The sequence below is a fragment of the Aquarana catesbeiana genome, linkage group LG03, assembly GCF_042186555.1.
Source record: "Aquarana catesbeiana isolate 2022-GZ linkage group LG03, ASM4218655v1, whole genome shotgun sequence".
Lineage (NCBI taxonomy): Eukaryota > Metazoa > Chordata > Amphibia > Anura > Ranidae > Aquarana > Aquarana catesbeiana.
Window position 1 is genome coordinate 377,439,214 of NC_133326.1, and position 58,239 is coordinate 377,497,452.

A 58,239-nucleotide genomic window follows, 5' to 3' on the forward strand; every position below is an offset into this window, starting at 1 on the left:
TCCCGAAAGTGGGGACAGGTACCTGTTCCCCTCCAGCCCCCCCCCAAAAAAAAGGTGCCAAAACGTGGCACCGGAAGGGGGGGGGGGGGGGGAGAGCAAACAAGTGGAGCGTCCCCTTTTTGGTGGAGCTCCGCTTTAAGTTCTTCAATAAATGAAATTGCCTCACTATGGTCTGCTTGGTGCCCCCCCTCTCTTCCCTTTAGCTGGTAGAATATGCATCAGATATTCCATTTGAAGCCCATATGTATGCTGCCAAAAAAAGCGCACTGCAATCAATGGTTCAGAACCATGTTACAAGGCCAGAGAGGTTTATAGGTGCTGAAGACAAAGCAAAAAACGCAATACTGCATACAAAGTGTACTTTAATTGCATTCATGTGATGTCCTGAAAGGCACAAAACATATTAAGATGTATAACACCAGTGAGACAATCCATCAGGTGTTTTAGGTGACAGACAGGAGGTTTGGCACTACATGCTCATACTGCTACACTCTAGCCACTTCTTATCAGCTCCTTACACATGTTACTTTGGCTACAGTACTTCAATAGCACTAAACAGCTAATTGAACTATTCCATAAACAATCTATGTGAATGATTTATATAGGTTTGAGGTTTGTCTAGACTCTAGGGGGACCAGGAACAGCAGTTTTACATACCCAAGCTCTCTTGGCATCTAGTGCTCTTTCCTCCGTCAGTGAAATGTCCCTCAGCCTCCTCATTCCCAATGCAGTTCTGTGGGCTCTGCATTGGTCTTGATATTGTCAAAAGGGCATCTGACCACCAGAACATGGGGGAGAAGAGGCTGTGGGGACTGGTCTCACAGCCTGGAGGATTAGGTAAGTAAAAGTGCTTTTTGCGGCCCCTCAAGCCTAACACCGTGTTTCTCAGCCAGACCAATTTTGTTCCAGGAGTAGGATGGGAGCTTGCCAGAACACAGCACTGTATATTGTATGTAGCTGAGGCTGCATACAGTTAACACAGTGCCCCCAGCAAGCACACCCGTGCAGTAAATGGTTGGTTTCCGCCAGCTTTGCCTAAACAGACAAGTTAAAAGGAACATTAAAACGTGGAGTTAGGCTTTAGAGCTGGTTCGCACCAGAACACAGTGCGGTAAAGGCGCATTCCGTGCGTGCTTCCCACACTGCATTAAAAAAATGCACTGCCTTTGTGATCTGCTGCAGGTGCCAGTACATTGGTAACAGCACCCCAAATGCATTGCATCTGCTGGCACCAGATTGCATGGTAGTACAGCATGTTTTTCAAAAGTAGCGCATACACTACTTTGTGTGGTCCAGTGTGATTTGCAACTCATTTAAATGCATGGGCTGCCAAATTGCACTACTGGGGAATGCACAGTAATCGCACACCACATTCCTGTGCATTTCTGGTATGAACCAGCTCTAAAACAAGCATTTTAACCTTGCAGTGAATGGGCAGCCCCACTGCAAATTATGATTTTTACTTTCCACAGAGTTGAGCTTCAAGATTTTTGTGAAAATGTTGCCTGGTAACAAGGAACCCAAGTGGACATCTCCATATTACTGAAAATGTTGTGGCAGATTCCTCCGAATTCTATGTTAAGTGCACTAGAGCTTTGTGAGAAGGCTCACCAAACATGGAAATATACATCATCTTTAATTCCCTGTAATAATACAACAGCAATCTACTACAAAAAAATATTTTGTCATACAAAAACATGGGTAAAAAGTGAAATGATTTTCTGATATAAAGTGTACAAAACTGTAAGGCTAGGTTTAACTACAAGACATTGATTATGGAGTTTTCACCTTGCGCTGCAAACAGAATCACTCTTCCTCCTGGTCTTGTCATGAGATTCGAGGAGTAATCTAGCCCCTTCAGCACAAAGCAGTAAAAAACATATACTCTGTACAATTTAAGCATTCCAAACCCAATGCAGCATTATTAAAACACTACTTCAGTCACTGTATGGTTTTTTTGGAGTGTGATCCTCTTCTGTCCCCTTTTTCTTCATGCTGTACAAAGGATCGACAAGTTTGTTGTGAACGTGCATTAATCCTGTAAATGTGAGGGAAGAGTTATTAATCTACAGGAGAATACAACTCGGATTGTTTTCTGTTCCAGAGCACCTAATTAAACTGAATTCCAGGTATGTTTTCTTTTGCATAGTTACAGTACATTGGTCCAGCTTGAAGCAATGGAAGTTTACATATTCCATACCTTGCTGATCCCTATGGAAGTGGAGAATCATTGTAGTAGATGCCATTAGTACAGTGATCCTTTCTACCGCCAAAGTCCCGTGCTTTGCAACCACATGAGGTCGTTGGCTCAGCACAGGCACCATTCACATAATGCCATGCATTTTTTCTTGATGAATGCAAAGCATTCTCTGATTGGAGAAGGCAAAGAAGTGGGACAATTATGTCATATTCTTCACCTCATCTAGCAAACCCTTTGCATCAATTATGAAAAAATGTAAGGTGTTCTCTGAATGGCACCAATGCCGAGCTGACACGTTCCTGTGTTGACTATGCAGTAGGGCAGACCTGGAAATCGACAGCTTCTACAAGGATTGGCCAGATAAGGAACAAGTGAACTTGCAAAGGTTGAAGCAAAACCAATTTAACTGAAAAAATTCCATATATGGCGTTCAGCTTTAGAGGAGAAGTCTGGGTTCACACTGCTCCGACATGGAAGTCGGACAACTTCCGATCCGACTTTGCCCTACAACTTCATGTCCGACTTCCATGCAACTTAAGGGGAACCCCCACGGTGCAAACAAAACAACCCCCCCCCCCCAACACACGGTGTGGGGTCCCCCCCCCCAAATCCATACCAGACCTTTATCTGAGCATACAGCCCGGCAGGTCAGAAAATGGGGGGGAGAGACAAGTAAGCACACCCCCACCGGACCATACCAGACAACGTGCCCTCAACATGGGGGGGGGGGGGGGGGATGCTTTGGGTTTGGGCCAGGGAGGCTTTGCAGCCTCCACCCCAAATCACCTTGCCCCCATGTTGATGGGGACAAGGGCCTCTTCCCGACAACTCCGGGTGGTGGTTATGGGGGTCTGCGGGCAGGGGGCTTTTTAGAATCTGGAAGCCCCCTTTAACATGGGGAGCCCCAGATCCCAGCCCTATGAAGAAAAAAAAAAACCAGAGGGAGAAGATATCACCGGAAAAAGAAGACACGTTGGAGCTACTTTAATGAAGGATTGTGTACTGTTATTTATTTGACACTTTTTTTGGGTGAATGAGTAGGGGTACAATGTATCCCTACTCATTCACATAGGGGGAGGGCCAGTATCTGGGGGTCCCCTTGTTAAAGGGGGCTTCCAGATTCCAATAAACCCTCTGCCTGCAGACCCCCCCACAACCACCGCCCAGGGTTGTCAGGAAGAGGCCCTTTTACCTGTCAAACATGGGGGCAAGGTGCTTAAGGGTGGGGGGCCCAGAGCCCCCCCCCATGTTGAGGGCATGTGGCACGCTCGCTCGTCTCTCCCCCCTTTCCTGACCTGCATGCTCGGATAAGGGTCTGGTATGGATTTTGGGGGGGGACCCCATGCCATTTTTTTATTTTGGCGTGGGGGTTCTCTTTAAAATCCATACCAGAATGAAGACCTTCAAGATCCTCACAGCACAAGTCACATGCCAAAGTCAGATCAGATCAGTCGGACGGTGATCCGACTTTAATCCAACTTTAATGATAATAAATGGGCTGAAGTCTGACCGAAGTAGTGCAGGAACCTTTTTCAAAGTCGGACCGTCTTGTGTAGGACCAGTTAAGATGGCTCTCATAGGAAATCGATTTATACACGTCATACGACATGTGTTCTCAAAGTCGGGGTGTATGTTGCACCAGTGTGAACCGGGCCCAACGCCACTTTCATGGAGGGGAAAAAAAAAGCAAATAAAAAAATATATATAAATAAATAATAATATAGCATATACAATTGCAACACAAGTCATTGTAATTTAAGGTTATTAAAAATTACCTTTCCTTTTCAATCTGCAGCTCTGTAGATTTTCTGTAAAGTGCAATGCAGTATGGCTACCTGGAGGTATTCTGTACACAGAACGCCCCACAGAACAATTTCCTGCTTGTGTGATTGGCTCAATGATTTTCCCAGAAGTCTACACTAAGCTACAAGCCAGATTTTTGGCATCCCCTGCAACAAAATTTTTTTTGGCAAGATACTCCCAATAGGAAATAACGTCTAAAGGAATGCAGACCCTGCAACTTTCCTCAGAGCCCTGATTCTACAGCAGCTGGTTGATAATTATGAAACCACTCCCATTAGACTCACTCAGCACAGAGGACCAAATGGGGATTTCTTCAGAATACCAAAAAGGTAGGAATCTGCAACAAAGTTTGTGGAAATTCTTGCATTGTACATAAAGCACCAAGATAGGAATGTTTTTTTTTCTCAACAAAAGGGGAGTTACTTATTCACAATCCTTACAATTACTGCTGCATATTAACTGAAGCTGTAATGTATGGCAATAAAACATGGTATAAAAGCACAGGACAGGTCTGTTTAAAAAAAAAAAAAAAAAAAAAAAAAAAAAAAGCAATGCCAAGTGCTAAAACTCAGAAAACTAGAGATGGAGAAATTGCTCTACCAGCTTTAGCATACACTAATGAATGGGTTAGTTTGTTGTCAAGACATAGCTTTGAAATACAGTGAATCCACCAAGCCCAATCCCTGCTTCACATCAGTTTTATTTTTAACAATAAAAATTACTTAAATGTCTTATTTAAAACTGGTCTCTTAAATGGTCAGTCCACAAAAAAAAAAATCTTTAGTTATTGGCCCCAGCTCCATATATCATATATGACTCTAACAGTGACATCTTTTTGCTAGGTTTCATAACTCAATTCCTATCAACCTGGGAATTTCAGCTGTTCCAGACTGCCTTTGTGTGTCCCAGCACCTCCTGTTTAATTCCTAATATAAAAAAAATATATATTATATATCTTACACAGAGAGCAGAACCTTCTTTATAAGGGTCACAGTAGGTACACAGACAGCCTACTAATACAATACCAAAAATAGGAGAAATTGTCAAAAACGAAAATAACAGTTGAGGATTTTTTTTTTTTTTTAAAGATACACAAGGAACCTCAAAAACCCCTTTACAAGTTCTCTGGGGACACAGACATCAAGAAAACAATATATTAACCCTCTTTAATGCACATAATGCCACCTGCGACTAGCGGTGGTGTGGAAGAAGTTGGTGTTCACGTTTTAGGAAAGGCCTTTTTTTTTTTTTTTTTTTTTTTTTTTAAGCACCATCCTCATACCAAGAGTTATGCAGGCTGATGTCAGTATGGGGAGCACATATATTTGTAGAACCTATGGGGATACCCTGGTAGGTGCAGGCTGTTATTTGGGAAAAGGGGGGTTATTTTACCAAAAGAAAATCACTAACAAAAAGTAACAATGGATTTTGAAACATGTCGTAAAGGGTTTAGATTTCAAGTTAATTAACAGGAAATGTTTGAGGTTTACCTTTAAAATATTTCACTGTCTTCACGCGAAGTTCTAGAGTTGCATCTTCATCACAGACAAACACTGTGCTAGGGTGTTGCTGAAAGGCAGACACTGTCCACATATGATTTACACCTTCTTCTATGGCTTTGTAAAGGGCAAAGGCTTTATGGGCACCTGTGATAAGGATCATTACCTGCAAATCACAATAGTTACTGACTGAAGTTGAATCTGCTAATATTTTGTCAACTCTAGTTCATCACTCCTGCTAATGATTTTTTTTTTTTTCCCCAAATCAAACCGGCTTTCATTACATATCCTATTTTAGACTCCGTAATCTCTGAGTCTTCATGACTGAAAGAATGAACAAATGAATGAATGAATGAATGGTATGGGCCAAGGATAAATTAGCTGGGAAGGAAAGGATTGGAGGATATCCTGTAGCCAGGAAATGAGGCAGACTATTTGACTTGCTGTAGCTAATGTAAATTGCGAAAATCTCTTAGGGGGGAGATTTTACTAAAACTGGTGCACTCAGAATCTGGTACAGCTGTGCATGGTAGCCAATGACCTTCCAACTTCAGCTTGTTTAAAGTGACTGTAAACCTTCCCTTTAAATATCAAAGGTGTCATACTTGCCTCCACTGTGCAGCTCGTTTTGCACAGAGTGGCCCCGATCATCCTCTCCTGGGGTCCCTCGGCAGCTCTCACGGCTCCTCGTATCAAATAACCCCTAGGAGAAGCGCTCTCCGGGGGGGGGGGGGGGGGGGGGGGGTCGTGGGGGGTGTTTATCGTGCAGGCGCGTTCCCGTGTCCAGCATTTGCATCCATAGACACAAATGCCGGACTCGGCACCGCATCACTGGATTTGATTGACAGCAGCGGCAGCAAATGGCTGCGCTGCTATCAATCTATCCAATCAAGAGCTGGGACCCCGTGCAGAGAGAGAGAGCGTGTCTCCGCCGAGGGAATTACAGGGCTCAGGTAAGTAAAAATTGGGGGGGGGGGGGGGGGGGAGCTGGGGGGCCGGTCACTGCCAGAAGTTTTTTCACCTTAATGCATAGGATGCATTAAGGTGAAAAAACACGAGGGTTTACAACCCCTTTAATTTAGCGGCTCTAGGCTTTCATGAGGCCCCACTCACCCATAATGGGAAAAATAATTCAAGAGAGAATTAAAATGAACTTTATAAAACTGCATATATTAGGAGCCTTAAATCCTATGAACTATGAATTGACAGTTTCTAGAATTTTCTCTATAACAAAAGTCAAAAAACATATTTTTCCCCATTTTCATGAAGGTCAGGGTAATACAACCCAGCTGGCACAGAGTTCCCCCTTACATCAGAGTCTGCAGAATTCCCCCTTACAGTGCAAATTTGATGCAAAAGGGAACACTGTGGATCATGATGTGAAGAGGATTGCTGCAGACTTTGATATGAGATGATCTCACAGACCACGTTTTGCAGAGTGACTGCACAAAAGTAAAGGGGGTTACTGAATTACTGAGGAACCTTTAAATAAGTGCCCCCTTACCTTACTGTATTCACTCCCCCCTACAATAGTGACCCCCCCAATCGACTGGCCTTGCAGTGCTGTCACTGTCTGACAGTCCTCTCCTGGCTCCAGCTTGGTGGCTCGGGTTTAATTTTTCCCCCGCAACCCCTTCCTGGCAGCACTCCAGATCTTGACCCCTCTGTAGTAGGCTCTCCCTCAGAGACTGCAGATATGATACAAGAGATGGTTAGAGACTGTGCGAACATACAGGAGATGGTGATTGTAAGGACAAGCAAACTCTCAGTCTCACCTGACTATCATGGCAGCATCACATGCAGCAGCCAAACACTGGAGCCACAGACAGGTCTGATAATCACTCCTCCGAGTCCTCCGTCCCCTACTACAAGCAGGAGAAGCCGACTGTCCACTTTGAGCACCCGCCCTGCAGTGCATTCTGGGGGGTGTAGTCTCTGCAGAGCGCAGGCACCTCCCCACTGAGTCTAGTGTGTGGTGTGGAGAACTACATCTCCCATCATACAATGTGGTGCCGGCTAGGGCAGCGGTGGAGCCCGTTATTGGCTGCCGCCGCTGATAAGGGTGTTACAGGATGGAACTTCGTGCCGGTGATGTTCTGTCGCGCTAATCTGACAAAACACCGGCCGTCTCACCCTGCCAGTCTGGGGACATGGATCATGACTGGAGGACATTCCCTTCCACTCCCACACACAAATTAGGCAACCGCGAGGCCCCTGTACACGCGAGGCCTTAGGCGACCGCCTACTTTGCCCAATTAGAGAGCTGCCTCTGAGCTTTGGCAATCAAACCTAGAAGCTGGCTGGTTTCAACGCAGAGTTGCACCAGATTTTTCACACTCCAGTTTTAGAAAATAACCCCCATAGTGTGCAGTAAAATCAGAATAAAAACAATTTCAGTACAGGAGGGGAGCCTGTGCAGATTTTTTTTATTTTTTAAATACGGTCAGCGCTGCAGTACAGCGTCGTCATATAACTGGTGTGGTGGTGACCAGGGGCCCTGACTGGTCACAGTACGGGAAAAAAAAAGTTTTTGCACTGTGACCAGTCAGTGCCCCCGATCACCGCCACACCAGTTATAGGATGACGCTGTACTGCAATGGTGAAAGTATTTAAAAAGAAAAAAAAAAAGTTAACACATTATGATTGCTTATAACAGTGTACTTCATTGCTATAAGGAAGCATTTTACTGAATAAAACTTATTCTTTCAGTTTGTTGTGTTTTGGCTAGCTTTGATTGGCCGGAGCTAATCACATAATACAGATAGGCTGTGATTTGCCCTATTTGTACCATGTGATCACAACTAGCAACACAATAGATGGTATGAAAGGAAGCCATTCATTGTTTACAACTGTATTGTGACCTACTGTAATTGGTCACAGCAGTCACATGGTACCGGCATTGAGTGGTTACACTGATCAGCCATCGGCTGTGTCCTATGAACGCAGCCAGTGGCCAATTGTGCCACAGAGCAGACCCGCGGAAGGCGCAGTCCAGGAGGACGTCATAAGATATCCAACCGGTTTGGTGAAAGACCTATAACAATATGACGCCGGGCTGGTTAACATGCTTTCCTAATGACCAGTATATTAAAATTCTTGAAATTGAAGGTTCTTCTTATTAAAAAGGATAAGTTCACTTTTTTCTAAATTCCAACTCTCCTATGTACCAATAGAGCATTCATGTACTTTTTTTGCAAACATATCAACGCTTTCCATTAATTCTATATACACTTACTTTACTTGTCCTCATGCATGTTTCCAGACGTATCCATTAGTAATGTCTTGCTTCCTGGTCAGACCATAGGTTATGACACAGGAAGGAGTTGATCAGCTGACCTCATTAGCACCCACCCTGCATCATCCACCCACCCATTCCCAGTTGCACTTTTTTTAAATGAAATGCAATCAGTGATTACCCTTCTCACTAAATACACAATATACAATCAGATTGCATAGTGTATGGCCATCTTTATACAAGTAATTGAAGGGAGTGTACAGAAATATTCAGCTGTCAAGCCCAGTTCACATCTCTGCATAGCGGAAACTCGCTTTCCCACACAAGTCTTTTTTTTAGCAAGGTGGGGAGGCATTTTGGAGCATTTTCACTCATCACACATAGGGCAGTCCATCCACTTAAATGGGCTGTCCTACACACAGCAATCGCCCAAAAGAAGCTTCAGAACATTTTTATTTATTTTTAAGAGCGGAGTTTGGTACGTTTTTTACTGGGATGTTTGGTGCCGCGCATTTCTGAAACGCAAGGAAACGCACAGATGTGAGTGGAGCCTCATTGTTCTTGTGTTAACACACCAATTTCACTTTTAGGCCCCATTCACATCTAGCATAGAAGCACACATTTTGTGGCTCATTTTTTTTGCAATTTGATTGTATATTGTGTATTTAGTGAGAAGGGTAATCATGGATTGCATTTAAAAAAAACATGCAGCTGGGAATGGGTGGGTGGATGATGCAGGCTTTGTGCTAATGAGGTCAGCTGGTCAACTCCTTCCTGTGTCATAACCTGATATGATCAGGAAGCAAGACATTACTAATGGATACGTTTGGAAACATGGATGAGGACAAGTAAAGTAAGTGTCTGTAGATTTATTGGAAAGCACTGATATTTTTGCAAAAAAAGTACATGAATGCTTTATTGGTACATAGGGGAGCTGGAATTTAGAAAACAAATAAATAAATGTGAACAAAAAAGGTGAACTTATCCTTTAAGTTAAAAAGCAGACAAGAATCTGTGTGATTGTTACCTCTTTTGCATCCATCACTGTCCCCACACCAACCGTCAATGCCATAGTAGGCACATTGGAGAGATTTCCATCAAAGAAGCGTGCATTTGCCAGTATGGTGTCCATAGCCAAGGTCTTCACTCTAGTTCTAGAGACCAGACTGGACCCTGGCTCATTAAAAGCTATGTGACCATCAGGTCCGATGCCTGGTGAAAGAAAAAAAAAAAAAAAAAAAAAAGGAATATTATTATTATGATGGGTCCATAGCCATAGTAAACCTCATAAGATCATATATTATTTATTTATTTATATTATAGGGAAAAAAGCCTACTCAGAGAGTCAACTGTCTTACAAAACTAATCCTTCAAAGCTTTTTTCTATACAGATGAATTTGGCATCTCCTTTCGGTTGGATAACTGCTGAAGACATGGGGTCACCACAGGAAAAACACCCCACCCACACATACGCTGTACTGCTGGCTATCAACACTGATTCATTTAAATAGCGTCTACTAGCAGAGGGGGTAGCTTTTTTGACACTTTGGAAATTGGTGTAGCGTCGTGGGAGGCGTCGCTCAGAACACAACAGCTCAGCAGGGAAAAAAAATAAAAATAAAAAATCGAAGTACTAACATCAGATTGTTCGTATAACGGCTCCAACCAGGGCTGGCAGTTTATTTTTCGTTCAACCCAGCGAAAAAAGCTCATAGTGTGTACCAGGCTTTCGAAAAAAATAGCTGTGAGGACCTGGCTCAGGGACTGCTAATGGAATGGTTAAAGTACAGCTACACTGAACTGGTCACTCTTGCTGTTGCTGAATCCCTGCACTTGGTATTTTTTACAGTACTCATGGTACAAAAAAAAGGGGCGTAGCTTTAAATCCTGTATTAATCTGCAGGGCTGATTCAGGAAGTTTTTCCAGAACAGTCAAATAAAAACAGCAGATATCACAAACCATGAGCTTTACTGAGATTGGGAGCTGGCCAGAATAATGTAAACAGACTATACTTCTGTCAGTTTTTTTAATGCAACTTTTTCTAGTGCAGCCGTTGGCATTAAATTAAGAAATTCCACATATTCTTGCAATGTGCTTTATAGGATAAAAAAACCCTTTAAAAAGCATTAGCTTAATTGTCCACCTCTTGCCCTCTGCATGCCTCACACAGTTTTTATTAGGGATCTGTGGACAACCTCTCCCAAGAGCTATGACCCAAGCAATAGACCCTAATTGTGATCACAAGTCTTCAACCAGCTTTTCCAATAGGTCTATAGAGAAAAGACCAAATATGCACAGTATGCCATGGTCAACTGGCTCAGTGGAGATGGGTGAACTGCCTAAAGCAGTGTAGGCTGCTATAGGTGGTTGCTCGCTGAGGTCAATAATAAGAACTATGGCATGCTAAGGGTTAGGCATGAGATGCGGTTCAGCTAAAATTGTATAAAATGTTTTCTTAATCCTCAACACAAGAATAAATGGCTTAGAACTACAATGACCATCAAATATAAAAAACAAAAAAAACAAAAAAAAAAAAACACACCACACTGACCTCCAACAAACAATTCAATCCCACCAGCAGCTTTAATTTTCTCTTCAAATAAATCGCACTCAGCTTGCAGGTCTGGAGCATTTCCATCCAGGATGTGTGCATTCTCTGCTACAATGTCTGTGTGCTTGAAGAAGTTATTCCACATAAAAGAATGATAGCTCTCAGGGTGTTCTCTAGGAAGTCCTATGAGAAGTGGCAGCAGAATCTTGGTAAAGCTGGGTTATTATAGCAACACATACAAACAAAAATAACCATATTCACTAGTTATCATATGTCCCTCAGAGATGTCTATGTAGTTTACTGTAGGTCAATTAGGCTTTCTTCTGTCCTCTACAGTCTCATTGCTTACTTATCTTCACTAGCCATGGAATTCCAGGTGTCACAAAATGTTATAGTAGACCAGGGCTGGACTGGGACAAAAATTTGGCCCTGGACTTCTTTCAGACCGGCCCACTTTAATTTTGCAAACACGCACAAAAACAAGTTAAGTAGGAGGGCTAACATCATGCAGGAACATTACTACAGCCTCATTGGCTGGAATTACAGAAACCGGCATTGCTGAACAGCCATTGGCTGCCTTTCAGCAGTGCAGAGGCGCTGAGACTGAGCCGGGTTGCGCACTATGAAGTGAGGTAATGGGATTGTGCGCCTGACAGGTCTCTCCCATACCGGCTGGCCAAACCCGCCCCCCCCCGGCCAAACCCTGGTGGCCACCCAAGCCGTCCCTTCACTGGCCATTAGCCATCTACTTTATTTCTCTTATAGGCAGTACAGCCAGTGGAGTATTTTTGGTTTTGTGATGCCCTAGGTAAGACTTAAATCAGTAACAGGACTCAGAAGGGGATGGAGGCTTTCACTGAAACCAGTCCACTGAGCCATCAGCCTGCAGGAAACTCCAGGTAGTCCCGATGGCCAGTACATGCCTGTAATAGGCTGTATACACGTCCCGGTAACAATCTGATTGAATGAGTTTTATGGATCTGTAGTTTTCTATTCCTAACATATTTCAGGATGTTTCAGAGTCCGTAGATGTTTGCAAAACCAGCCTTCCCTGGAAATAGTACACTTTTATAATCACATCAATGTTTACTGCCTCGTACACGCGATCAGATAATCATAAGACTTATTGTTCGCATTTTGTTGCATAATACTAATATCTAATTCAACAGTGCATTTTGCGCTCTACAAAAAAGGTATGAGTTTTTTCGTACGATTTTGGAAAACCTTCCTGTTTGCGTAGTTACGTATCGGAAAGGCGGTCAAATACGTGTGACCCCTGTGTCTGCCACGCCTTTTGGCCATTTACGTTCGTATTGTAGAGGCATATTCGTGTACATTGTGTTAGGCTGCAAATGATTTTAATTTCTTATGTTGGAGCATTTTCACAGTACGAGCATGGTTTATGTTCTCCCATCGTGTTTCCGATCATGCGTGGTGTTGGTCTATCGATTTTTAGCGGGACGCATACTGTACTGATTTAAACGATTGTCGTTTGCTGGGCTATTGTCCGAGCAAAGTTTGTGTTTGTCCCATTCAGATATTATTGGACGAACTGTCGTGATCGGCTATCGAAAGCTGTGTACTAAACGATCAGACTGTTGTGCAATCAGTCCGAAGCGATTTTTATCATCCAATTATCTGATAGGGTCTACGAGGCATTAGGGTATCTACACATGGCATTGAGCCATCAGAGGAGTCCCTGTTCCAGTGCAGCTAAAATTCGAATATCTCTGTCACAGTCAAACACAGAATTACACACTCCACTTAAAGAGGAACTTTATTCTTCCTTTTTACAAGTTTTTATGCGATGGCATGCAGTTTAATAGTGGTACACATTCTATCCTGCAATTAAATATGGGGCTCACAATGTGTAGAAGAGAATGCCTGAGCACCAGTGTGAGGGAAAAATGCCCCTGTATGTGTGGTATAACTGGAAGGAAAAATGGTCCAGTGTCTGTGGTGTCACTGAAATTAAAAATGTGGTGCGAGTCTATGGACCGATTTGGTGGTGGTTTGAAGAGGAGGGGTGCTGGAAAGGTGGGGGCTCTGTGGGGTGCATTTATCTAGGGGGGCCTTGTGTGGCTCTGAGGGAGTAAGGCTTCATTTCCAGGTGCAGCCAGGGGGTAGTATATAATAATATCAGGGAACTCAGATCACTCCATAATATCAGGGACCCAGATTCCTCCCCTCCTTAGATCAGGGTCCCTCCTTGGTGAGAAAGTAAGAGGTGCGGGACCAGGCCCTGCAGAACAGCAAACTAACCCCCTCAAAATAAATTTTTACTATGGTGTTGGGTAACAGGGAAATAATAGCAAATGTGATGGGAGAGGGTGGAGGTCCACTTTAATCTATCAGTATGTTTTTTCGACTGTGGGAGGGTAAACAAACCATCATGAGAAAATCATGAGAAAATATGTATCAGACAGTGTAAACCTAAAATAAGGCCCTTTGTACTACAAATATCCAGCGCTAAGATTCTGTGTTCACAGACATAGAAGCAGCTGTGAAAAATTCTGAACAAGATTAAAATGATGATGAGTGTTAGATTCTGTATGCTGTCAAGTGAAATTTGTTTCCCTATAGACGATTGCAGAAAGTACCACTGCTGATCGCAGTTCACAGAGAATTATCAAGATGGCGCAGGTAGGGATTCAGCTAAGCTAAGGCATAATCATACATGTAAATCTACTCAGCCCTGTTTTTTAGTTTAATTGGGGGATTAGAACATCCGACAGGTGTAATAAAAACACACACACACATATACACACACGGTATCCCCTTTACTGAAATAGATAAGGAGTTATAATTCAGAAGTTTGCATTGGTCACTGGTGTTAAATCCAGAGATAAAATATTTTCTGCTAGGATTTGCACTTTAGAACCAATTAGTGTTATTGCTGTGGACTATGTCATTCTCTAATTTGATACGTTTAGGGTTATTACATCTGAGAAACCTGGCAATACACCTCCTTGGTTAGAGTAAGACAACACACAACACACTTAAAAGGGGTTATGAACCCTCGTGTTTTTTCACCTTTTTCATCCTATGCATCAAGGTGAAAAAACACCTGGCAGTCGCTGCACCCTCCCCCCCCCCGTTTTACTTACCTGAGCTCCTGCATCTCCTCGGCGGGGACCCGCTGTCCCTTTCTCCACAAGTCCCGGCTCTTGAGTCGATAGATTAATAGCAGCGCAGCCATTGGCTCCTGCTGCTGTCAATCAAATCCAATGACACAGGCACCGGGGGGGGGGGCGGGGCCGAGTCTGGCATTCGTGTCTGTGGACTCGGGAGAGTGCTTCTCCCAGGGGGTTATGATGTGGGAAGGAGCCACAAGAGCCACCGGGGGACCCCAGAAGAGGATGTCCACTTTAAGTTGGACTTTAATGCTTGAAGCCGAACTAATCGCAACATTTTTCACTCTGAATTATATAAGGACGGGCTATAACCCTTGTCAGGTTGAGTCTACTATAGCAGTGGTTCTCAACTCTGTCCTCAAGTTCCCAACAAGCCATGTTTTGCGAATTTCTCTTTGATAAAATAGCTGTCCAAAATAACAAGCCATTGACTCCGATTTAAAGCACCCGTGCAATATAAATGAAACCTGCAAACATGGCCTGTTGGGGTACTTGGGGACAGGGCTGAGAACCACTGTACTACAGCACATAAGAGTTCTAGCTGTCTTGGATCAGAACAGTCACAGCCTTGTGTCTGGGTTTTGCTAGATGTCTGCAACCTGGCTGACTACACAGGTGTGCAGAGTCATTATATACCCAGGTCTGAAGATAGTTTAGAGCTCCCATTTGGAGACCGCTTCCAGTTTGAAGACTCCTCCCAGTGTGGGAGACAGAAGGTCTCATCAAGAGGTCAGAGGGCCAAGCCAAAAGCCACAGGTCTCAGATCCAGGTTGGCTCCTATCGGGGTGTCAGGAGAACCCCAATCCATAGGCCAGAGGTGGGTCATGCAACAAGGCGCTGTGACTAAAGGCTAGAGAGCCAGGTGTTGCAGGAGAGCTGGACAACAGTCAGACTGGTAAGAGCAGCAGTGTTGCCAACAAGTGAGCCGAGGCTGAACGTTATGTTTTTGCAGTGATGGTGAGAAGCCCTACATGGGAACAAAACCCTGCATGGACAACGGATGTACATGTGAACTTTCTGTTTATTGAACAAAAGTGGGCTGCCATGCCCTAAAATACAGTTTTGGATTGGTGCAACTCATTGCAAATGCAATTACTGCTTGAGTTTAATCACCCCAATTATATATATTTTACACACACACACATAAAAGTGAGTACACCCCTCACATTTTTGTGAATATATTATATCTTTTCATGTGACAACACTGAAGAAATTACACTTTGCTACAATGTAAAGTAGTGAGTGTACAGCTTGTATAAGTGTAAATTTGCTGTGCCTGCAGCTCAGTCTCCAAAGGGAGGGGATCATGCTCTGCTTCAGTATGTCACAGCACATGGTGCCGGCAGCACTCATGCAGCCTCAGACCATGACACTCCCACCACCGTGCTTGACTGTAGGCAAGACACACTTGTTTTTGTACTCCTCACTTAGTTGCCGCCACACACGCTTGACACCATCTGAACCAAATAAGTTTATCTTGGTCTCATCAGACCACAGAACATGGTTCCAGTAATCCATGTCCTTACTCTGCAGCAAACGGTTTGCAGTTCTTGTGCATCATTTTTAGAAGAGGATTCTTTCTGGGATGACAGCCATGCAGACCAATTTGATGCAGTCTGCGGCTTATGATCTGAGCACTAACAAGCTGACCCCCCACCCCTTTCCCAAAGGCAACCTCTGGATATGATGCTGAGCATGTGTACTCAACTTCTTTGGTCGACCATGGAGAGGCCTGTTCTGAGTGGAACCTGTCCTGTTAAACCGCTCTGTGGTCCTGGCCACCATGTTGCAGCTCAGTTTCAGGGTCTTGGCAATCTTCTTATAGCCTAGGCAGGGCCGGTGCTACCACTAGGGCGCTCAGCCTAGGGTGCAGTGGTACCTAGGGTGCTCTGATGCCTAGGGCGCTCAGCCTGGTGTTCCTACTCTCTGCAGCAAGCAACTAAGTCTCAGCATTAGCAGGCAGCCGCCTCTCCGTTCGCACATAGGGGGTTATTTACGAAAGGCAAATCCACTTTGCACTGCAAGTGCACTTGAAAGTGCAATCGCCATAGATCTGATGGGGACGTGCAAGGAAGATTAAAAAAACAAAAAACAAACATAATTTTAGCTTGCACATGACTGGATGATAAAATCAGCAGAGCTTCCCCTCATTTCAGATCTTCCCCTTAGAATCCCCATAGTGTCAGAGGCACAGCGGCGGCAGAGGACTGGGTCTGTGTCCCAACTCCCGAATGAATGGAAGCAAGCAAACATTCATTGATGGGCAATGGTGAGGCTGCATTTCTGCATTTGATGGGCGCTTCATTAAAAAGGTGGGGTATACATAGGCAGGGCAAAGGGGGTAGAGCCAGGGGTGGAGCGTGGCAAAGTTAGATTTCGTCTAGGGTGTCAAAAATCCTTGCACCAGCCCTAAGCCTAGGACATCTTTATGTAGAGCAACAATTCTTTTTTTTTCAGATCCTCAGAGAGGATCTTTGCCATGAGGTGCCATGTTGAACTTCCAGTAACCAGTATGAGAGAGTGAGAGCGATAACACCAAATTTAACACACCTGCCCCCCCATTCACACCTGAGACCTTGTAGCACTAACGAGTCACATGACACCGGGGAGGAAAAATGGCTAATCAGGCCCAATTTGGACATTTTCACTTAGGGGTGTACTCACTTTTGTTGTTGTGCGTTGAGTTATTTTGAGGGGACAGCAAATTTACCCTGTTATACAAGCTGTACACTCACTACTTTACTACTGTAGCAAAATGTAATTTCTTCTGAAAAAAAAAAAAGGTATAATAAAATATTTACAAAAATGTGAGGGGTGTAACTCACTTTTGTGAGATACTGCGCGTGTTTGTGATCTATCTATACACACATAATTTTTTTTTGTCTATAGATAGATCACAAACGCACACAGTATCTCACAAAAGTGAGTTACACCCCTCACATTTTTGTAAATATTTTATTATATATTATATATATATATATATATATATATATATATATATATATATATACACACACACACACATACACACATACACACATATACTTTGTGCAGTTTCAAGTGAGTCTTCAAGCCAAAAAATAAATTTTAACGTGCACAAAATTGGCCCATCATTGAAAAGTATAATGATCGATTTGTTTTTCAAAACTGCATACTAATAATCTTCACCTTGAAAAAAAACGCAGCAGTATACTATTCTTCCTGCTGCAGCATTCTCCATAAATATGGCTGATAAACCTGGGAGGGCAAAATACCAGACAGACTGCTATAGGCATGCCTTCCAGGATCACAGACCTCACTGCAGATGGCACCAATACAATGTTCTATTAAAAGCGACTGGCATTAAAAGGACTACTCACCCACATATTCATCCATGTTAAACGTTTTCACATATTTAAAAGAAAGATCTCCATTTTTATGATATTCTATGAGCTTTTTGTAGCATCCCAGAGGTGTACTTCCTGTAAAAAATAAATATAAAAAAAAGACAATTTATATTAAATTTACACACTAGCACAGGGGTAGGCAACCCCCGGCACTGGTGCCGCAAGCGCCATGCCAAGCCTCATTTGCCGGCACTCAACTCCCTCCCCATCAGCAGAGCAGCACAGATAAGTGTCAGTGAGACATTAATGCATTCCAATCTCACAATTCCCCACCTGCACTGAGGGGGAGGCACTGTGCCCCCACACATTCTAAAAGATGGGAAACATTGATTGGTTCTCTAACTTTGTTGTAGCTGCAATCGTCAGCTTTTGTGATGGGGAAGAGATTGGGTGCAGTCCCTGTTTCCAGGAGGAGGAGGAGGACTGTCATTGGCCACTGCTAAAGCCAATCACAGTCCTGCTAGCCCCACCCACCATCTGGAGGAAGATGTCTCGCTTGGTTGCCACTACCAATCTCAGAAAGAAGGGATTTCACTGTGATTGAGAAAAACACAATCAGGTGACAGTTTGTGGAATTACTATTGAGCTTCTGGGAACTTTGTTGAAATTATTCCTGAACCTTTGCGTCACTTACTACTGAACCCCTCTGCACTCTGTGTTCCTTTAAGACACAGCCAGTATTCAGAGCAATGAAAATCACACCCAACCACTTTTTCTCAGCTGTGGGGGCCCAACATATGATCTTGCACATAGGCCCACTGCTTTCAGAAAACGCCCCTGACCTGAGCTCATCATTGCACCTCCATTCCATATGCTTGTATGTGACATCACATACAAGTACATGGGCTGGATGTGAGAGGTGGTTCAGTGTGCCAAGAAAGGTAGATGAGTTTCAGCTCTGCCTTTCACCACTCTGCATATCACACATATCATAGATGAGCGGGGGGGGGGGGCAGTGTTGGGCCAGATGTGAAAGGAGGTGTAGTGGTGGGGCAGAAGAGCAAGGGGAACAGTGGTGAGACAGATGTGCAGAAGGTACATTGGTGGGGCAGATGAGAAAGCGGGTTATGGTGGTGCGGCAGATGAGCAGATGGGTTCAATGTTAGGACAGATGAGAAGGTGATTCAGTAGTGAGACAGAAGAGCATGGGAATACGGTGGTGGAGCAGATGTGCAGGGAGGTACAGTGGTGGGAGGGATGAGAAGGGAGTTCAGTGGTGGGACAGAAAAGCAGGAGGGGTTACAGTGGTGGGCAAGATGAGAAAAGGGGGTTACAGTGGTGGGCAAGATGAGAAAAGGGGGTTACAGTGGTGGGACAGATGTGCAGGGGGGTACAGTGGTAGGACAGATGAGGAGGGGGGGTACAGTGGTGAAACAGATTTGAGGGGGGGGGGGGGGGGGTGGGGGGGGGGGGGGGGGAGTGATCTGAGGTGTGAAGGTGCAGGAATTGGGGCTGATCTGAGGCGTGAGAGTGCGGGATATTAATTTCTCACTACTAAAAGTAGTTTACAAGCCCTTTACTTTATAAAAAAATCCTTTTCGTGATTGAGAGTGTGAAGTTGACATTTTTTTGTTATAAAATCATCACTTTCAATTTCTTTGAAAATATTTTTCGGCACACAGTGCTCAAAAGGTTGCCTACACCTGCACTAGCACAAAGAAATATGTATGTCGCTTGGCTCATCTGCAATTTCCACATCTTTCTGTTGTGGTGTGGACAGTGAAATGGAAAAAACTGTTTAACTGTTTTCACCAGAAAAAGACATTTTCCTGGAAATGTGTTTCAAGACTGGACTTATTTCTATTGCATTGAATACTTAGAACACATAGAGCTGAAAAAAAAAAAAAAAAAAGACTCCTAGATAAAGACTGTCTAGTAACACCAGCTGGAGTCTGCTACCTCTGTTTATTTACATAGGCTGCTTTCACATGTGCGGTGCAGGCACCACCCAGACTGGCAAGCCACTCAATGGCGGGGCGCAGTGGGCAGGAGCTGGCAGCAGCCTCAGCACCAGGCTTGGAGCATTTGAGGTAACAGTTCCAGGATGCCATTTCTAGTCACCATGGAGACCTGGAGCCTGAAATTTGTCGAGCCCCGTGTTAGAGCACATATATTACAGCACACTAAGTTGACAAGTGGCAGCACCTGTCCAACTCAGTGTTTCAAGTCAATTCTGGCATAAAAAAAAAAAAAAAAAAACTCTGCAAACTATGCAACCAAATCCATCCATCTAAAAACATGTCACACACACACACACAATCGCCTCCTTAGCTGCACTGAAAACCCAGCCTTAAGCAAGCTATAGATGTAACTTTCTTTCCTTAAAACAGGGGTTGCAGGATAGGAAAATCGCTCGATTTTCCCATCAACACAGTCAGGGTTGACAGAGGAACCTCTTCTGCAGCGCTATTCTATTTTGTCAGCAGGGAGCCTTTCCTGCTGACAAAACCCAAGGATTACTGCTGACGGCTATGGCCGCTAGCAGTGATCGCATGCCGAAAACCCAAACGGGCTGTCTGTACTGAAGTCAATGGATGGAACGACTCTTCAGTACAACCAGCCTGCCCATAAATGGTTTGAACCTCTGGCAGTCCCTGCTGAAATCGGCCGAGATTTGATCCATCGATGGCTGACTTTAGGCTGCCATATAAAATGAAAGAACCAACATGATCTCAGACTTGTGAACAAGATTTTAGAACGCTACACATGTGAAAGGAGGATGAGCTTCCTTGTTTGATACAAGTCTGTACTCAAAGAATACAGATAACTCTGCACATCGGAAATACAGGGAGATGGAAACAGGAAATCTGAACCAGTAGGGGCTATGAGGGCAGCTGTCAAAGCACAGGAAAAGAAAGGAAAAATGGGGAGAATGTCAAAGGCCATATCCACAGAAAAGCTGCATATGCTTGAATAAGTTAAAGAATCCAGTGTATTCTAAACTTAATTTAACTGACAGACAATTGCACCGTCGTGCGGCACTGTACCCAAATAAAACTGATGTCTTTTTTTCCCCCACAAATGGAGCTTTCTGTTGGTGGTATTTGATCACCTCTGTGGTTTTTATTTTTTGCGCTAGAAACAAAGAACGACCAACAATTTTGAAAGAAAACACAAGATTTTTTAAAAAAAATAAGCGTATATTGATTGGTTTGTCCAAAAGTTACAGCATCTACAAACAATGGGATATTTTTATTATTATTTTTTTTTTTTTTTACACGAGTAATGGCGGCGATCAGTGACTTATAGCGGGATTGCGATATTGCTGCAGACAAATTGGACACCTAACTGACATTTTTGACACTGCTTTGGAGACCAGTGACGTTATTATCAGTGCCAAGAAAAAAAAAAGTGCAGTCACTGTTCTAATAACACTGGCAGGGAAGGGGTTAACATCAGGGGCAATCAAAGGGTTAAATGTGTGCCTAGGGAGTGCTTACTAGCTGTGGGGGAGGTGCTTTTACTACTTGAATAGTGGTTAAAGAAGAAGTAAGGGGGGGATAGATGCAGCAAAAGGAGTCACGAGAGTATCAAAGCAATGGCCACGTGTTCTGGAAGATGTAGAAAAGTCTGGATAAACGCGAAGCAACTAGCAGGTGATACTGTGTCCGAGAACATTATCTGCGAGAAGGCAAAGGCCTTGTACGTAAACTGCCAGGTACATTGAAAGAAAATGAAAAAGGCTTCAAGGCAAGCAGGGGGTGGTTTGATAACTTTAAGAGGAGAAATGGTATCCATAGTGTTGTGAGGCACGAAGAGACTGCGAGTTCAGACGCTAAGGCAGCTGAGGTGAGGCGTTCGCTGCCGAGTTCCAAAAGTTCATGGTTTCCGAGCAGGGGGGGCCCGTCCATTAAGGGAGCACGGGCGCCGCCTCCACCCCCTATTCATGCGTCTGGCCTCTTTCATGATGCCGGGCGCATGAATTACAGCAGCGGGGGTTTCGTTTTTTTTTTTTTCGGAAGAACATGATTAGAGCCAGAGGGTCCAATAGGCTTCAAAATAGGCTGGGTGCCAGACACAGAGCATTGCGCTCAGATCCTACCCAGGTGTGTTAAAATAACGAATGAAAAGCACAGGTGTGAGACACGTTCTGATTGGCCAAGGAGGGAGGAGATGGAAACCACATGCCCGCGGATGAGAGCTGGGGAAGCTGCCCATGTTTGAGGTAAGTGCACAGACCGACTGACCCAACCCGGGGGTAGCGGGTGCACCGTTTGCCGCGCCCCCCCCCCCCCCAATAACTATCACTGTTTCCGAGTGTTACCTGCCGCAGCAAGTTTTTAGCTGCAATGAGATGGGGCTTTTTTGGAAAAGATGCCAAAGAGGACCTACATTACAACAGAAGAGAATGCAAAGCCCGGTCACAAGCCCATGAATGACTGTCTCACCCTCTTATTGTGTGCTAATGCAAGCAGGGATTTTAAAATCAAGCCCCTGCTTGTGTATCATTCTGAGAATTCACAAGCCTTCAAAAAAATACAAGGTGCAGAAGAGCCAATTAAAACGTTATGTGGAGATCCAACAGCAAAGCTTGGGTCACGCGTATCTTATTCGATGAGTGAATCAACAAGGTTTTCAGTCCTACAGTGAAGAAATACATTTTAGAAAAGAATCTGCCACTCAAAGTTTTGCTGCTAATGGATAATGCTCCTGCTCATCCTCCAGGCCTTCAGGACGACTTACTGAAGGAATTAGAATTCATTAAGGTCAAGTCCCCCCCCCCCCCCCCCCAACACCACTCCACTACTCCAGCCCAAGGATCAGCAGATCATTTCCAACTTTAAAAATCTTTACACCAAAGCACTATTTCAGCTATGCTTTGAGGTTACCGAAGAAACAAACCTTAGTCTGCAAGCTTTGGAAAACTAATTTCCACATTGTGAAGTGCCTTAAAGTCATCGATAAAGCCTGGGATGGGGTCACCAAGAGAGTCCTCAATTCTGCTTGGAGAAAACTGTGGTCTGATTGTGTTCTTGGACATGACTGAAGGGGTTTGCTCAGAAACAGGAGCAGCCAGTCATCAATGAAATTGTGTCCTTATGGAAGACTATGGGACTGGAGGTGAATGAGGATGATGACATTCAAGAGCTGGTGGAGGAACATGGCCAGGAGCTGACCACCGATGAACTGATGGATTTGCATCGTGAGCAACAGCAAGAGGTTATGGAGGAGATCTTGTCTGAAGAGGGGGATAAAAAGAAAGAGGAATCCCTCACTTCAAAATGAAATTAGGGAGCTGTGTAAAATTTTGTAGAAAAGCACCATCCGAATAAGGCTGTAGCAGTGCGAACGATAAATCTGTTTAATGACCATGCAATGTCCCATTTCCGTCAAATCCTCAAAAGCAAGTGTCATTGGATAGATTGCTTGTTAAAGTCGCACAAAACTTCCTCCTCCTGAGTTTTCATTATTTCTTATGGGGAAATTTGCTTGGATATACAAGTGCTTGGATTACAAGCACGTTTCTGGAGCAAGTTATGCTCGCAATCCAAGTTTTTACTGTATGCAAAAGAACAGAATACTTAATTGTTAAAGTTATAATGTAAGAGTAAATGGTATCTCAGCAGTAATACCAATGATCACAGTATTTCTCTATTACAACGTATGCTTAAAGCGGAGTTCCACTCAAAAGTGGAACTTCCACTTATTTGCTCCCCCCCCCCCCCTTCGTGCCACTTTGGCACCTTTGGGGGACGGGTACCCGTTTGACAAGTCCCTGTCCCTACTTCCAGGAGACGGCGATGCCCCTTGGAAACTCACCCCTCCCCTTTCTCCTTCCTCAGACGCCGGGCAAATTAGAAATCATTGCGCACTTCGCACAAGGCCAGTAGGAAGCAGTCTGAAGCCTAAAGGCTACACTGATGGTTTCCCTTAGTGGAGGTGGTGGCGGCAGCACCCGACAGCCAATCCAAAGATTGGCTGGGGTGCCAACATCGTGAGCTCCCTGGACAGGTAAATGTCCATATATTAAAAAAGTCAGCAACCACAGTATTTGAAGCTGCTGAATTTTTTTTGTAATTCCGTTATTTTCCAGGAAGTTGCAGTTTACAGTCAAATGGAAAACAAAGCATAGTCAAGCCCAGTGGGCTGAAAAAAAAAAAAACAAACAAACCTGACTCCCCCTATCCACACATTCAAGGTGGATGGGTAATCCTCCCTGGTGTGTCACGGTATTCTGACAGCTGGATACTCCCCAATCCCCCCCCCCCCCCAGGCTTGTTGAAAATGTTCCAACAAGCCTGTTCATGAGAAGTCGATTGCTAGATAAAAATCTCAAGAATGGGAACAACCATAGATATATCAAAATTCAGCCGGTCCAAAAGGAGAAGTTAAATTAAAAAAGAAAAAAGTACGTTCATTTTTTTTTTCAGAAAACTGAAGGTGAACACCCCACACCAGTGATGGCAAACCTTGGCACCCCAGATGTTTTGGAACTACATTTCCCATGATGCTCATGCACTCTGCAGAGTAGCTGATAATGGGAACTATAGTTCCAAAACATCTGGGGTGCCAAGGTTCACCATCACTGCCCTACACCCTCCCCACTGCACTTACCTCTCTGTTGATACAGTTCCATGTTAATTCAGCCTCCTGGGGTTTGAAAACTGCATTGTTCTTCCTCTTTTCCTAGGCACGCCGGGACAGATCAGAACAGTTCTGATTGGTCATGACTGATGTGACGGCGCTGACCAATCTGATGCGTCTCAGTGTCCCTAATAAGAGGATAAACAATGTCGTTTTCAATAGGCAGGACGGCTGCACCAGGCTGCGTGAACAGTAAACCTATATCACCCACAGAGATAAGTGCAGTGAGGACTGTGGAGAAGTGGGGAGAGTGTAGGGTATTAGTTCACTTTTTCTTTTTTTTCTGAAAAAGGTGAACTAATCCTTTAATGGGTAAATAAGTATCCTTTCTATATACCTATAGGTAAATACTATTTCTCATGTCATCACATGACCTTTGCCTAAACACCAAGTTATCGACGGTATTGTTTTGACCCCAGGCCTCAACATTATACTAAATCAAGTTAGAACCAATAAATTATGTATTTTTTGCATCCACACAAGAACACACCACTATTGAATTGCAATTTTTGAGGGGGCTAAGATTTGCAGCATGATACAGAGTATTCAGAAAGGGGTCACACTGCATATGTAAAGGCACAATCTGACTGAGAAGCAATCACAGGCTGTATAGAGAAGTTCCCTGCCAATGAGCAAAAAGCAGTACTCAGGACAATGGCACTTCTGCCCACATCAGTGCCCATATGGAATAAGTATTGCCCATATACATCATGAACTTACACTGCTACTACAGTGATTACTCCTAGCTTCCATGTCCTGTGCTGGGCAGCTGCCCTGCTGGTTACTGAACAGTGTGGTCGCTGGTTCAGCATGACGCCATTCAGAGAACACTTTGCATTTTCGCATTCAATGCAGTGTTCTCTGTTTGGACTAGGTGAGGATCATGGCATCACGGTCACTGAGAAAATGCAGTGTTCTCTGAATGGTGCAAGTGCCGAACAAGTGACTGTGTTCACAATACTGCAAGGAAACCACTTGGTAAAGGACACGGAAGCAAGTGGAGATCACCGAAATAGCAATGTCTGCTACAATTTATTTTTAAAATCCACTGGGTTCCCACAAGTATGGCACATACATACTTACATTGGTCCAAGCTGGTCAATGTAGCGATGTAAAAATTGCCATACCTAAACATCAGCTTTAAACAGTTTTTCAGGTTTCTTTTCCATTCCTTGTGCTCTTCTGTTTAACATGAATTTCTACATCTCTGTAAATGAAAAGGAGAGGAAAGCTTATATATGCCAAGTAATAAGCATGTGGTGAGAAAGCATCATACCTGTAGGTAGACCCAGTGTAAAGTATTTCTCAGCATTTGGATTAAAATGAACAATGCGATTTCGAATGTACTTTGCTGCCCACTCACTGGCCTGGTCATAATTATCCAGGATGATCAGTTTCATTTTATCTGCAGAAACATGAAGAACAAAGACTGTGCAAATCAAAGCAATACACTCAGTGTTTCCGAACATGGGTCTAATTTACGTAATGAGAAATGCCCACCTGTAATTTCTCAAAGCCTGTGCTTCCTAAAGAATCCACATTGTAAATGTCATTTTAACCCCCAGTGTGGGTTGAAAATGAAAGATACATTATATTATCAAAAGTATTGGAATGCCTGCCTGTAGACACACATGAACTTTAATGGTGTCTTAGTCCGTAGGGTTCAATACTGAGTTGGCCCACCCTTTGCAGCTATAACAGCTTCAACTCTTCTGGGAAGGATGTTCACAAGGTTTAGGACTGTCTATGGGAATGTTTGACCATTCTTCCAGAAGAGCATTTGTGAGATCAGGCACTGATGTTGGGGAGAAGGCCTGGCTCGCAGTCCTCTCTCTAATTCATCCCAAAGGTGTTCTATCAGGTTGAGGTCAGGACTCTGTGCAGGCCAGTCAAGTCCCTCCACCCCAAATTCACTCATCCATGTCTTTATGGACCTTGCTTTGTGCACTGGTCCAAATCATTTGGTGGAGGGGGGGGGATTATGGTGTGGGGTTGTTTTTCAGGGGTTTGGCTTGGCCTTGGATCCTTAGTTCCAGTGACATTGTCTTGGTATGCTGTTGCCTTAAGAGTTCCCTTAAGGCATCAGCATACCAAGACATTTTGGACAATTTCATACTCCCAACTTAGTGGGAACAGTTTGGGGATGGCCCCTTTCTGTTCCAACATGACCACGCACCAGTTCACAAAGCAAGGTCCATTAAGACATGGATGAGTGAGTTTGGGGTGGAGGAACTTGACTGGCTTGTACAGAGTCCTGACCTCAACCCGATAAAACACCTTTGGAATGAAGTAGAGCGGAGGCAGCAAGCCAGGCCTGCTCATCCAAAATCAGTGCCTGACCTCACAAATGCGCTTCTGGAAGAATGGTTAAACATTTCTATAGACACTCCTATACCTTGTGGACAGCCTTCCCAGAAGAGTTGAAGCTATTATAGCTGCGAAGGGTGGACCAACTCTATATTAAAACCCTACAGGCTAAGACTGGGATGCCATTAAAAGTCATGTCCGTGTAAAGGCAGGTGTTCCAATACTTTTGACAATATAGTGTATATTTCAAAAGGTTTCTGCAGGCAATGCAAGTTTCCTCAGGCACAATAAATGAGCTCCATACATGGGTAACTGCACTGATATGTATACAGTCAAAGGGTTTGACAGCAGTAAAATGTGAAACTAACAGCAGACACCAAAACCTTGACAAAACAAAAAAAATCATATATTTGGGGATCGGAATGGTAGTTGGCTGACAATGGTCAGATTAGAAAAGCATCTTATCTATCAACTGCCACAAACCTAAGTAGACACGCATGATCTGACAGATTTTGAAGATAAAACCTATTGCCCTAGATGGATTTTACAGGATGATCACAGATGCACTGCCATGGTAAGGCCAGCACTGGGGTGTTTACACGGGTCATAAATATGCATGCTTGGCAGGTGAAATAAAGGAAAATTTATTATCAAATACTTACCGTAATTTTCCTTTCCTGATGGACTCCATGGCAGCCTACGTGTGGGTTAACCCCGCCTCCTCTCCAATGCTATAGGACCCCATTCCCATAAATGAGTGCTCACCACTAGCTACTGCGTTCCGTAACTAGCCTACTCGTTGACCAATGGGTGGGAACTCCGTCTGCCATGGAGTCCATCAGGAAAGGAAAATTACGGAAAGTATTTGATAATAAATTTTCCTTTTTCCTGACAGACTCCATGGCAGCCTACGTGTGGGAAATAACTAGCCAACCACACGGGTGGGTATGCATGATCAAAACATAAATTTTAATTTGTCCCATCGGTCGATAGGATTTGTAACCCAAAGTTTACAGAGGATAGAGAGGCAGGCTCTATACAATAATGCAACATGAAAGTATTAATAGAAGCCCATGAAGCTGCCTTGCAGATGGTATCTGGAGCCACATGTCGAGCCGCTGCCCACGAGGCTGCCATTCCTCTGGTGGAATGGGCTGTCACCGCCTTTGGAGGAGCCAAGCCCTTAGCCCTATATGCCTGTTGTATGGTCTGTACGATCCAGGACGCGATAGTCCTGGTTGAGGCTTTCTTCCCTATATTGCTGCCTGAGTGAAGCACGAAGAGATGACTAGAACGTCTAAAGGGAGAAGTAACTTTGAGATATTCTTTAATAGCTTCGCCCACATCTAGAGGGTGATTCTCAGTGGACCCTGGGGTCCTAAATGTAGGTAAAACGATCTCTTGATTGACGTGGAATACTGAAGACACTTTTGGGTTGGAACCCAGCATAGGAATTAGGACTACCCGGTCCGGGAAAAACGTTAGGAAGGGTTCTTCGTGACCAAGTGATGCAATTTCAGAGACCCTTTTGGCTGAGGTAATGGCCACTAAGAAGGCCACCTTTGCTGAAAAGACCTTGATAGGGAGCGGGGAGGGCCCCGAAGTACTGAGTCCAGAGATCGAGTCAAGGACTAATGGAAGGTCCCATTTGGGGAACCTAGGCTTTCTCTGGGGCTTGAGTCTCGATGCGCCTCGGAAAAATTGTCTAACCCGAGGATGAACTGCCCATGAAGTGCCGGAGAAGGCCGAAAGTGCCGAAACTTGGACTCTCAGAGAGCTGACAGATAGATGTAAATCTAGGCCCGTTTGGAGGAAACTGAGAACGTCCTGGACTTCTGGATGTCTAAAAGACCTGCCCTGAGGAGAGCAGAACTCCACGAATTTGGACCAGAGCCTTCCATAGACTTTATTTGTACTGGATCTTCTCGAGCTCATGAGAGTGGATATTACTTCTGAGGCACAACCTAGGGATTCCAGCCTCTCCCTCTCAAGAACCAGACCATCAGTCTCAGCACCGCAGGACAAGGGTGCAGGACTGACCCTTGAGAAAGAAGGTCCGGTCTGAGAGGGAGAGGCACTGGGTCCCGACAGCTGAGCTGGACCAGGAGAGGGAACCAGGGCCTGTTCGGCCAGTAGGGAGCTATTGTCACCACTTCCACTGGCTCCGCTCGGAGCCTCTGCAGGAATCTCAGCATAACTGGCAGTGGCGGAAAGGCGTATGCCCGCTTGAACCTCCACTGATCCGTCAAGGCATCTGTCCCGATGGCTTGACTGCAGAGCCCCCGGGTGTAGAACTTCTTCAGCTTGCGATTGCAGGGGGAAGCAAACAGATCTACTTCGGGATCGGTCTTTAGTGACAAGATCCACCTGAACGTCTCTATGTGGAGAGACCACTCGTTGTTGTCCAACTCGGTCCGTGACAGGAAGTCTGCTTGAGTGTTTTGGACGCCTGGGACAAAGACTGCCGAGATGTTGGCAAGGTATTTCTGCGCCCACGATAGGATGGGCTCGACTTCCCGAAGGAGTGTGGGACTCCGAGTACCCCCTTGCCTCTTCACATATGATACTGCTGTGGTGTTGTCCATTCTCAACAGCACTGACTCCCCCATCAGGAGATGAGAGAAGAACTGTAGGGCACACCAGGCCGCACGAAGTTCCAAGACATTCGACCCTGGGTTGGGGAGACATGTTTCCCACTTGCCTTGGGCCAGGTTCGACCCACAAAGGGCTCCCCAACCGGTACCGCTGGCATCGGTCGTGACCGTCACCCAGGAGATGGGAGCGATGGAGTGGCCAGTCAGGAGGTTCTTGCGCTGAAGCCACCAGAAGAGGCTGTTTCTCATTGTAGATGTTATGCGGATGACCCGATTCTTGTCCCGTGACTTCCATTGCCGTAGGAGGCCTGACTGGAAGGGACACAATCTCCATAAGGCCCATTTGACCATGGGAGTCGTAGAAACCATCGTGCCAACGACTTTCAGGCACTGAGAGGCTTTCATTTGCCGTGCATGTAGAGCCCGGGAGACTCTGTCTCGAACTGTAGGAATTTTCTGTAGTGGAAGGGAGATAGTGTTTGCCACTGTATCGAACTGGGCTCCCAGATATATTAGACGCTGAGTTGGGCTCAGTTGACTCTTTTCTATGTTTAGGAGCCACCCGAAGTTGGACAGAGTGGAGATTACTTGATCCCGGTGGACCAGCAACTGCTCCCTGCTCTGGGACAGCACCAGTAGGTCGTCCAGGTAGTGGTAAAAACGTACCCCTTTGGATCTTATTAGTGCCACCGTAGCTAGGAGGACCTTTGAAAAGACCCGGGGGGACGTTGTCAGCCCGAAGGGGAGGCAAATAAATTGAAGATGATCTGACCCAATGTGAAAGCGGAGGTATTTGTGAAATTCTTTTTCCACTGGAACGTGGAAATAAGCGTCCTTCAGGTCGATTGATATCATCCAGTCGCCTGGTTGTATGGCTCTCTGAATGGTCACCAAGGTTTCCATCTTGAACCTTCCATTCTCTATGAATCCGTTGAGATATGTGAGGTCTATGACTGGGCGCCAAGAGCCCCCCTTTTTTTGAACTAGGAAGAGAGGGGAGTATATCCCCTGAAACCATTCGTCCTGTGGTACATGTACTACTGCTCCTTGAATTTTCAGGAGGTCCACATAGGACAGCAAAATTTGTTTCCGATCCTCTGCCCGAGGGAGAAGAGTGGAGACGAACCTTGGGTGCGGAGTCCTGGAAAAGGCCCACCTGTGGCCTGACGAGACCGTCCTTATGACCCAGAAGTCTGAGATCGAGGCCACCCAGACGTGCCGGAAGAGGAGCAGACGAGCCCCCACCCGGCCCGCCTGGGCGGGCGTAACCTCAAAAAGATTTAGCCTGATCACGAGCACTGGACGTTTGATTTTTAACGGGTTTGCGGAAGGATGACTGCCCTCTGCTCCAATTCTTCCTAAAGTCCCGGCCAGGCTTGTAGGAGCGTGCTTCCCTGGAGCGCTCCGGACTTCGTCTTCTGAACTGGGGCTTCTTTCGACCCAGCATGCGCCTGTCCTGGGGAAGAAAACCCGATTTGCCACCTGTGGCTCGCGTAATGGCATCGTCAAGCTTATTGCCAAACAGTGAGGACCCCTCAAACGGGATTTTACACCACGCTTGCTTAGAACCAGGGTCCGCAAGCCAGGGACGCAACCAGAGGGCTCTCTTGGCCGTAACTGAGGACAGCATAATACGAGCCAGAAGGCGGATCAGGTCAATGGACGCCTCCCCCAGGAAAACCGCTGCAAGCTTCAGCTCTGCGGCTGCTGAACTTCCAGCCAGTTCTTCTGACACGCCTTTAAGGAAGGCTTCCACGTTCTCCGTCCAGGCCTCCATGGCCTTAGACATGGCCGCTAATGCCAGGGCTGGTTTACAGGCCATACCCGCGAGCCCATAGATTCTTTTTAGATCTAGGTCTATCTTCCTCTCGAGCCCATCTTTAAAAGATACTGCGTCTTCTAGAGGAAGAGTCACATGTTTGGCCAGACGCATAAGAGCTGCGTCCACAAAGGGAGTATTCTCCAAATTCTTTACTTCTTCTGACTTGAAGGGGTACAATCTGGAGGTTTTATTAGACATGGAGGATTTTTTCTCTGTTTTACTCCATTCTTCCTCAATGATTTCCTTTAGCTCTGGAAGGAGCGGAAAGTTTGCGCGTTCTCTCCCCAGGTGCTTGAAGAATTTTTTCTGCTTGGCTGGGGGAGTGGAAGGGTCTTCCCACTTCAAGGCTTCCTTGATTGCTTTGATTAAAGGGGAAACCATCGCGAAGTCGAACCCTCCAATGACCTCCTCATTAATAGACTCATCCTCTGAGGAGTCAGGAGAGGTAATATAGGGCTGCGAAGTACCCGGATCATCGCGGGCCTCTTCCGCCGGCGGGCCAGACGCGGTGGTAGACTGGCTCAATGTGCGAGGTGCTTCCCTCTCCATTAGGGATTGCTGTACCACTCGTTTCACAAGAGACTCTAAACGCTGGTTTTCCGTCTCTTTTTCCCCAACCGCACGGGCAAAACAACGGTCACATAAGGACTTGCCCTCCGGAACTCGTGTCCTACATCCCCAGCAGGCTCTGTGGTCTGAGCGGCTGTCATGGCGGTGGGAGCGGTGTCTTGAGGAGGAACGAGAGCGTCTCCTCTGGTGGGATCCGGACTGTGAGTCTCGTCTGGATGAAGATGAATTGTATTGTGGCTTGGCAAGGTCATTGGCATTCTGGACCGCATTTAGCGGGTCTGACCTAGAAGGGCTGGGAAGAGAAAAAATAGGGGAAGGGGAGAGAAGAAAGGCAGAACATGGTATCAGCACGACAATAATGTGCATAAATCTCATCCCCTCCCCTCACGAGCACATACCTTGTGCGTGAGGGCTGGCCACTTAAAGGCGGTGAATTGTCCATAACCAGGGACACGAAATGTCACTTTAATAGTCTGCAGGGATAATGGTCTAAGAAAACCTAGGCGTCAAATATGAAAAGGTTTTAGAGAAAAGAAAAAACTCTGCTTGCCTCATTTTTTTTTTTTTTTTTAATATGCACAAAGCATGTACCAATGTATATTCAAGGCAAAGGAAAAACAACTTCCAGCCGCATAAGTATATATATTTAGATAAACATATATAATGATAAAAGAACATTTTCCATTATTTTGCTCTCTTTTTTTTTTTTGCAGAGGTTTCCACCACTCACCTGGAGACCAGCAGGGATCCGCTCCTCCTTTCCCTACCAAGGGAGATCCCAACTCAACAGGACAGGAGGGCGGAATTTAAATTCCCCGCCCGTGACATCATTATCCCCTACTGCGCACGCGCAAAGGGGAACCGCCGTACGGCGCCTGCGCGGACGACGAACGAGCCGCCGTACTGCGCATGCGCGAGCCAAACCTCGCTCTCAGGGTGGCTACAGCGCAGGTGCCAGCGGCGGAGACTGCCGCAACCCGGAAGTGCCGTGGCGGGCTGGAACGCACGCGAACCAGCCGCCATGAGGGGGATAGGACACACTGGACCACCAGGGAAAATACAGACAACACATAGAAATACTGCCATGGAGTATGAGAAAAACAGCCACAGACCTTGCCAGCCGTTGATGAGAACTGTCCGCCGGGCATACAGAGGCGACCACCCATCCACCAAGGGGGAACATTCAAGCCTCTTTAAGCTACTCGCCCGCTCATAGCTGGGCTTTTTGAGCTGCACCGCACAGGTATGCCAATCTTGGATTCAATCAATCTTGATGCGAACAGCATGTGTAGGTCCATAGAGGAGGACAAAAAAGGAACGCAGTAGCTAGTGGTGAGCACTCATTTATGGGAATGGGGTCCTATAGCATTGGAGAGGAGGCGGGGTTAACCCACACGTAGGCTGCCATGGAGTCTGTCAGGAAAGTGCATTTTAAGACCACATCGGTCATACGATCCAACCAATGTACTAAGCCTGTGGTTATCTTTGGGGTATATGCATAGAAATATTTTCATTCTGTCATAAAAAGACTAAAGCTGGCCATAAATGTATAGATTTCTATTATTCAGCTCGCAGACTGAACAGAAGAAATCTAACAACTTCCCCATCCTATGACCCAATGTGGCTATTGTATTCTAAAAGCCAGCCCCATCGGCTGTCCACGTACAATTTTCCAACCAGCTCTTTTCACAAAGGGCGATAGAAAAATCCCCAAATCAGCTCGGATAAAGACACCACAGGATTCGTGGACAGGTGTGTGTCTTAATATTAAAAGTCAGCAGCTACAGTATTTGTAGCTGCTGACTTATTTTTTTCTGAAAGCACCTGGAGCTCCGCTTTAAGAGGCATCCCAACGATTCACAGCATCCAATAATATTCTGCCACTTATTTTCCAGCAATAGTAAAATGTTATCAAGGTCATTTAACTAAGATGCATATGTTTTTTTCTTTTTTAATTAGTAACAGTTTTTATTGAGTTGAAACAAATATAAATAACAAATACAACCAGAAAAATGAATATTACCATCACTAGGATTCCAGGCCAAGCAAAAACAGTACACACTACATTATAACAAATGCCTTCAGAGAGCAATCCTGTACAGTAAGTGGATCTATAAACTGAGCATAGAAAATACAGAGGGCCTCATGGAAAAGGGTATAGACTACTTATACAATACACTCAAAGGCAAATTAGCCCAAGATCCTGTTCAGTACCAATTCAGTTAGAGCTAGGCCCCGGACTGCCAACCAATCACCCCATATCCGATCAAACTTGCTGGGGCTCCCTCACTGCTGGAAATTTTTTTTTTTCCAGTTTGAGGGTATAACCTATATTGCTCACGCACTCCTTGTGGGTATGGGCTCTGTCCAATTTCCACAGTTGCAGAATGAGTCTACGGGCCTGGAATAGGGCTCTGTTGACTGCTATCAGCTGGAATTCCGTTAACTGGAGGTCATCCAGGATGCCCAAAATACACCTGGAGGGTTCAAGGGGGTACTATAATATGGAATGCAGAGTTTATTGTATTAGCCACTGCCACCCAATACCGATGTAACTTGGGACATCTCCTCAGTAGATGCATAAGGTCCCCAGACGCAGAGGCACACCTAGCACAAAGAGAGGTCTGTAGGATAACCATGCTGTGCAGTTTCAAAGGGGTGTAGCACAATAAAAAGTAGGTAAAGCCTCTGGGCAGTGTTGAGGGAGCCGTGTAGGACAGAGTCAAGGACATTATGCCAAAGCTCCTCATCCAACGGGCCCACATTACAATCCCACTTCTCTTTAGCATTGCATGGGTAGCCTTCAAGGTAGGAAGGTAATAGCATTCCGTAGCATCTGGAAAGCATATGTTATTTTTGACACATGAAATGGATATTTAAAGTGTATCTAGTCCAAAACATTTCAATCAAATAAGTTGTATATATTCTAGGGTTGTCTCGATACCGATACTAGTATCGGTATCGGCACCGATACCGAGCATTTGCCGAATACTCGGGCAAATGCTCCCGATACCTGGACAGTCAGCAATGATCGGCGAGTGGGGGAGTTACAAGCTTCTCCCCCCCCCCCCTTCAGCTGCTTTAGTGAAATCTATACAGCAGTGATCTGTGCTTGTAACTCCCCCACACACAATCACCGCATCCTCCTCCAGTCCCCTTCCATGCCCCCTCCGTTCTGCTGTCCCCCTCCTTTCTTCCTCCGTGTCCCCCTCCGTTCTGCTGTCCCCCTCCTTTCTTCCTCCATGTCCCCCTCCATTCTGCTGTCCCCCTCTGTTCTGCTGCCCTCCTCCTTTCTTCCTCCATCTCCCCCTCCGTTCTGCTGTCCCCCTCCTTTCTTCCTCCGTGTCCCCCCTCCGTTCTGCTGTCCCCCTCCATGTCCCCCTCCGTTCTGCTGTCCCCCTCCTTTCTTCCTCCGTGTCCCCCTCTGTTCTGCTGCCCTCCTCCTTTCTTCCTCCATCTCCCCCTCCGTTCTGCTGTCCCCCTCCTTTCTTCCTCCGTGTCCCCCCTCCGTTCTGCTGTCCCCCTCCATGTCCCCCTCCGTTCTGCTGTCCCCCTCCTTTCTTCCTCCATGTCCCCCTCCGTTCTGCTGTCCCCCTCCTTTCTTCCTCCATCTCCCCCTCCGTTCTGCTGTCCCCCTCCTTTCTTCCTCCGTGTCCCCCTCCGTTCTGCTGTCCCCCTCCTTTCTTCCTCCATGTCCCCCTCCATTCTGCTGTCCCCCACCTTTCTTCCTCCGTGTCCCCCGCCGTTCTGCTGCTGTCCCTCTCCATGTCATCCTCCTTCCTTTGATGTAGGAACAAAGTCAGTAATCACTGACTCTGTCCATTCACATAACTGAAACATTGTAACCTCCTGTGGATTATAATGTCTCAGTTTATGAATGGAGAGGAGCCGCGGTCTTCTCTCCATTTATTTTCAGTGCAGCTGAGGCTACAGAGAAAGGGACTGGGGAATCTCTAGCCTCGGTCTCAAGGGGAAGATTTCAGGTGTCTATTAAGACCCCTGATATCTCACAAAGCCCCCCAACAGGGCTGATTAAAAAAAAAAAAAAAAAAGTATTGCAATAAATAATAATAATAAAAAAAAAAATATTGTAAAAAATAATAAAAATTTAAATAAAAAAAAAAAAAAAAAAAAAAAAAAACACACAGACACCATCCACCCCCTCCCCCCCTAAAAAAAAAAAAAAAAAATATGTCGCGTGACATTAAAAAAAAAGTATCGGTTATCGGTGAGTACGTGAAAAAAAGTATCGGTACTTGTTCTCGGTCTTAAAAAAGTGGTATCGGGACAATCCTAATATATTCCTGTAATGTCTAAAATGTATAATCCGTAGGTACATCTTGCTTTCAATTAAAGTGTTTGTAAATGCTTACATATACCCAGTGAAGTGACTGGCCTCAGGTGATACAGAGATGAAACCGATCCTCCTACATAAGTTGTATCTGTCTATCTGCAGTCTTCTTTTTTCTACATCCAAAGTGCTGAATTTATAAAGCCGAGTTAAAGCGGAGTTCTGCTAAAAAAAAAAAAAAAAAAAAAAAAAAAAATCAGCAGCTACAAATACTGCAGCTGCTGACTTTTAATAATCGGACACTTACCTGTCCCATGGTCTAGCGATGCGGGGAAACGAAGCTCTGTTCATCTCCCCCTCCTCTCTGTGGCGCCGGCATTGTAACTGTGGGCGCACAGCTGTGGCTTCGCAGTCGGGCACCCACTGCGCATGCGTGCGGCACGACTGGCCAGGCAATTGCCAAGAGGGAGGGGGGAGAGGTGATCTCCCTTCCGGTGCCACAGTGCGCCGGGAGGAAGTGGGAGCTGGGACCCTCTAAAAAGAGTGTCCCTGTCCCCCCCCCCCCCCCCCAAAAAAATGACATGCCAAATGTGGCATGTCAAGGGGTCACCTCCCTTAAAGCGGAAGTTCCATTTTTGGGTGGAACTCCGCTTTAAGAAAAAAAAAAAAAAAAAAAAAAAAAAAGTGGGTGGATAGCTGAAGTCACACTCTACAGAGGTCAGTGAGGAGAACTCTGCGAGACGATTGGAGGAAAGGCACACACCCCCCTTCACACAGCACACAGGAACAGAGCTGAGGATGCCAATCAGCTGGAGATCCCATCCCCCCCCCCCCCCTTCTGAACTGCATGCTTAGTACTCGGGGTGCACGCTCCCCTACCCAGAAGTTTGGATAAGCGGTGCTTTGTGACATGGAAACAGTCAGTGGCTGTATTTTTGTTGAAGTTTTTAATCAAATATCCAGCCAATTGTGTAGTGGGAATGGTTAATACTTTTTAAGCAACATAGGTATGTACAAAAAAAAAAAAAAAAAAAAAATGTAGCATTGAATACAACTTTGCCTACCAAAAGCCTGTTTTTAACGAATCAAGAAATTGCTTCCACCTAAAATAGCACTTTGTTCATTTTGGATGGAATAAGCGAGGGTTGTAAGGCCTGTCAGTTTTGGGTTTTTTTGCCCATTTGTAAGGTTTCACTTGTTCCATGGCCAAAACAGAAAATCACTGTGTAGCACTAAGGCTCGATTCACACCTATGCATGTTGCTTTTGAGCGTTTTTGGAGGTTTTTTTTTCATGCTTGCCACGTTTTTGAGCAGCGTTTTTGCGGCGTTTTTGCGTTTTGCGTTTTTTTTTTACAGTTTTTTTTTACAGTCTTAAAAAAAAAAAAAAAAAAAAAAACGGCAAAAACGCTGCAAAAACGCTGCAAAAACGCTGCACTTGCGTTTTTGATGCTTGTCCATTGAATTCTATTACATGCAAAACGCTGCATTTTGCATGAAAAAAAGTCCCTGACCCTTTCCAAAAATGCAGAGAAACAAAAACGCATTGATGTGAACATGTTCCATAGGAACCCATGTTAAAAAATTCCCGTGCATTTCTGCAAAATGCAAAATGCATCAAAAAACGCGCTAGTGTGAATGGAGCCTAACTCTCGGTGGAGCTGCTGGTTTAAAGCGGGCTTGTTACCTTCACTCTCGATACCTCTGTTTCACCGGCACCGGGTCTAGGGTCCCGTTGAGTTTACCTCTGGACGGTGTAGACACTAACACTTGAGTATATTTTTCAATGCTTTAATGAACAAATAATAAAGGAAGTAGCAGCAAAGAGGCAGAAGGAAAGTTGCAGGGAAGCTCAAATACCTTTCCTTAGTATTCTTTGGAACATTCTCTGGAATTGAACACTTGTAGTTGAATGTGCTCCCCTTGTGGGATTCAATCTTTGCCCGCCTGGATAGACCTCTCTCACTTGTGTAGCAGCCAGTACGTAGCACGAACAAAAGTCTCTGCCACAGACTTGTTTGAAATAAAACCCGTACTATCCTCTGCCACAGGATGTATCGGTTTGAAATGAACGTCAGACACAGTACTTGAACCTTTAAGCCAGCCCGGCAGTACTATGCAGTAAGATTACTTCAGGATATGTCCTCCAACCGAGTCACCAGGCCCCTCTCCAGACCAGCACTCTGCATGATCCTTCCATGATGGGTCCTCCCCTGGGATCTTCTCGGTTGTCCAGCTTCTTCACTCAAGATAGACAGCTCAGGACCGTTCCTCTGCTGCTGTGGTAGGCCCCAGACAGGCTTCTGGGCCCACCCACACGCCGCAGCAACGCGAGCCTCCAGAACAGAGGACCACGAGGTGGTACTCTTAACGCATACCTGTCGGCCAGGAGGGCCAGCAGGCGGCTGAAAACGAACCCCTAAACATGGCGTCTGTCCCATAAATACCCTCTCCCAGAATGCAACTTGGAGGACCACCTCCACCAAGTTGTCCCCGGGACAGAGGAGCACTCATACGCTTCAACACGTTGCTTTTCCAACACCTGCCGATGGTGACAACGACACCCATCAGCACAGTGTGGAACTTCACGCAACTCAGCCAAGCTGGAACAGAGGCAAATCTAACTTCCTCTAACAAGTAACCCACAAGATTAACCTATCAGCGGTAGATTAAAAAAATCTACCAGCACTACAACTGACTATCACCAGAACTAGTATAGTATTTCTGGTATTCCTGTTCCGACAACCCAAAATTTGGGATTTATTTTCTTTTGGTGAGAACAGTAAACAGGACAAATAGATAGGATGACTCTCCCTAATGGGGGCCAGACAGCAATAAAAACTGACCATGTTCTAATCCCTTTCCACTCTATCCAAAACTAAAAAAAAGTTTGGCTTCAGTTACACTTTAACCAATTGTCTTCCAAGGTAGATTTATAAAATTTCCCTGGTAGGCAGTGGGTAAAGCTGCTATAAAAAGTGATCCAAGAAACTGATTTCCTCTGCAACTAATGAACAAGGAAGCAGCGAGGATTTTGATAAAGTTCAAAAAAGGGAAAAAAAGAAACCGTTACCCCATGCACACATCCAAATGCAAATCACACAGATAGGGCACGCATGTGTACGTAAGCAATTGAGCCACTCATGTGAGCTCTCAATGAATGTCACAGTGACATTAATATTTCTAAGGTTATCATTCACAGTTAAAGTGTTACTAAAGCACCGGGTTTTTGTTTTTAACAAACATGTCTATCCTTACCTGCTCTGTGCAATGGTTTTGCACAGAGCAGCTCCGATCCTCTCCTCCTCCCCCCTCTGGCGCTTCAGGCCCCTCCTCTTCGGCAGGTGCCCCCACGGAAAGCTGCTTTCCATGGGGGCATTCGTGCGTGCTCGCTTCCAAGCTGCTGCTGCGTCCATTGACACAGACAGTAAGACTCCGCCCCACCCCCTGCATCACAGCTTTTGACTGACAACAGCGGGAGTCAATTGCTTCCACTGCTATCGATCTGTCCAATGAGGAGGAAGACAGCAGCAGGAGCTGCCGCTCTCGTGCACGTCACTGGATCAGATTGACTCAGGCAAAAAAAAAAAGGGGGGGGGACCTGCAACACACAAGATTTTTCACCTTAACCACTTGAAAACAGCTGTTTTCTGGCACTTTTTGTTCACATATAACAATTAGTATTTTTTGCTAGAAGATTACTTAGAATCCTCAAACATTAGTGGTGCAACGGATCCTCACCGATTCGTGATCCGAACGGCTCAACCTGTTTGGATCGGTACAACACGCGATCTGCTGCCTCGGCCTTAGGAAAGCCGCGGCTTCGGCCTAGCTCCGGAGCGGCGGCCATCTTGGTACACCCGGCGGCGACGGTGAGCTGTGCCCTGACGTCATCACCCCTCTGGCCAGTGTAACGACATATTCGGCGACCCATCGCAGTTTGCTACAGAAGTGACGTCCCGTCACCGCCATCTCGCTACACCTCTCACTTGTCCACAGCAAGGATACACTAAGAAGGGGGAAAGCGGACATGTTGTTACACCCACCGGAGTTTTGCATTTTACATGTATTTATAATAGTAAAGTCAGTTTATATAGTGAAATACAGGACTTACAACTCCGTCTGACTACTTAAACTTAAATTTTAAAAGCAGCGTCAGCCCTGCTCATCTCACAGGTTTTCTAATCTGACAGAAGTTCGCTGCTTTTAAAATTCAACATCTAAGCAGTCAGAGTTCTAAGTACTGTATTTCACTATATAAACTGACTTTACTGTTATAAATACGCGTAAAATGCAAAACTCCGGTGGGTGTAACAACATGTCCGCTTTCCCCCTTCTTAGTGTATCCTTAGTGTGGATGAGTGTGGGGTGTAGCAAGATGGTGGCGACGGAACGACGGAACGGCGATGGGTCGCCGAATATGTTGCTACACCGGCTTCTATTCTGGTAAGGTAAGACTAAACACTAGTCTTCCTATACTGTATACAGTGGGGAGATGTCTGTGGATATTAAAGTGGGGGAGATGTCTGTGGATATTAGAGTGGGGGAGATGTCTGTGGATATTAGAGTGAGTGGGGGAGATGTCCATTACAGTGGGAGAGATTGTGGATATTACAGTGAGTGGAGATGTCCATTACAGCAGGGGAGATGACGTGGATATTACAGCAGTGGGGGAGATTGTGGATATTACAGCAGTGGAGGAGATAGTGGATATTACAGTGGGGAGATTTTTTTTTGCTGATCCAAAAAATGATCCGATCCATAACTCTGATCCGAGGAATCGATCCGAACCATGAGTTTTTTGATCTGTTGCACCCACCCCTACCAAACATTATACTTACCACCTAGATTTACAGAGGAGGTCTGGTGCTAGAATTACTGCCCATAATCTGATGTTCGCGGTGATACCTCACATGCGTGGGGCAAGCGCTGTTTGTGTGCGTGCAGAAGGACGGGGGCACTTTACTTTTACACTGTTCTCTTAATTTTTTATTTATTTTTTTTAATCACTTTTATTGCTGTCACAAGGAATGTAAACTTTGTGACAGCAATAGGTACTTTTTATGGAGTCTAGAAGACTTAAAAGCATTCAAAACACCAAGATCTGTGTTTTTGAATGCTTTTGATTTTCAATAACTGGCGCTGATAGTTTCAGAGTGAACCGGAAGTGATGTCATGTCAAACGAATAGCCGATCAGAGCCGATCCTGGCTCTGTTTGGTGCGCCTGCTGGTTGCTCGGGGCTCCTGGTGGAATGAGAGAGCTGCGAAAGGGGGGGGGGGTGATGTCCCCCAGGAAGTCGGCACTGCACTAATCACAGGCAGTGAGACATTGTCCCGATGCGCGGCTGCAGAGATCGGGAAATGTCTCACTGCCTGTAATTAGCGCAGCGCCGACTTCCTGGCGGGCTCTGCACATGGGCTCTGCGAACAACATCGGAGCTCATCCTTAATACACACACAGGTCGGCATCGCGGAGACCACGTTTCTCCCTATAGCAAGCGGCTGGCTATGGTGGACATACAAAGAAGAGGAGGAGCCAAGATCACCGCTGGGGACCCCAGAAGAGGAGGATCGGGGCCACTCTGTGCAATATGACTGCACAGAGCAGGTAAGTATAACATGTTTGTTATATTTTAAATTAAAAAAAAAAAAAAAAGGGGGAAGCATTGTGTTTGAAGATTTTTTGGACACCATCGTTTTTTGTCATCTCACAGGAACGCACAACTTAAAAACTTGACATGCTGGGTATCTTTTTTTTTTTTTTTTGGTGAAATATAAAAGATAGGGTTGTGTCAAGTAAAAAAAGTATTGGTATTGTGTCTTTGTGCACTTAAACCCATTTTAGTGTATTTTGTTAATGAAAATATGTGTTCGATAAACAGTTGCTCCAATATCGTGCGACATAAAAAAAAAAAAAAAAAAAAAAAAAAATGCAACCATTTTGTTCTCCAGGGTCTTTGCTTTCAGAAAATATATGTGCTTGGGGGTTTGTTAAAATAAAAATGCAGATGTTACCAAATCTAAAAATTCCCCTGGCACACAAGTGGTTAGCAAGGAGTTAAACATTATGAGGGAGAGAATTTCTTCAGTACAAAGCCTCTGTGATACCAAACATCAATGATTTAGATCCCAAGCTGTCTATATTGACAAAATAAGTAAATAAAAGACATAACTATTACCACACTGACAACAAAGCAGTCTTCCAGGTGTGGGAATGTACCTAAAAGTACTACATAACTATCTTGCCAGCTGCCATAGTAATCGCACTGGTGATTTGATTGTTCCTGTTGCCCCTTGCTATGATCACTTCCTATTACCTTTGCTAAGTAACAATGAATGCTGATTCCAAGGTAGTGGATGATAGAGAAGCTGAGCCCTGACAGCAAAATGCATGAACTAACACCTAGGAGTAATCCTATAGTTCTCAGACCCCTGAGTACAGCTCCCAGCTCTGCCTCCACCACTCACCTGATCTCTGTAGAAGTCCTCTTGTTTTGCAGTAGATCAGATCAGGAAGGATGTGTCTGCTAGCAATGAGTCATATGACTTCAGACCACGTGAGCAGGCAGCTGAGTCAGCAGGACTATGAATGGTCTCACACAAACCCTGCACACACACCAGAGGTACATTGTAACTGCTCTCAGAACCTTGCATCATAGAAGTCAAGACTTAAGATTGACCAAGAAAGCCCTTCTAGAGCAATTTTTTAAAATTTTTCGCACACGTTAACATTTTTGCCTATTAATAGCTTAACCACTTGAACCAGGCCTTTCAAATCAGTATTTTTTGCTAGAAAATTACGTATAACCCCCAAACATTATACATTCTTTTATTAGCAGAGACCCTAGGGAATAAAATGGCAATCATTGCAATTTTTTATGCCACACGGTATTTGCGCAGTGGTTTGGCAAACGCATTTTTTTTTTTTTTAATAAAATGAACACTTTAACCACTTCAGCCCTGGAAGGATTTACCCCCTTCTTGACCAGGCCATTCTTTGCGATATGGCACCACGTCGCTTTAACTGACAATTGTGCGGTCGTTCAATGCTGTACCCAAACAATATTGACATCCTTTTTTTCCCACAAAATGTTAAAATTTTCTTTTGGTGGTATTTGATCACCTCCTGCGTTTTTAATTTTTTGCACTATAAACAGAAAAAGGACGACTATTTTGAAAAAAAAAAAAAACAATATTTTTTACTTTTTGCTATAATAAATATCCCCAAAAAATATATAAAAAAAACCAAATTTTTTCATCAGTTTAGGCCGATATTAATTCTTCTACGTATTTTTGGTAAAAAAAAAAAATCGCAATAAGCGTATATTGATTGGTTTGCACAAAAGGATAGATTTATGGCATTTTTTTTTTTTTACTAGTAATGGTCGGCAATCTGCTATTTTTATTGGGACTGCGACATTGCAGCGGACAGATTGGAAACTTTTCACACTATTTTGGGACCATTGACATTTGACATAACGCTAGGGGGCAATCAAGGGGTTAAATGTGTGTCCTTGGGAGTGATTCTAACTGTGGGGGGATGAGACTGCCTCGGGGAGGAGAGCGATCGTTGTTCCTAAGCAGTAGGAACATCAGTTCGCTCTACTCACCCCTGACAGAACGGAGATCCTGAGATCTGTCTGTTTACATTGACAGATCTCCTTTCTCCCCTTCTCAGGAGCAACCACGGGTAGCTCCTGAGAAGCTGCCGACAAGGCGCATGGGCTCCTATATCACGCTGCGCCCTATACTCCTTAAAGCGCCCGCCGTACAGCTACGGGCGGTCAGCAATCGGTAATGATTTAAAAACAACCCACAATATTTACCCCAGTTTTTTGTATAATGTGAAAGATGTAAATAGATACATAGAACATGTCACGCTTTAAAAATGTGCACGCTCGTGGAATTGCGACAAACTACGGTACTTAAAAATCTCCATAGGTGACGCTTTAAACGCCTTTACAGGTTACCTGTTTAGAATTACAGAGGAGGTTCCCTACCTAGAATTATTGCTCTTGCACTAACATTCGTGGCGATACCTCACATGTGTGGTGTGAATACTGTTTACATATGCGTTCGCTTCAGCACGCAAGCAGGGAGCGATGGGGGCGCTTTACATTATTTTTTATTATTATTTCTTTTATGTTTACACTGTCCCTTTATTTTACTTTTTATTACAAGGAATGTACACATCCATTGTAATAGAAATGACAGGATGACAGTACTTTTGTATGTGTATATATATAATATATATATATATATATAACCTGATGGTAACCACAGTTACATAGTTGGTAAGTCTGAAATAAGACAGTTTTCCGTCCAGTTCCACCTGTGTAGGTTTATGTGTATCAGTGTCTGTAATTATTTCCCATATCCCTGTATGTTGTGTTCTTTAACAATTTCAGCCCTGGAGGATTTGGCTGCTCAATGACCAGAGCACTTTTTACAATTTGGCACTGCTTTAACTGGTAATTGTGCAGTCATGCAATGCTGTACCCAAACAAAATTTGCATCCTTTTTGTCCCCACAAATAGAGCTTTCTTTTGATGGTATTTGATTGCCTCTGCTTTTTTTTTTTTTTTTTTGGGATATAAACGTAAAAAGACCGAAAATTTTGAAAAAAATTATTGGTTTGCGCAAAAGTTATGGCGTCTACAAACTAGGGTACATTTTCTGGAATTTACGCAGCTTTTAGTTTATGATTGCCTATGTCATTTCTTGAGGTGCTAAAATGGCAGGGCAGTACCCACCCCCCCATGACCCCATTTTGGAAAGTAGACACCCCAAGGAAATTGCTGAGAGGGATGTTGAGCCCATTGAACATTTTATTTTTTTGTCACAAGTGATTGAAAAATGACTAAAAAAAAAAAAAAAATTACACAAAGTTAGGTTAGAAGAGTGGGTGATGTGTGACATAAGCTTCTAAATGTTGTGCATAAAATGCCAGGACAGTTCAAAACCCCCCAAATGACCCCTTTTTGGAAAGTGGACACCCCAAGCTATTTGCTGATAGGCATGTTGAGTCCATGGAATATTTTATATTTTGCCACAAGTTTCGGGAAAATGACAAACTTTTTGTGGGGATACCACGTGTAGGTCCTTTTGGCAGTCTAACTGCGTACAGGACTAGTGGCGGCTGGTGCTCCATTTTTTTTTGGGGGGGGGGCGCAAACAAAGCCCCAACCAACCCCCGGCCCTCACCCCCCTGTCACTCGCCCATGATAGGGCCTACAGACAGATCAATAGATACAGATAGATACTGTAGATATAGATAGATAGAAAGACAGACCGAAACATACAGAGACAGTTAGATAGATAGATAGATAGATAGATAGATAGATAGATAGATAGATAGATAGATAGATAGATAGAGATAAAAAGACCTGGTTAAGGTGCGGATATACTGTCTGTAAACCATGGCTGTAGCAGGACACAGTGCTGGGACCCCTCATGTGGTATACAGTCGGGAGATGATGTGTAATGAGCACATTTTCGGGCGAATGACTGAAGGTTGATTCCCGCGGCACAGAAGAAGCAGGTCACCCTCCCCCTTCCTCCCTCCACCTGCAGTCCGATCACAGATCACAGTACAAGGTGCTGCTGTATAGTGGACACTGGACAGACACTGACAGGGTAACACACTCACTGCTCAGATCACAGTACCTTGCTCAATGCTTCCTTCATTCATTCACGATCAGGGAGCTGATTTCCACGCTGGCACAGAAACTAGAAGCGACGTTGCTGCCCGGGGAAAGCACCACCCATGTCCTATGGCGGTGCCAATCCACAGAAAGATATGAAGGAGAATGACCAATGAGAGTGTAGAGACGCTGTTCAGTGCGCCTCAAAGCCTCTCAAAACCCTGCAAATTAAGCGTCTTGCTTGCAATCACGGGATTGCATTGGCATGACGCTTCCATAGTGCACTGTGTCCGGTGCCCGAACACAATACACAGTGCACTTAAAGGACTTTTTTTTTCTAAAGGGACATTTTCTTTTTTTTTAAGGAACCTTTTTTTTGTGACTAGCTAAGGGGGGGGGGGGGGGGGGCGGCGACCCTATGGATGGGCCGCCACTGTACAGGATCCCAAAACCAATCACCGCCTTCAGGATTTCTAAGGGCGTAAATTTTTGATTTCACTCCTCACTGCCTATCACAGTTTCAGAGGCTATGAAATGCCCAAGAAGCACAACCCCCCCCCCCCAAATGACCCCATTTTGGAAAGTATACACCCCAAGCTATTTGCTGAGAGGCATGTTTAGTATTTTGCAGATCTCGCTTTTTGTCACAAAGTTTTGAAAATTGAAAAAATAAAACAAAAATACATTTTTCATTTCTTTCTTCTTTTTCAAAAATAAATGAGAGCTGCAAAATACTCAACATGCCTCTTAGAAAATACCTTGGGGTGTCTACTTTCCAAAATGGGGTCATTTGGGGGGTTTTGTGCTATCTGGACATTTCAGGGCCTCTGAAACTGTGATAGGCAGTGAGGAGTAAAATCACAATTTTTTGCCTTTAGAAAGCCTGAAGGCGGTGATTGGTTTTTGGGGTCCTGTACGCGGCTAGGCTCCCAAAAAAGTCTCACGCATGTGGTATCCCCGTACTCAGGAGAAGCAGCAGAATGTATTTTGAGGTGTAATTCCACATATAAAGGAGAAAAAAGGGTCCCCGCGCAGTGGAATATTACTCTGGAGATGTTATCTAGAACTGCTGCCTCTACCAATTACTTCCACTAGGTGGAGTATAGCGCTGAAAAAAGAAAGGAGTAGATATGGCGCTGTTCTAAACCTGATAGGGTTCAGGTGTGTTCTACTCCCCAAAGAGGGAGGAAGGAGTTATAGGTGGGGAGAAAAAATATGAATTAAATAGTGTCTGTTAGATGAGTATCTACACCCAAAAAAATGTCAGATGCACTGTGCCTATGTGCTCATTATAGAGATAAAGTATAATTGAAATAAAAATAAAAATAAAATTAAAATTAAAAAATAGTAAAAAATAGGTGGGAACTCTTATGTGAAATGTGTGTCAGGCTGTGTGCCTCGCTAAATAAAGTGCAATGTGTAATATACCACTTGTTTATATAATAAATAAATTAAATGCAGTAAATCATTATTAATTAAAATGACCATAAATACAATATGTTCAAACAATTAAATGAATATACAAAGTGCTGGTGTGAATAAACAAGTGAACATGTGACTGATAATGCAATAAAAGTGATGTTGTGCCAGTAAAGGAATCCGTTTTGACTCTGGTGGGCTTATCAAATAAACACTCTGTGCGTGCCTTATTCGTGCTCCTATAGTGACTGCACTCACCAGATCCTCCACCCCCTCTTGGGGTCTCACACATCCACAGTATATGCCACTGTGTAGCAGTATGGGATACCTCCGTCTTTATTGTTGGCTATGGCGAGATTCCATTATGGAAAGAGAAAAAGGGAGCCCACATAGCGTAAAACTGTTGTAAAGTCCGAAGTGAAGCTTAGGCAGAGGGTAGAGGTGTATGTTTAGGCAGGCCGGGTCAGCAACAAATCTGACAGAAAGGCACAAAATCAAGATCCAGAAGAATAGTCACGGGCCAGCAGAGGTCATATGGTATGGCAGAGGAAAGCAGAATCGTCAGATGGAAGCATAGTCAAGAAATCAGGCAGAAGTCCAAAATTGGTAGTTCCACATTTGCACATGAAGGCAGACACCTAGGGAACAAATCCACACAAATGAGCCAAAACCATGCCATGTTTGAACAATATATCATTTAGTGACAACTTTGTGTAAAGAAAAAAAAAATTGTAATTTTCCCGAAACTTTTGGCAAAATATCAAATATTCCATGAACTCAAAATGCCTCTCAGCAAAAAGCTTGAAGTGTCTTTTTTCCAAAATGGGGTCATTTGGGGGGGTTTTGTGTTATCTTTACATTTCAGGGCCTCCGAAACTGTGATAGGTAGTGAGGAAGTGAAATCACCATCACCAGCAGAATGTATTTTGGGGTGTAATTCCACATATGCCCATGGCATGTTTGAACAATATTTAATTTAGTGACAACTTTGTGCCAAAAAAAAAAAAAAAAAGAAAAAAAAAAAGTTTGTCATTTTCCCGAAACTTGTGGCAAAATATAAAATATTCTATGGACTCAACACGCCTATCAGCAAATAGCTTGGGGTGTCTACTTTCCAAAAAGGGGTCATTTGGGGGGGTTTGGCATTTTATGCACAACATTAGAAGCTTATGTCACACATCACCCGCCCTTCTAACCACTTCAAGACAAAGCCCTTTCTGACACTTTTTGTTTTAATGAAAACATTTTTTTTTTGCTAGAAAATTACTTTGAACCCCCAAACATTATATATTTTTTTAAAGCAAAGGCCCTACAGATTAAAATGGTGGGTGTTGCAACTTTTTTTTTCTCACAGTATTTGCACAGCGATTTTTCAAACGCTTTTTTTTTTGGAAAAAAAACACTTTTTTAAATTTTAACCACTTCAAGACCGCCGCACGACGATGTACGTCCAAACTTTGAACGGGGATATCGTTGTTATGGCAGCAGCTAGCTGCCATAACCCCGGTATCCCCGTTTTCATGCGGCGGCCGGCTGTCAGATAAAAGTGGTCCCTGCAGCGGATTCGCCGCGAGATCACTCTTATCGGTGGCGTGAGAGGGCCCCCCCCCTCCCGCCGCGATCCGGTGCCCTCCGCCGCTTACCGGAGCTGTCGGTAGCGGCGGAGGCGATCGCGTCCTCCTCCGTGGTTTGTCTGGAGACGAGTGAGGCCAAGATGGCGCTCACTCGTCTCCATGACACTGCTGGGTGGAAGCGACGTCAAAACTTCACTTCCGTCCACGCCTCTTAAAGGCACATTTTTTCAAATGTCATTTTTCTAAATGACATTTTTTTTTTTTTTTTATTGCATTTTAGTGTAAATATGAGATCTGAGGTCTTTTTGACCCCAGATCTCATATTTAAGAGGTCCTGCCATGCTTTTTTCTATTACAAGGGATGTTTACATTCCTTGTAATAGGAATAAAAGTGACACCATTTTTTTTTAAAACAGTGTAAAAATAAATAAAATATTGTAAAATAAATAATAAAAATGTTTAAAAAATTTTTAAAACCCCCCTGTCCTGACGAGCTCGCACGCAGAAGCGAACGCATACGCGAGTAGCGCCCGCATATGAAAATGGTGGTCAAACCACACATGTGAGGTATCGCAGCGGTAGAGCGAGAGCAATAATTCTAGCCCTAGACCTCCTCTGTACCGCAAAATATGCAACCTGTAGAATTTTTTAAACGTCGCCTATGGAGATTTTTGAGGGTAAAAGTTTGACGCCATTCCACGAGCGGGTGCAATTTTCAAGCGTGACATGTTGGGTATCAATTTACTTGGCGTAACATTATATTTCACAATATAAAAAAAAATTGGGCTAACTTTACTGTTGTCTTAAAAATTGGAGATAGAAAGCAGGACTTTGTGTGAGGCATGTTGGTGAATGGGTCCACATGACAAGAAATGTTGGGAGGGAATATCTGAGGTAGATCCTATATTGAGTGATGATACCCACAACATATATTACAAGAAAAATGATATATATTTTAATAAAAACAAATGAAAGACAAATTACAATGTAAAAAGAGTACATTTGAGCTACAATGAGGCATGTTAGCATACGTCAGTTTACAGACATAATTGGAATAGTAATTGTACATATACATGTCACAATGAGATGGTATATAATACAGTAGATAACCTTGACGGGGGCGGGCCCTGGCCCTGGCCTCGACGCATCGGCGTCATGACTCCCAGGTCCCGCCTCTGGCTGCCAGAGGCGGAGCCTCTTTGGTGAATCACCATCCATGGCTTTGGCGTTGCGGGGTTGGGAGGCTGGTCGTACGATGTCTCTGGCTTCCCGCCCCCCTCACGTCATCACGCCTGCTCATGACGTTGGCGTGAGCGCGCCCCTAGCCCTCGGCTTTAAAACGGCCGTCATTGGCCGGGCACCTCAAGCGCTCATCATGTCTCCTTGGGGCACGTCACCTGGCCCGGCAGTCTCACTACAGGTAACTCCCCCTGTACACTCTCACAATCTTCCACTGACACCTACATTGCCTTCCCACTTTGCACATTCACCTTCTGCCCCACACACCCCTCCCCCTGGTCTTGGGTTTCTCACATTTCCACATCCATGCACACTTTGGGTCCTATCCCCTGTCCTTCTTTCCACCTTCACTACTTACCTCTCACTTATGCCACTGACACTCATATATCCCCTTTTTCATTCCCAGTGTGTTTCCCATTCCCAGGGCCTCGTCACCTTCCCTCTTGGTGGCCCTTGCAGGTGCTCCGGCCATTTTGTCGGTCGGGGCCGATGGTCTTATGGAGCGTGCTCTCTGCCTCAACCCCGGGGGAGAGTCAGTGTACCCGGGCCAACATTGCACCACAATGTATGGGATATCATCCACCCATGCATTTTTTGTGAGTATATCAAAACATATTTGCATTTTTTGGTGTCCATTTTTCCACACTTTTATTGACACACAGTCATTTCTTCAATGTAGCTATACTGCATCAGACTCCTGACGATTGGTTCCAAGCCAAGAAACGCGTAGAGTTAACATCTATTGATGCATACTTTTATCTACTGTATTATATACCATCTCATTGTGACATGTATATGTACAATTACTATTCCAATTATGTCTGTAAACTGACGTATGCTAACATGCCTCATTGTAGCTCAAATGTACTCTTTTTACATTGTAATTTGTCTTTCATTTGTTTTTATTAAAATATATATCATTTTTCTTGTAATATATGTTGTGGGTATCATCACTCAATATAGGATCTACCTCAGATATTCCCTCCCAACATTTCTTGTCATGTGGACCCATTCACCAACATGCCTCACACAAAGTCCTGCTTTCTATCTCCAATTTTTTTGCACAATATGGGATGGAGGCATGTTGGTGCATATATACAAAAATAAGTGGACAGGTCACAACCCCAATTTTAACACACATTTACTGTTGTCTTATTTTTTTATTCAAAAAAGTGAATTTTTTCCAAAAAAAGTGCGCTTTTAAGACCGCTGCGCAAATACAGTGCAAAAAAAAGTATTGCAATGACCGCCATTTTATTCTCTAGGGTGTTAAAAGAAAAACCATATATAATGTTTGGGGGTTCTAAGTAATTTTCTAGCAGAAAAACCTGTTTTAAACATGTAAACACCTAAAATCCAAAACGAGGCTGGTCCTTAAGTGGTTAATGCACTAAACCACACTATATTGCCCAAATGTTTGATGAAATAAAAAAGATGATCTTATGCCGAGTACATGGATACCAAACACGACATGCTTTAAAATTGTGCACAAACGTGCAGCGGCGACAAACTACATACATTTTTTAAAAGCCTTTAAAAACCTTTACAGGTTACCACTTTAGATTTACAGAGGGGGTCTACTGCTAATATTACTGCCCTCGATCTGACCTTCGCGGTGATACCTCACATGCATGGTGCGATTGCTTTTTACATATGACACCAGACCGAGCACAGGGGGACAGGGGTGATTTTTTTTTTTTTTTTTAATTATTTATTTTGTTTTATTTTTTAACTGTTCCTTTGATTTTTGATTTTTTTTTTAATAATTTTTATTGTTATTTCAGGGAATGTAAATATCCCCTATGATAGCAATAGTAGTGACAGGTACTCTTTTTTTGAAAAAATTGGGGTCTATTAGACCCTAGATCTCTCCTCTGCCCTCAAAGCATCTGACCACACCAAGATCGGTGTGATTAAATGCTTTCCCAATCTCCCAATGGCGCTGTTTATATCCGGCGAAACCTAAGTCATGAAATGCTTGTAGCTTCCGGTTTCTTAGGCCATAGAGATGATTGGAGCCATTCTGGTCTCCGATCAGCTCTATGGTCAGCTGGCAGAACCATCGGCTGCATTCTCAGGTTCCCTGTTGGGACAGGAGAGCCAGAGAAAACCATGGAAGACTGTGGGGGGGTGTTCCCTCCCACTGCTTGTAATAGCAGTCAAGAGGCTAATTAGCCGCTAGGATTGCTATTACATGAAACCTGACCGTTGGCTGAAAAGAATGATAGTAAGATGATCATTCTGGTATAACCACTCAAAGTCCAGCAACATACCAGTACGTTGCTGGTCCTTGTTGGGCATACATTGTAATGTTCTTTTTTTCATACAGCCTGTGGGCTGAACGAAAAAAAGTGATTGATCGGTGGGTATGCCCACCATTAGAATACCACCCTTCATCCACCCACTTCTAATGATGGGCATCCATGCTTCATTTTATTTTAACTGTGGTGGGGAAAACACCTCCTACAGTGCTGGAGTCGCTGATTTATGTATCGTGGGAGCAAACGCTGTTGCTGTCAAGATAAATAAATCAGTGCTGCAGCTGAATGGCGTACCTGCTAAACAAATGATGGTTAACAATAAAATAAAGTAACATTACAGTATAACAGTAAGACTTATCATACCTGCAAAGCAAATACAATAAAACATAGTCAAAATAAAACATTTTTTAACGCAATCTGTGCCTAAAAAATATATGCCGAAGCATGGGGGCAATCCACCCCTAATGTTAGGAGAAAATCACTCCTCCACCATGCCCCCATGCTTCGGCATATATGCTCTTTTTTTTTAACTGTGGTGGTGAAATCACCTCCTACAGCGTTGGAGTCACGGCTTTATGTATTGTGGGAGCAAACGCTGTTGCTGTCAGAAAAAATAAACCCGTGCTGCAGCTGAATGGCGTACCTGCTAAGCAAATGATGGTTAACAATAAAACAAACATTACAGTATAACATACCATACCTGCAAAGCAAATACAATAAAACATAGTAAAAATAAAACAGAGAGAGAAAAAGATAGATATAGAACAATAGTGAGCGAACAGTAGAGTGGACAGTAGAGAGCGAACATAAGAGAGAGAACAATAGAGAGAGAGAAGAAAAATAAAACCACAACTATTTTTTATTTTTTATTTATTTTATTTTTTTTTGTGTTTTTGTGTGTCTTTTTATTTTTTTCACTTTTTTCACTGTAAAAAACTGTAAACTGAACGTTGCAGATTAGGGTCTCTCAAAATGTAATGGCCATCACATCTTTCGAGACCCTGTGTACATGTGCCTAGGACTGTGTAGTGCTGTACCCTACACTAATACTCAACTAGTGTGTGGTAGCGTTCAAAACAGTCACCAATGCAAAGACCAGGTTGGTCAGGACAAGAGGGACAATAAAAGCGGATGTCACACCTATATCCGCGCTTTCTACAGACACAACATCTTCTTTCGGTGTTTCTTTGGATAGGGGTACCAGAGAGGACATGTGGAAAATGCCTCTCATGCAGCCGGCTTACTGCATTTGGATTGGGAAGTTGGGCCACAGCACTGTGTGGAAACAGAAAAGCTGTGATGATCTCTTCCTGGAATTTAAGGAAGGATGATCCAGTTCGTCCTGAAGCATATAAGCATTCAGCAGAGCCAATTGAAATAAGTATACAGACACTTTTTTTTACCAGCGTCTGGCCTTACGGGCAATTAGGTATGGCGCCAACAACTGGTCGTTGAGGTCCACCCCTCCCATATTAAGGTTATATTCGTGAACACGGAGGGGTTTCTCCACAAAACCAGTCGCCGTGGGAATTTGGACCGTCATGTCTGCGTGAAGGGAGGACAGAACGAAAACATTCTTATTATCCCTCCACTTCACAGTGAGCAAATTATTACATCTCAAGCAGGCTCTCTCCCCCAGCCTAAGACGGGAATCTACAAGCCACTGGGGTAAGCCCCGGCGATTAGAACACACGGTGCCACATGCGCCAATTTGGTGATCAAACAAGTGACTAAAAAGTGGCACGTTTGTGTAATAATTATCCACATACAAGTGGTACCCCTTTCCTGAATAAGGGTGACACCAAGTCCCGCACAACCTTACCAGTGCTCCCTGTGTAGTCTGGGCAGTTCTCCGGCTCTGACCTGACTGTCAGCGACTAAATCAAACGCTACCAAAAAAACTGTTAGCTTTCGCAGGGATCAGGCTTGACTCTGCAAACGCTGCAGTTATGTGTGTTGTGTTTTTTAAGTGACAGTGGTTGATTGATACTGCACTTGGGTGGGCTGGGCTAAGCGGAGGGGCTAAACGCAGGTACTAGCAGGTAGGTGGTTATGACTAAGGCCTTATAGGCTGAAACGCATCAACTGTTCTTATTTGCGTTTGGTCACTGTGGCTTGTCAATAAATATTATACTTCTTAAGAGCAATCACCGGAGTGCGGATCATCTTTTCCTCATTTACCTACTCAGCCAGCGACTGTGGATCGAGCACCTGGGATCTCTGCATTCTATGTGATGTATGGGTAGTAGCACTGACTTTTTTGTTTATATGCTAGCAGGTATCTGGGCTGATCCCGCTAACACTGCGTTTTTGGGAACCCTAAACTGCTGGGGATGCTAATATAGTTCTGATCAGATCAGATATTGATCTGTTTAGACACTATACTACTAAGGGAGGTGTATGGTGCGTGCGTGGGTGTTAGCACTACTGGCACTAACCTGATGCTGCCTGGGGCGACGCAGACCCTGACTGACTCTAAAACCTAACTGATTTCACCCGCCGGCTGATCAGGGGGTTAAGCCTTTATTGGGTAATATACGGCGGGTGCCCTGACGCTTTAAAAAAAAAAATCTAGCTAACCAGCGTCACCCGTGACACTAATACAGTGATCACTGGTGACAGGGGGTGATCAAGGGGTTAAACCTTTATTAGGGGGGTCCCTAGACCTATCTGGGCCTACCACTAATTACCCTAATGCCGCGTACACACGGTCGGACTTTCCGGCATACTTGGTCCGGCGGACCAGAGTGTGCCGGACAATCCGCCCGTGTGTAGGCGCCGGCGGACTTTTCCGGCGGACTTTTTTCCAAAAGCCCGCCGGACCTAGATTTGAAAAAAGTTTTAAATCTTTCCGCCGGACTCAGTTTCGGGCGGAAAGTCCGCTCGTGTGTGTGCTGGTCCGACGGAAAGCCCGCTCGTGTGTATGCTGGTCCGACGGACCAGATACGACACGAGGGCAGGGTATTGCATCTCGCGCTCGCTGCAATAGGAAAAACAAATTTTCCTATTGCGGCGAGCGCGGGTCATACCAGGCCCTTAGGTCTGGTATGGATTATAAAGGGAACCCCCTACGCCGAAAAAACGGCGTGGGGTCCCCCCTAAAATCAATACCAGACCCCGATCCGAGCACGCAGCCTGGCCGGTCAGGAAAGGGGGTGGGGACGAGCGAGCGTCACAGTCCCTGGGCATGCTGGGACTGTGACGTTTTAGGGGGCGTGGTCAACATCACCCAGTGACCACGCCCCCTAAAACGTCACAGTCCCAGCATGCCCAGGGACTGTGACATCAAAAGGGGGCGGGGTCTCCGCCTATATAAGTCACAACGCAGCCCTCGGAGAGCAGTCCAGCCGGAGAGAGCGTCGTGTCAACATCTGGAGAAGAGAAGAGAAGAAGCCCAGAAGCCCAGGAGTCCGGACCTCTGCTGGCAAGAGAGCTACCTGAAGACAGCAGAGGAGCCGGCCGAAGAACTGGAACACCGGGAGAAGAACCAACCGGACGCCGGGAGAAGATGAAGCGCAGGGACCCCCGAAGCCGGAAGAAGACCCCCGAAGCCGGAGGAAGATCTCCCCCCCCGGAGCTGTTTAATAAAATATTTTAAAAACCTGTGTAGTGTGTTTTATTACACTTTTTCCCTAGGTGAATGGGTAGGGGTACCATGTACCCCATACTCATTCACATAGGGTGGGGGGCCGGGATCTGGGGGCCCCCTTATTAAAGGGGGCTCCCAGATTCCGATAAGCCCCCGCCCGCAGACCCCGACAACCAACGGCCAGGGTTGTCGGGAAGAGGCCCTTGTCCTCATCAACATGGGGACAAGGTGCTTTGGGGTGGGGGGCCCCGCAGGGCGCCCCCCTCCCCCAAAGCACCCACCCCCCATGTTGAGGGCATGCGGCCTGGTACGGTTCAGGAGGGGGGGGGGCGCTCGCTCGTCCCCACCCCCTTTCCTGACCGGCCAGGCTGCGTGCTCGGATCGGGGTCTGGTATGGATTTTAGGGGGGACCCCACGCCGTTTTTTCGGCGTAGGGGGTTCCCTTTATAATCCATACCAGACCTAAGGGCCTGGTATGCCCCGCAACGGGGCTCGCAAGGTGTCAATCTCGCCGATAAAAGCGGCAAGATTGACATCCTTTTCTAGTCCCGTCGCACCTGAGTCACGTTCAAAATGAACGGACTTGTCCGTGTGTGGGCAAGTCCGTTCATTCTGAAAGTCCGCCGTAACTCCGGCGAAAGTCCGTCGGAAAGACGGGCGGACTTAGCCCGCCGGAAAGTCCGGTCGTGTGTGGGCAAGTCCGTCCGTTTTAAAGTCCGGCGCACCTGGCGGACAAAGTCTGTCGGAAAGTGTGCCGGACCAAGTAGGATAGAAAGTCCGACCGTGTGTACGCGGCATAACACTGATTAGTGTCACTAATGACACCAGTACAGTGATCAAAAAAAAAATCTGACACAGTGACAAGGGGTAAAGGGGTTAACTGGGGGGGGGTGATGGGGGGGGGTGATGGGGGGGGTGGCAAGTGTACCTACGTGAACTGGTGTCAGTGTAGTGTTGGTGCACTTACTCTGAGATGCTCTCTCTCCTCGGTCTGGAATGGAAAAGACCAACATGAGGAGAGATGACATCACTTCCCCTTCTGTGTTTACACATGCAGGGAAAGGATCTCATTCGCCAGGAGTGATCACCAGGTCCAGGCCAGATTTCAATGGCCTGGGCCTGGGAATTGATCGGTTCTGGATCAAATCTGATCACCGCAGCCGCCAAAGGGGCGCGCGCCCGATGTAAAATAACAGCGATTCGCCTGCCTGTGCCATTCTGCTGCAGTACAACTGCGGCGGCTGGTCGGGAAGCGGTTGAAATGTACATCTAAGAGTCTTTTTAAAATAACCATCCTCCCCGCAGCCACTACCAATTGTGGAAGAAAGTTCCACATCCTTATTGACCTAACAGTGAAGAACCCCTACACAGTTTAAGGTTAAACCGCTTCTCCTCCATTCTCATTGTGTGCCCCCGTGTCCTTTTACAATCCCTATGACTGAATAGTTTATTTCCTATGCTGGGATCCCCATTGAGATATTTGAAGATCGCTATCACATTCCCTCTTAACCACCTCAATACTGGGCACTTTCACCCCCTTCCTTCCCAGACCAATTTTCAGCTTTCAGTGCTCTCTCACTTTGAATGACAATTACTCAGTCATGCTACACTGTACCCAAATGAAATTTTTATAATTTTGTTCACACAAATAGAGCTTTCTTTTGGTGGTATTTATTCACCACTTCATTTTTTATTTTTTGTGATATAAGCGAAAAAAGAGCAAATATTTTGAAAAAACCCAACATTCTCTACTTTCTCTTTTAAAAGAAACCAAAAAAATTAAATTTTGTCGAAATTTAACATTCATATAGCACCATCAGGCGTTCTAAAGGCATAATTACACATTTCATTTTCTGAGTACCTATCACATTTTTTAAGGCCCTGGAGCACCAGCACAATGGAATTACCCACAAAATGACCCCATTTTGGAAAGAAAACAACCCAATGTATATTCTATGAGGCATACTGAGTCTTTTGAACATGTCATTTCTTTCCACAAGTTTTTGGAAAATGTGGAAAGAAAATGAAAACCTATTTTTTTCTCACAAAGTTGTCAATTTAGAAGATCTTTCTAACACATAGCATGTACATAGCCAAAATGACACCCCAAAATACATTCTGCTATTCGTCCTGAGTATGGCGATACCCCATGTGTGAGACTTTTCCACAGCCTGACCACATACAGAGGCCCAACATCCATATAGCACCATCAGGCGTTCTAAAGGCATAAATTACACATTTCATTTCCTGAGTACCTGTCACATTTTTGAAGGCCCTGGAGCACCAGGACAATGGAATTACCCACAAAATGACCCCATTTTGGAAAGAAAACAACCCAATGTATATTCTATGAGGCATAATGAATCTTTTGAACATGTCATTTCTTTCCACAAGTTTTTGGAAAATGTGGAAAGAAAATGAAAACCTATTTTTTTCTCACAAAGTTGTCAATTTAGAAGATCTTTCTAACACATAGCATGCACATAGCCAAAATGACACCCCAAAATACATTCTGCTACTCGTCCTGAGTATGGCA

At 44.8% G+C, this 58,239-nt stretch overlaps 1 protein-coding gene across 3 annotated transcripts; it reads right to left on the reverse strand.

The window, feature by feature from the left end:
* Positions 1-345: 345 nt before the first annotated feature.
* Positions 346-42,573, reverse strand: GNPDA1 (glucosamine-6-phosphate deaminase 1). 3 transcript variants are annotated; one of them, XM_073620650.1, is made up of 7 exons: positions 42,446-42,573; positions 25,671-25,799; positions 17,783-17,884; positions 11,290-11,472; positions 9,765-9,949; positions 5,494-5,668; positions 346-2,038 (listed from the first exon to the last, which is right to left on the reverse strand). In XM_073620650.1, exons 2-7 carry the CDS (start codon positions 25,792-25,794, stop codon positions 1,938-1,940), a joined length of 870 nt encoding a protein of 289 aa, XP_073476751.1. In that variant the 5' UTR covers positions 25,795-25,799; positions 42,446-42,573; the 3' UTR covers positions 346-1,937. The 3 variants fall into 3 exon arrangements, with proteins under 3 accessions (XP_073476751.1, XP_073476753.1, XP_073476752.1); XM_073620652.1 differs by lacking the exon at positions 25,671-25,799 and having other exon boundaries at positions 42,446-42,467; XM_073620651.1 differs by lacking the exons at positions 25,671-25,799; positions 42,446-42,573 and adding an exon at positions 24,365-24,401.
* Between the last annotated feature and the right edge of the window lie 15,666 nt (positions 42,574-58,239).

What these genes read in the sequence shown, in the direction of transcription:
- GNPDA1 (XM_073620650.1), bottom strand. Translation starts at nt 25,794, where the DNA reads ATGAAACTGATCATCCTGGATAATTATGACCAGGCCAGTGAGTGGGCA. An exon ending in CAGTGATGGATGCAAAAGAG is followed by an intron (nt 5,669 to 9,764) that starts GTAACAATCACA and finishes TGTGATTTGCAG; the next exon opens with GTAATGATCCTTATCACAGG. An exon ending in GACAGTGAAATATTTTAAAG is followed by an intron (nt 2,039 to 5,493) that starts GTAAACCTCAAA and finishes TCACATTTACAG; the next exon opens with GATTAATGCACGTTCACAAC.